The sequence below is a fragment of the Benincasa hispida genome, unplaced genomic scaffold (genome assembly GCF_009727055.1).
Source record: "Benincasa hispida cultivar B227 unplaced genomic scaffold, ASM972705v1 Contig686, whole genome shotgun sequence".
Taxonomy (NCBI): domain Eukaryota; kingdom Viridiplantae; phylum Streptophyta; class Magnoliopsida; order Cucurbitales; family Cucurbitaceae; genus Benincasa; species Benincasa hispida.
The window spans coordinates 52,440-124,528 of record NW_024065029.1 but is presented as its reverse complement, the minus strand read 5'-3'; the positions used below and the strand labels follow the sequence as shown (position 1 = coordinate 124,528).

Below are 72,089 nucleotides of genomic sequence, written 5' to 3'. Positions count from 1 at the left end.
CATTTGAGAAGGTACCTGGCCAATTTGATACCGAAGGACATTTGAGAAGGTATCTGGCCAATTTGATACCGAAGGACATATGAGAAGGTATCATAGTAGCTCGATACTGAAGGACAAATTTGAGAAGGTATCTGAGCGGAAGTACCTAAAATATGATGGTACTTAGTTTGGCCACGTGCACGTAGGCGGTTAGGAATGAGAGACCGAAGTATGGGTCTCTTGGTCGGTAATAAACGTTTGGGAGCTAGAGCGTTTAGGCTTGTTCTCAACTAGGGAATAATAATGTTTAATGATGTTTGAGAATGGTTTAAAGCTACATTTAGAGACAATTTCTTGACTTTACTCATTGATATATTTACATGTTTATAGTGATGCTATGCCTGTTGCTTTACGATTCTATAGTCACTCACTGAGCTTTTAGCTAACAGAATTACTGTGTTTTCCCTTTTCAAGTAGCGGTCAGTTTCCTCAAGGTTTATCCTGCTACTGCTTGCCACCGAAAGACTCGGTTTATTTAAAGACTTAGATTGATGATATGTTTATGTACACATGTTTTGTGAGGGACTGGGGCTTCTGTAGGAATGTTTGGGCTACCTGTGAATATTTTTCTGTAAAAGTAATGTCTTGGCTGTATGCATGTATTTATGTAATCTTTGTAGAACCTTAAGGGAGGTTAGCTGTTTGTGTATATTACTAATTAGGTGAATAGGTTGGTATTTAGATTAGAACGCTTGGATGGTGAGTGCTATTAGTAGGGCTAGTAACTACCACAGTCATATCCTCTTCCAGAATAAAAGGGTAATCTATGAGGGGGTGTAATACTACATGAGTTCGACTCCATCTTTTTCCTATCATGTCATAGTTTATTGAAATCTCATTACCATCTTTAAGTATTCCATCTTCCTCATTAATCACGTCATGAATTTCTTCATGGGTATTTACATCCTCAACAAAGTCTTCTTGACTATTAATTATTGTTCTTTTTCGAGAATTTTTATCTTTGGAACCCACTGGTCTACTACGATTCTGTCATGTTCCAAACTCATTAGTGACAATTTGCTGTGTTGGGATATCATTTTTTTATGGAACATTTGCAACTAGTATATGTGGCTTAGTTACTTTCTTTGCATCTATAAACGAATCTGGTAACTGATTTACTATATTTTGCAAATGAATTATCTTCTTAATTTCAAGTTTAGATTGATTTGTACGAGGATCTGAATGAGACAATAACAATGCATTCCATGTAATTTCTTTTTCTAACTTTTTAATTCCTCCCCCTAATATTGGAAAATTTGTCTCATTAAAATGATAATCAACAAATCAATGCAGTAAATACATCACCCGTCAAGGGTTCAAGATATTTAATAATTGATGGGGTATCATATCCAATATATATTCCTAACCTCCTTTGAAGACCCATCTTAGTGTAAGAATAAACAACATGCATACGGAAACAATTTGGATCTTAAGCACTCTAAATTTCATTAATTTTAAAGATAAAATATGCATGCAAATAACTTTGAAATTAGGGTTTGAGTTACAACCTTTGTAGCTCCAAATTGACCACCAATTTCAGTCCAATCTTCTCATGAATCGACTGTGAACCATCACGAGGTTCTTTCTGATTATTCTACGGCCTTAGAACGGGATGAGATCCAGTAAGTGACTAAATTAGGGATGAATTTAGAATAGAAATTGGGAGAGTATTGAGGACTTAAATTCTAAAACTCTTTTATAATCTCTAAGTTGCCAAGAAGAATTTTTTTTTCAATTAACTTGAAAATCACTAAAATGACCAAGAAGTTTAATCTTTATCAAAACATCCTATTTATAGGGAAAATACATGAAATTCATGCAAAATTAAGTTCACCAAATTTTGACACTTCAAAATGCTCTCAATTTAGTGGGATAAGTGACATTTTGTGGAATCAACGCTTTGCCAAATAAATTACTCGCTAATTTACTAAAAGTTGGATTTTTCCACTGAAAATTATTGTTGGATCTTTCCACTAAGTGAAGTCAGTATTTTGATTTTTGGCTATTTTGAAATCAACATTTGACTTAAGTCAAATTTTAATTAAATATAATTTTAATTCAAAACTAATTTTGGAGTTTTGCACTTAGTGGAGTCAACTTTTGACCTTTTCCCTTCAAAGCTTGGTAAAATCAACATTTGTCTTTGACTAATTTTGATTAATTCAATTTAATTCAAAATAATTCAAATAATTAATTTTAAATCAAATTAATATTAAATAATTCATTAAACACTTTAGTTAATTTAATTTAATATTCATTTATTAAATCTAACACTAATCCCGATGAATCCTTATTCATAGTTTTGATATTTAAATCTTATTTAAATATCTCAAACTCTCTTTTTATCATTTAATTCTCAATTGAATGATACGCCGTTAAATATATCACATATATTTAACGTTTATTCCTTAATTCAAATATGAACACTTCAAACTCACTCGTCACACTGTTCTAAGGTTAGTTCGATATGAGCTAGCAGGGGGACCTAATGGACCTACAGATCATGAACTCCAACAATCCGAGATTAATTGGCTAAATTCTTTTAACCGAATTAACCAACATTCGTTAACTACTGGGACACTTCACTAAAGTTTAGTAGTTGTACTTCTCATTGTAGATATTTTGTCTAATTGATTTAACCATGATCAATAAGTCAATCCTTCACAGGTTGTTCATATTTACAGCTAGGTTAAAATTACTGTTTTACCCCTATAATACATCTTACTCCTTAAGTCTCCATTGATCCACTAGTGAACAATTGTTTTATGGTCCTACCAATAAATCGAGTCCCTCTCAATCATAGAGAGGATGGGGCCCTTTGTTCAAGACTAGGAGCCAGTACTTAAGAGAACAACTTATCTGCTAACCCTGAAATCGGGTAGGAGCAAATTTCATTTTGCAGGACTATATCCTCAGCTATTTACCCCGTATTACCCCTAAATTGGGAGGCTTATTAAACGATGATATTGAGCCACTCTCACCCATGCAGATTAAAGGATAATCTCGAATAAAAAGAAGTTCATAGTTCGCTCAAGATTAAGATCGAGTTACCTTAGGTCATCAAAATGAAACTGTCAGTTTTAGCGACAAATGACGTTATAAAGAAAAGTGACTATTTTATTGTCCGAGCTCATGTAAACATCTTTGGCATAGGATGCCCCTATTCTCATGTCTCTACATGAACGATTCAGGATCACATCATTTATCTAAAATACAAAGTAGGCCACATCCATTGTGTTTTCAAGATAAGGTACCCAACCCTATCCCTATACTTATAGACTGTTTTGGCTATGTACTTAAACTTGATCCACTTTTATGTCTCCACATAAAGTTCATGTATTCATGCTATAGCCAGAGGTTTATTAGTTTATTGAATTTAGGCTTTGACAAGTGCAATTTACATATTCAATAATAATTTTGCTAAATACACCTCAATAACATCTTTATTGCAAAATAGAATATGTTTAATGTTTACGAACTACAAGTTTTAGAACATACAACCCAACAAAATTCTACTTGGACTAAAATCTAGTGGGTTTACATATATACAATATTGAATATGAGATAATAAAATACAAATACAATAAACTAGGGCATCAGATATCCATGAATTTTCCCACTTGTCCTAGATTTATGAGTCTCGTAGTCCTAGTTTGACTAGATGACTCTTGAACACTTCAGCCGTGAGGGCCTTTGTAAATAGATAAGCTAGATTGTCTTCTGAGGCAATATACATGACTATCACGTCTCCTTGGTGTACAATCTTTTTGATGAGATGGTACTTTTGCTCGATGTTCTTTCTGCATTTATGGCTTCCAATTTTTTCGAATTTGCAACAGTTCCACTATTATCACTATAGAGTGTGATAGACAGATGCGTATTTGAAACTACTTCCAAATCAGTTAAGAATTTCCTAAGCCATACCGCTTCTTTTGCTGCTTCACATGCAGCTACATACTCTGCTTCTATCATGGTGAAGTCAATAATACAACTTTGTTCTATACTTCTCTATACTATAACTCTTCCATTTAGAGTGAACACTGGTCCCAAAGTTGATTTCCTTGAATCAACATCGGTTTGAAAATATAAGTTAATGTATCCTTTAAGGATCAGATCCTTAGTACCATACACGAGCATATAGACCTCTCGTTCTCCAAAGATACTTAAGGATGTTCTTAACGGTAGTCAATTATTATATCCAAGATTGGACTAAAACCTGCTAACTATTCTAACTACATTGCATATCTTTGGGCGTGTACACAACATGACATACATCAAACTCCAAACTGCTGATGCTTAAGAAATTTGTTTCATAACCTCAACTTCTTAAGGTGTCTTAGGACTCAATTCCTTAGACAGATGAATTACATGTCTGAAAGGTAACATACCTCTCTTGAAATTTTACATCTTATATCTAGACAACATCTTGTCTATATAAGATGCCTGAGATAAGGCTACCGTTTTGTTCTTGCGATTCTAAACTATTTGGATTCTAAGAAAATATTGAACATCTCCCAAATCTTTCATTTGAAACTATGATGCTAGCCATCTTTTAATGTCAGCAAGGAATTTCACCTCATTCCCAGTGAGTAGGATATCATTAACATATAATACCAGAAATGCTACATTCTTGTTGACAATTTTCTTGTAAACACAAGGTTCGTCAATGTTCTGTTCAAAGCCAAAATATTTGATTGAAGTGTCAAATCTTATATTCCAGGATCGAGATGCTTGTTTCAATCCATAAATGGATCATTTGAGCTTACAAACTTTTTCTCTTGACCCTGTTCAATGAATCCCTCTGACTGAGACATATAGATACTCTTTTCAAGATAGCCATTCAGAAAGGCTATCTTGACATTCATTTTCCATATTTCATAATCATAAAAGGAAGCAATGGACAAGAGAATTCTAGTTGACTTAATCTTGGCAACCGGACAAAATGTTTCTTTATAGTCCATCCCCTTTATTTGGGTAAACCCTTTTTCCATGAGTTCGTATTTTGTAGGTCTGTACCTTACCATCTTGATCTCGTTTTCTCTTGTAGATCCATTTGTAACCAATGGGTTTTACCCCATCTGGTTGATCTATAAGTTCCTAGATGGAATTGAAGTGCATAGACTGCATTTCGTGGTCCATGACTTTTATCCACTAATTTCGATCTACATCTTCCATTGCTTGTTTAAATGTTAATGGATCCTCTAAGCCATCATCAGATATGACGACCTCAGTTTCTATCAAACCCATGTAATGATCAGGTTGTTGAATAACCCTCCTACTGAATGAACCCTATAAAGGGACCATTAAGCGGAAGCAGATCATCCCAATTTTTCCAAATTTTATAGAATGTAAAATTTTAAAGATACATAATGAAATTATGCATTTAACCCAGAAAATTATAACATGCATAAAAACGATTCAAAGAATAATTAAAATAGGGTTCAGAACCATGCCTTTGAAGAATGAATCTTTAATTGAATTACCTCCAACTTCAATTGGATAGTACCACAAAGGTGACATTGGTATTCTCTGGATGAGAATCCAGGAGTGTATGGTGCTTTGGCTATTTGGTGAGGGGAAAAAAAACTTAATTGAGAAAGGAAGAAGCTTGAGAGATTGGGAATAAAATTTTCTAAAAAAATACAGAACAATTCTGTACCCCCGATTACGAAGAAGAAGAGTATAATCAGATAACCCCCCCAACCCTTCTCTGCCACTAACGTGATGGAGAGAAAAGTGCGGGGACAACTCCCTCCCAAAAATAATTTTAAAAAATTAAATAAATAATTTATTTTATATATATATATATATTCATATGATAACAACCTTATTATATAATATATATTAAACTATATATCAAATATAACATATGACCTATAGTTTTAATATTGTATCATATACAACATAACATATAGTTTCCTTTTTCTCTCAAATGAATTTTAATATAAATCACATTTATATTAAATATAACTATATGAATTCAATTCATATAATTAATATTTGAATCATATTCAAATATTTAATTTCTCTCATAAATACTTTTTAATCAATTACATTATAGTAATTATATCATATATAATTAGAATTAATCATATCACATATAATTAACTAATTCACTCAATTAATTTGAATCATTCAAATTAATCCGAAATTGATTCTCATTAAAATCCCATTGAGTTAACGAGGGGACCTCATGGACTTGTAGCTTGAAACTCTAACGACACGTGAATAATTAATTAAATTATTCACCATCTGTTAATTTTTAGGCTAAGAGAGGGTATGTACCATATTGTTCAAGCCATGGAATCAACCCTTAGGGAGAAAATTTATCTACTTGTCCCAATATTGGGAAAGGAGTGAATTCTTTCTTATGTAGTTGTGTTCCCAGCTCCCTAATCAGACGAATCCCCAAAATGGTAGGCTTGTTGAGTCGGCGATCCGACCACTCTCACCCATATAAATTAAAGGACCGCCTTCATAGGTAGGATTTCATAACTCACTTAGGATTCAGGTCATGTTACCTATGGTTATCTTGGTGAAATGTAAGTCTCTATTATACAATGTTATATAATAAAACTAAACATTTCATGGTCCGGTCTTATACAAACTCATTTGTATAGAATATCCCCATTCACATGTCTCCATATGAATGATTAGGGTCAGATTATTTGTAGCACTTTACAACAATTGTAACATCTACAAAGCGGGCCATACTCATAGTGTCACCAGGATAAGGTATCCAGCCTTATCTATCTAACTACAGACCATTTAGGTTATCACTTAAACATGATCCACCCATATGTCTCTACATGCTTGTTTAAGCTACAAGATAATCTTGGATTTTAGTTTATTGGTTTTTGGTTAATGCAATAAATTTTGAAATAAAACATCATATATTTTATTACATAAATAAAATGTTTGTACAATACAATTATAGACTATAGGACCCAATGAGATTTAGGGCATCAACTCCAACACCTACTACGTCGAGGTACTCTCAACTCTTGAGAAGGATGTGACTGACCAGATGTACCAGATTCATCGACTCCTCTTGTTGAAGGACCAGTCTGATCAACAACCCTTGTTGATCTATCTGTAGCCTCTGTAGAAATTTCATTCAATACTAGCTTACTGTAAGGTTGATAATTTCTTACGTGGTCCTGTGAGGTCGATACAAATACTTTGTCATCTTAAAGATCATAAAATTAACCATCTTTTGTTTCTTTGTGGTATTCTATACATAAAATACTTTTGAATGACATTCTAACTACTTTGGTTTATGTGCCAACACATGTGCCAAGTGTCTTGGGCATGCTCGTCTAGGGTAATATTAGCCCATGGCTACATGTCCAATCTATCCTAAACCATCCTATCTTTTCCTTGTAATTAGTTTAGTAAGTTGTTTTGATTCTAAGTTGTTTTTCTTGCGAGTGACCGCTTGCCACTTTTGATATGCTAGCTAGGCATTTTAGAAATTGTTCATAATGCACTATAGGGGAGACCCACTAGTCAACTCCCTGACCGATGTATTGATGTACTATTTGCAATCTAAGCTTTCTTGCAACTATCATTCTTCAATTCATTCTTTAATGATGTCTTCAATGCTTTTCCTCTCTCACATTTTATCAAATCATTTTACCAACGTTGTCCACAACTTTTGATTTTTATAAGATTGATTTGCTTTCCAAATTAGAGCAAGTGCCGCACAATCGCCTATCCCCTACATGAAAGTCTGCAATTGTGACAAATGGTATCAGAGCTTAAATAGCTCCTTGGCTAGTAAAGACCACAATCATGTTTCCAATGAAGTAATTGTCGAAGTCGCAGTTTGACCGACTTACTGAGATTAAAGAGCAATTTTTGTATATGATGGAATTGCCCGACGAAGTGAGACACGTCCAAACCCGCCTTCATGGGTTAGAGGAAAAGTTCGTAGGAATTGAGGCCCTGAACGCCCAAGTAGATGGGCTGCCAATAAAATAATTGACGCTGAGAGTTAATTCTTTAGAACACAAGACTAGACGACTTGGTAGTTTTGAGCGTGGGGATAGCTCCATGAGCTCTGTTGCACACATGGAGGAGCATGTCGAAGAGTTTGATAGTTCACAAAAAAAAACATGCTAAAGTTGTTCAATGACCTGACTGGTGGCTTTAGAGCAACAATAGATGTCACCAAAGCTGGGATGGCTGAAATAAAGACGCAAGTGAATTTGAAAATGTGTACAATGGGTAACCAGACCCCTAACCTGATAGGCATTGTGTCGAGCAAATTCAAGATCCTGAAACCCAAAGCTTTCATTAGGAACCGTGATGCAAAAGAACTTGAGAATTTCATCTTTTACTTGGAACAATATTTCAAAGTGAGTAGGACAGTCACCGAAGAAATAAATGTGACATTGGCCTCGATGATTCTTGCTGATGATGCAAAGTTGTTGTGGAGGTCTAAAGTAAATGATATTTAGAATGGTCTATGCACCATTGAAAAATGGGAAGATCTCAAGAGAGAACTGAGAGCCCAATTCTAACCTGAGAATGTCAAGTTCATTGCAAGAAGGAAATTATGAGAACTTAGACACACAGGGACAATTAGAGATTATACGAAACAATTCTCAGCTGTCATGTTGGACATTAGGGACATGTCCGAGAAGGATAAAGTGTTCTACTTTATCAAGGGACTAAAACCATGGGAAAGAACTAAATTATATGAGCAGAAAGTTCAGGATCTTGCTTCCGCCCTGGCCGCAGTGGATAGGTTACTTGACTATAGCAGTGAATAAACCCTCCAAAAGAAAAATGCACAACCAACAAGAGCATAGCTCAACTGGCATAGTGTTCATACTATCACCCTCATGGTCTGAGGTTTGATTCTCCTACCCCACACTTTAATTACAATACTTTTGCAAAAAAAAAAAAAAAAAAAGAAAAGAAAAGAAAAGAAAAGAAAGAAAAATGCACAAGCGCTGAATCAAGGGAATAAGGCTCTCAAGCCAAATCCCCCAAAGAATGCTGGGAATAAAAAGAAATCGCAAACTACAGATGCAGGCCCCTCCCAGGGGCCCTATTAAGCAAACCCGAGTCAACAAAAGCCTCATTAAGCAAACCCGAGTCAACAAAGGCCTCTTTCTTTCTTTCTATGCAAAGGCCTTCACCGGGTAGCCGAGTGCCCACATTGGGTTGCCTTGACAGCCTTACAAGCCTCGGTACAATATAGTAGTGAAATAGAGACGAATGGAGAATTCAAGCATATGAAAGTTACGCTGGTCCAGACCATTTATAATTAAAGAAGTATTCCCGCACAGTGCGGTCGAATTAACTAATGAAGAAGGGACTAACGTATTTAAGGTCAATGGGCAAATAGTCAAGATGTATCACGGAGGAGACTTTCATCGCGAAAAAACCTCCGTGGACCTGAGGAATCCTGACTGAAGAAGAAATGAGCAGTCCCTGCACTAGTATGCGATACAAACTCATCAGGGACGCAATTTTTTTGAAGTATCCTTTTGATATCTTTATTTCATGAACTTACTTTGCCTTTTTGTATAACCACTACTCTTTGGAATTTCCAACTCTATCTTTCATACTTTTTATCCTCTTAATATTTAGCAACAATCGTAGTGAACGATTGTAGTGGAGCTACCAATAACCTAAAAATACGCGACCAGATCGATCAGCCCATCGCAATCGAGGAATCGACTCACTATAAGCAAGGGTGCGATCACAGATGATGCGGGCAACATAGCAAATTTGGGGGTTGTATCTTTCTTTGACTCTTTTATTCCAAATTTTGCACTTCTCGCATCTCATTTTAATATTGCTAAATTTTATCATTGCATCCTTTTTAATTTGACGCAATCATTAAATTTTGATTACTTTATTTAGTCACTGCATTCTTCCCCGTACTAATTATGATTTCAATGATGAAACTCATGCCTTTATTTCTCATTGCATATAATAGAATCAACTTAATTTCAGGATAGTCAATTCATGAAACATTTCTAAAAGTTAGCGGCCCACCGGTTTTCTTTCAAAACAATTTTTATGAAATTTCCTAAGAGCATTGTATGAGTTATTTCAGTCTATCAGCAATGAGGACATTGCTATGTATAAATTTGGGGGTGCTAGTATTTATTTTCAACCTTGCTACTTTTAGAAATTTCAACTTAAAAAAAAATTACAACGTTGAGATCGGATCCTACTCGTAGTTGGATGTCTGCATGACACCCATAGGGACAAGCCAAAACGAAGGTGGGAATCGTGATTAACACATAAATCAAGTGATCACAACTCCGCTGCCAAATGGGCATGAGTGGAGACTGAGAAAAAGCGCCTTGCTCGTAGTTGGATGCTCGTATGGCACTCGTGGGGGCAAACCAAAATGAAGGCTAAGCACTTGGATCAGCGCAAGATCACAAAAAGAATATCTAAATCACGCAAGGGTAAAAAAAATCAATTGGAAACACCCCGGTTGGAGAAAGTTTGAAATAAATCATGTGATGTCCTGAAAACGAGCAAAGTTTTTTTTAAGGTTAAACTTGCGGTCCCTAAAGATTAGAATATTTTAGGAAGAGAGCAGGATAGAAATTAAGAAGGCGTTGGTTCATGAAATTTGAATAAGGCACCTTGAGAAATCTAGGTAGGGTAAAAGGGTGTTGACTCTTTAAAGAAAATCTTTAGGTTATGCTTGAGGAAAAACATTATTTTAAATTTGGGGGTGTGATAACGGGTAGAAATGTACGTTATTACAGTGCAAATAAGTAAAACAATGAGGGAATACGATAGTAAAAATAAATAATATCATGTCCAAAAGTGTTAAACTGAGAAAATTGCGATCGCATGTGCCCATCGCATAAAAGTAGTTAATTCACCTATTTTGTGCAGGAAAAATGTATTGGCACAAGTAAAATTGTGATCCAAGAAATTAGGCGTCTGCGCGCTTGAAAGATTGCGATCACAAAGTCATGCGACTGTATGCGATCACGAGAAGTTGCTCAAGAAGGTGGCCGCATAAAAACTGCGCATCAAGGTGACAGCATAATAAATCATGATGGGACAGAAAGCTGATGACGATCGAATCCAAATTTAGTTGACAAGCCGTAAAAGCCACACTGTAGCAAGTACACTCAACTTTCGGTGACCATTAATCGGCACATCAGAGCAGAAAATTTAATGACCGCGCATTATTGCAATCATTAGAGAGAAAGGCTGCTTCACCTTGAGCTCTATAAATACCGGAGGCCACTATTGTAAAAAGGGGTTAACAAGTTAGATCGCCATATCGCCATATATAAAATAGAGAATAAGTTAGAGAGTTGTTAGTTTGTTCATATTCATACTCATACTTAGAAGACGGAGATGAGTTAAGAGACGAAGAAGCCGAGAGATCATTCCTAGGTAGATCGAGAGATTGCCGGGAAGCGCTACAAAGGGAGAGAGGGCCAACACTTGCGAAAGCAAGAATATTCATCTGGATAGAGTTGGAGTGAGAATGATAGTGTAAAAGGCCACGGGAAGCAAGACATTGCTATCAGGCTTCTTATCTCTACATTCCATTGCTATTCTGTATTCTGCATCTTATTTATAGAAGATAGAAATCTCATTTCAACTTATGTTTAATCTCTTCATACTTCGCATGAGTAGCTAAATTTCCGAATGGGTTGAGAAGTGCTTAGCTAGCATGACCTAAGATTTACACTTTATGCGATCATCTTGTCTTATGTATGCGTCATTCACCCTTTAGAGATACTTGAGAGAGTAGTCTAAAGAAAGAATCTAGACTTGAGAGAGTCAGATTAGAATCTAGGCTTGAGAGAGTCAGATTAGAACTGCATAAGCAAGAGATAGAAACTTAGACAGAAGTTCTATTGCTATTAACACATCGCATGCACCCTAGAAATAGGATATGATAGTATGCGGTCACCTTGTATATGTGTGCATCATTCATCAGCGCATAGACAAGAATAGAGGCTTAGACATAAGTCCTATCGACATTTTTGTATACATCGCATGCGTCCTAGAAATAGGAATCATGGCATTTGCATTGAGAGATGACATGCTGTTGTTTGTGTGTAGCATGATCGCATAACTTGTATGCAATCTTAGGAAGTGTTAGCTAAACCCCTTCTCAACCCGTTCATCGCATACTCATTGTAATTCTCGATTTCATCAACTCTTTATTCGAACTCCGTCGCATAAGAAATATACTTAATCAAAACACCATCCAACTTATTTTTTTTCACCACCGCAAGAGAATCAAAATTAGCTGTCGCATATTAACTTAGTAATCCCTGTGTTCGACTCTGGACTTACCAGGAAACCTAGTGAGGCTTATACTTGAGTCTTATTAGGAAAATTTGCATGTGCAACGCATAACACATCATCGCAACTCACACTATAATTCCATCACCATTTACAATGCATCATTGATCTTGTTGTCGTGCATATGGATAAATTTGACGTTGTGCTTGGAATGGAGTTCATCTTGGAGTCAGAAGCCCGACATCTGGGATTGAAAGTTGAAAGGGACACGGGCAAGATGAAAGCTATTAACTTTGAAGCATCCCTTCCCTCCCCCCCTCCCCCCAGGTTGTGGGGACCTCGAAAAAGGTACCTCTGAAAATGGGTGAATGGATTGGGAATGTTGATCTTGTTTTCGTGCGGATGGATGAATTTGGGTACCTCTGAAAATGGGTGAATGGATTGGGAATGTTGATCTTGTTGTCGTGCGTATGGATGAATTTGACGTTGTGCTTGGAATAGAGTTGCTCTTGGAGCATAAAGTCATCCCCATTCCCTTGGCCAAGTGCCTAATCATTACAAGCAGTAACCCCACAGTAGTCCCAACCAACATCAAACAACCTAATGATCTCCGCTCTCTAGCTGAAGAAAGGGCTCAGTAGAGGAGAGCCCACTTTTATGGCTATGCCAGTTGTTGGTGAGCCTACAGGGAAAAGGTTGTTCCTGTGGAGATCCAAGAAGTTTTGAAGGATTATGAAAATTTTATATCGAGAAGCTTACCAAAGACTTTACCTCCTCGGCGGGAGATCGATCATGAGATTGAACTAATGCTAGGAGCCAAACCGCCGAGAAAAAATGCCTACCGGATGGCTCCTTCGAAACTCGCTGAACTCAGGGAAACAACTGGATGTTGGCTTCATTCACCCAGTGAAAGCGCCCTATGTGGCCTCAGTCTTATTTTAGAAGAAGAAGGAACGTTACGGCTATGTATTGATTACAAAGCTTTGAATAAAGTCACGATTCGCAACAAGTACCCTCTGTCGATTATAGCTGATTTGTTTGATCAGTTGAATGGAGCTCGATACTTTATGAAGCTCGAACTTCAATCGGGTTATTATCAAGTATGCATAGCAGAAGGCAACAAAGACCATTGCGTGACAAGATACGGTGCTTTCGAATTTCTTATGATGCCTTTTGGTCTGAAGAATGCTCTTGTGACATTTAGTACCATGATGAATCGAGTTTTTAACGAGTATCTCAACCAGTTTGTGGTGGTTTATTTGGATGACATAGTCGTTGTAGTCCTACCCTGAAGGAATACCAAGTTCACCTCTGATTAGTCTTTGACAAGCTGCGACAAAAACCGCTATATGTCAAGAAAGAGAAATATGTTTTCACGCAATGTCAGATAAACTTCTTTGCAAATATTGGAATGGATAGCGAGAAGTTGTAGCTATACAAGAATGGCGAATCTCCACCTCTGTAATCGAGTTACATTCATTCCTAGGATTGGCTAATTATTATCGCTGATTCATCGAAGGATTTTCAAGAAGACTTGCCTCATTGACTGAGTTATTGAAGAAAAGCACAATTTGGCAGTGGTCGGTAGAATGTCAGAACACCTTTGAAGAGTTAAAGGAAACCATGATAAGGGGTCCTGTCCTTGGTCTAGTTGACGTGTCAAAGTCGTTTGAGGTAGAGACGGATGCGTTAGAGTACGCCCTCGAGGGTGTCCTCATGCAGGAGGGTCATCTTGTGGCCTATGAAAGCCAAAAACTGAATAGCACTGAGAGAAGGTATACAGTCTATGAGAAGGAAATTCTGGTCGTGGTTCATTGTCTGAGAGCCTGGAAACAGTATCTACCGGGGTCCTCCTTTGTAGTGAAGATTGATAACAATGCCATTTGCCACTTCTTTGGACAATTCAAGTTGACTTCTAAACAGGCGTGGTGGCAAGAGTTTCTGGCTAAATTTGATTTTAAGTTTGAACACAAGAAGGGAACGAGTAACCAAGCAGCCGACACTCTGAGTTGGAAGGGGGAGCATACGGGCCTATGCATGTTAGTCCACATTCATGCAAGTATCGTCGATGGGTCAATATGGGACATCATCAAAGAGTTCTTACAGAAGGACTCTTCTGCCCAAGCTGTCATTGCTCTAGCTAAAGTTGGTAAAACCAGGCAATTTTGGGTTGAGGGAGATATGTTGGTGACAAAAGAGAATCAATTGTATGTTCCAAGAGCGGGAGACTTAAGGAAGAAGTAATTATTTGAGTGCCACGATACCTTGTGGGTCAGTCATTCGGGCTGGCAGAGGACCTATGCATTGTTGAAGAAGGGCTACTTTTGGCCCAATATGAGAGACGATGTCATGCAGTATACCAAGACTTGTCTTATCTGTCAACAAAACAAGGTCAAGAAAGTGAAAATTGTCGGGCTCTTGGAGCCCCTACCTATACCAACCAGACCCTGGGAAAGTGTGCTCATGGATTTTATTACCATCTCCCGAAGGCGGGCAATCATGAGGTCATCTTGGTTATTATTGATAGGTTCTAAAAATATGCAACCTTCGTACTTATGCCAAAATTATGTTTGGCTGAGCTGACAACCCAACTTTTCTTCAGACATATAGTGAAGTTGTGGGGAGTTCCGATGAGTATTGTTAGTGACAGAGATGGCAGGTTCATTGGCACATTTTGGACCAAGATGTTTGCGTTCATGGGGACAAGTTTGAATATATCATCAAGCTATCATCTGCAAACTGACAGTCAAACGAAGAAATTCAATTTCTTGTTAAAGGAATATTTACACCACTTTGTCGATGCATGCCAAAAGAATTGGATCCAGTTACTTGACATAGCCTAGTTTTGTTTCAATTGTCAAACAAGCTCGTCAACTGAAAAGTGCCCTTTTGAAGTTGTGCGTGGGAGGCAACCTTTATTACCTTATATTGTTGCCACCTATATGTTGGAAAAAATCCTTAAGCCCATAACTTTACCAAAGAGTGGAAGCCGACTACCGACATCGCTCAAGCATATCTAGAGAAAACTTCCAAACATATGAAAAAGTGGCTTGATAAGAAACGTCGCCTTCTCGAGTTTCGAGCAGGGGACCAAGTTCTCGTAAAGTTGAGACCAGAACAAATCCGATTTTGAAACTGCAAGGACCAACGTCTTGTTAGAAAGTATAAAGGTCTAGTGGAAGTTCTCAAGAAGATTGGGAACACTTCATATAGGGTGGCATTACTTGCATAGATGAAAATTCATCCAATACTTCATGTAAGCAACTTAAAGCCCTATTATCCTGATCCTAAAGATGATGGTTGTAATAAGACTGTCCGACCGAGTATTGACTTGAAGCAGAAAGAAGAGAAGGAAGTAGAAGAGATTCTTAATGACAGAGTGAGAAAAGCCAGAAGACCCACTAGAAGAGTCCACGAATATTTGGTTAAGTGGAAGAACCTCCCTATGGAAGAAACAAGTTGGGAACGTGTTAAGGATTTAGAAGCTTAAAGCAGAAAATCGTTGAGTTCAAGTTATGCCAATTGATAGGGACATCAACTGTTTAAGTGTGGGAGAATGTCTTGGGCATGCTTGTTCAGGGTAATATTAGCCCATGGCCGCATGTCCAAACCATCCTCAACCATCCTATCCTTGAATCTTGTAATTAGTTTAGTAAGTTGTTTTGATTCCAAGTTGTTTTTCTTACGAGTGACCACTGGCCTCTTTTGATATGCTAGCTAGACATTTTAAAAATTGTTCATAATACACTATAGGGGAGACCCACTAGTCAACTCTCAGTCCTATGTATTGATGTACTCTTTGCAATCTAAGCTTTCTTGCAACTATAAATCTTCAATGCATTCTTTAATGATATTTTCAATTCTTTTCCTCTCTCATGTTTTATGAAACCATTTTCTCTCGAAACATGAGTGAAGGTTATGTCATATACCAATGTTGTCTGCATCTTTCATTTTATACAACTGACTTGCTCGCCGAGTTAGAGCAAGTGTTGCACAATCACCTGTCCCGTACACGAAAGTCTGCAATTGTGACATCGAGCATCCCCAAATTCTTAAGTGAGGTAAATTACCTTTATGTCCTCTCCATAACTCATAAGGCATTTCATAAACACTTTTTGAGGGAACTATGTTCAAAATATAAATAATAGTCTCTACTGCATGTCTCCAAAATGAATTGGAAAATTGAGCATAACTCATCATCGAATGAACCATGTCCAACAAGACTCTATTTCTCCTTTGCGCTACACCATTCTGTTAGGGTGTACTGGGTGCTGTGAGTTGAGACTGAATTTCGTGTTCTATCAAATAGTCCTGGAATCTCAAGTCCATATATTCTCCACCTCGATCTAATCGAAGTGTTTTAATCTTTTTACCTAATTGGTTCTCAATCTCTACTTATACTCAAACTTTTCAAGGGTTTCAGACTTATGATGCATTAGGTAAATATAGTCATATTTTAAATAATCATCTGATGAAATATTCATACCCTCCTTATGCCTTGACATTCATCGGACCAAAGAGATCTGAATGCACGAGCTCTAAGGGTTCTTTGGCTCTAAGACTTTTTCTCGTAAAAGATTTTTTGGTCATCTTACTCTCAAGACAAGACTCAAAGGGAGGTAAAGAGTTGTCTTCTAACTGATTTAAGAGTCCACTGTTAACCAATCTCCCAATTCTATAAATATTTATGTGGCTAAGTTTTAAGTGTCAAAGATAGGCATTAGGAGAAATTTTTCGCCTCTTATTTTGAGTTTCAATTGTTTTAAACATCTTTATGTTCAAAAAATTTTTTGCATCAATTGATTTTAACACATATAAGTTGTTTTCTAGTTTTGCAGAACATATTTTAATACCTTTTGAAATAATGAACACTTCATTAACTTCAAAAGAAACTTTATACTTTTGTTCTAGCAAACATGAGATAGATATTAAATTCCTCCTCATAACAGGAATATAAAATATATTTTTAAGCAAAATGAATCTATCTTCAACAAACAACTTCATATCTCCCACTGCTTTAGCTGAGACAATCTCTTCGGTCCCAACCTTAAAGGTTGTTTCACCTTCTATATGCTGTCACCAGGAAATGGTTTCCTAAGCGAAAGCGCAAATATGATTAGTGGCCCTCGAATCTGATATCCAGGTTAATTTATCATTTTCTACTAAACATGTTTCAACGAGTAAATCATATTTACTTTGTTGTGCTTTCTCAACTTTCTCATCTATGACAGTATTGTTTACTTTCAACATATTTAGAATATGTTTTCTAATAGAGGTTATATCCTTTATGCTGTAGTCATAAATATAAATATTATCAAGAATATCGTTCTTGACAGATTGACCAAGCAACATCTGTACCGAATCCATGATCTCTTTAATAGAGACCATATTCTCGAATTTCTTAACTAGTTTATCGGATATGCTTGCTAAAGTATGGATTCGGGCCTTTTCATTTGTCTTAATCCATCTGTCATAAGCATTCCAAACATTCATATGAGTTGGAAGTTAGAGGATATTCCTCTATTAAAACGAATTTTAAACCATTATTTACTAGTATTGCGTTTAGATTTGAAAATCAGTATTCAACTTCCAAAAAGACATCATTGGTGACTTTCACTTGGTTCGAGAAGTGGGAGTGAGCAAGCAGGCCTCTACAATGTCATTCCTATCAGACCCCTCCTCTCCAAGCCAACTCTTGTGCATATTCAAGCTAATTTTGACCCACTCATAGACTCAACATCTACCAACTTTAACTAGAACATCTTATTCTCGCCTCCCAAATTTTCAGACAATGATCACGGTTTAGGTTTATTTTAAAAACAAAGAATAGTGTCGACTTAAGATTTGGTGAAGCGGTAAAGTAGTCCGAAAATAAGTATCTCTCGTTAACCACCGTTAAGATAATAAAATTACTTCTCAAAATGATTTGTTGGTATGTGAATCACATATTATTCAACTAATAATTTATTAGTAATAACTCAAGTTTTTCTGGTAGTGGACAAGTAAAAGATTGCAATTAAGATAGTTAATAATTAAACAATCATTACACTATTTTAGGGCATAAATCCCATGATATTAGACACATTTAAAGAAAAAACCAGTGTCAATACAATATTTGATTACCATTATGTTGTTTTGAGACGAAAATTGATTAGATAAATGATTTGAATGGTATATTTTGAGATGAAATAAAGGCTAACAACGATTTTTTCATCCTTTTACTTTAATGGAAAGGGTAATTCTTTTAATAACAAATTAAGATTTCGAAGGTAAAAATGATTCAACTAATAAAATAGAACTTGTACTACACAATGAATCATATTATAATTCCATATCACTACACAAATTATCACTGAAAAAGTAACATCCAAATGTATGAATCAAAGTTTGTATTGTCATCATTTTCAAAAAATCAAGCTAAAAAGAATAAACAAATAATATGAGCTTATATGAATTACTTTAGTGAATCAACAAAAATTCAACTTTTGGTAGATAGAGGGTTCATTGCAGCTTGAATTTCTTCCAAAGTTCTACCCTTAGTTTCAGGTACAAATTTTGCAACAAACAGAACTGTGAAGCCACATATGCTTGAGAATATGAAAAAGATACCTTCCAAAGTTAGCAGAAAAAACACCAAATTACTCATCCATAGACCATTCAAATTCAATGTAATCAGATGATTCTAAAGGTGAAAGTTTTGGCTTCTTTTTTACCTGAAGAGCTCCAATTCAAAAGAAAGTTGAAACTATATGAGACGATCCAAGAGCCTAGCCAACTCACTAAAGTAACCAAGCTACCAGCCAATCCCTTCATGTTTATAGGAAATATCTGAACAAGTAGAAATTGAATCAAGTCAATCAACGAATTTCCAAACAGAATTTTGTTCGTATGGCCCCGTTGGATAACCATTTGGTTTTCGATTTTTAGTTTTTGGAAATTGATCCTATAAACACTCATTCTATCTTTAGATTCCTTACTTTGTGATCTACTTTTTACTAAAGTTTTAAAAAACCAGCCTCAATTTTTTTTAAACTAAAAAAAAATTAGTTTTTTAAATCTTGTTTTTATTTTTGGAATTTGGTTAAGAATTCAATTCTTTTAGTTAAGAAAGATGAAAATTATTGAAAGACCTTTAGAGGAAATAGACTTAATTTTCAAAATCCAAAAACCAAATAGTTATCAAATAAGGTCTTTGTTTTTGTTTTTGGATTTTGAAAATTAAACATATTTTCTTTCAATTTCTTATAATGATTTGCATTTTTCTCTAGTCTAAGAGTTGAATTCTTAACCAAATTTCAAAAACAAGGACAAATTTTTAAAAACTACTTGGTTTAGTTTTCAAAATCCGGTTTGGTTTATGAAAGCCTTGGTAAAAAATAGATGACAAAGAAAGAAATTTAGATGTGGAAAAGTGTTTATAGACTTAATCTTCAAAAACTAAAAACCAAAAATCAAACGGTTACCAATCGAGACCATAGATTTATAAATTCTAATCAAACAAAAATATGGTGGCCTCCATGTTTTAACTCCATATCAAATGTTCTGCTATCATAATGTAAAAAGGACCATCCCTAATGAAGCTTGTAAATTCATACCTCTGACATTATGACCCAAGGAATTGCTCCCATGCCTAACGCGAAAGATCCCACGAATGTCTGTAGAAATAACCAAGTCCAAGAAAAAAATTACCTAAGGACTCCAATCTTAAAAGAATAAGAGAAAGGAAAGTTAACCAGATTCAATGAGATCACTATCAGCCACTTACAATTTTACTTGTACCAAAAGAACTAGGCTCTCATTTAAATGAATGTGAATTAACAAAAGATGACAAATGGCTAATGAAGATGAATCCACTGCAAGCTAACTATGAGGATGTGAGAGTACTAATAAGAGATATTATATTGGTAATACTAGTAGGATATAATGGCCCAGGCCCACGATCCAGAATACAAATTTGACAGTTGGTATTTCCTACATCCCCTCTAACCTGATAATGTCATCATTGCTTGTCTTGAATGCTTCTAAGAGTGAAGACTATCCTCACTAACCATCCGGGATCATTTTAGCATGTTTTATTTTCATTCAAAGCTTCTTAGAAAATTCTCAAGAGATCACTCTATATAGGATTACTTTAAGCTAGACACGCTTAATTTTGGAGTTCCAAAGAGTGAGCCATTAGAAAGGAAGATGTTTTATATCCAAAGCGCCCCTTTATGTTCTACTTGTAATACCGGAGTTCAGGAGGGGTACAATAAATGAGTTGAGATCACATCTAAATGTGCATCTTGGTGGTTTATCCATCTTGTGGGACTTAATCGAGAGAGATAATCCTCTCGAAAGCCTATTAACTATTGTAGTTTCTTCAACGATATTGCAAGATAGTCCTCCCTAAACTTCAAAACTAGTTTCCAATGGCTGAATACCCTGCTATGGAAAGAAAAAAGAAAGGATACTCATGCCTATATTTCTGTGTTAATCTCTACATTACCAGTACACCAAAAAATGCCAATATGGGAGAGCCAGATAGCCATAGTTGGAGATCCTGCACATTCAAAATCAGGTTTCTTTTAGAACATGATGATGAATCATGAAATCTGCCATGGCCACTGGATTCACAATTGCGGATAGAAGCTAGAAGTAAACCTTTAAGAGAAACGACAATGCGATACCTAAGCAACCCAAGCAAGTGCCCGACGCAGAAATCTGTTTGAATTCAAAGTTTCCATTAGCTTGTTTGTTACTTCATGTCAGTCTAAACAATGTGGATTTTGTATTATCACATACCATCAAAAGCGGTCGTCGTCCTGATACATCCATCAAAACTACACCAAGAGAAGTCATTAGTATCTGAAACATCATTAAGGCCAAAATATAAGCTAAAGGAGGGTGTTTTTGCAATCACATTTGAGGAATGTGTATGAAGTGATAGAAAAACCTGAATAACAGCCAATGCTATAGTCCCGATATTCCCCGAAAATCCTGTCAGAATCTAGAGGATTAATTTTCTTTCAAGGGACCTAATGTTTTCTTATCAACCCAACCGTTTATACCTCATTTGGTAACCATTTCTTTTTTTAAAATCAAGTCTATTTTTTCTCAACTATTTTACAATAATTTGCATCTTTTTTAAATAAAAGAGTTAATTGTTAGCCAAACTCCAAAAACACAAACAAGATTTTAAAAACTACTTTTTTAGTTTTTCAAAATTTGACTCGATTTTTGAAACATGGGTAAAAATAGACTACAGAGCAAGAAATCCAAAGATAGAAAAGATATTTATAAATTTAATATTCAAAAATTAAAAACTAAATTATTATCAAATGGGGTGTTTGTATTTGAATTTTCACATACCAGCTGTAGTGAATAAAGATTTTACATAGAATCCAATGCCATTAACCCCTCCAAATTGTTGAAGTGCCATAAGGCCAACTCCTGCCTGACACAGTTAGATCAAAGTCACCATATAAACAAAGGACAAAGAGATATGCGATTCTAAAAATTCAATAATTGAAGGATATGTTTGGGAGTGATTTCAAAATAGTTAAGATCGCTCTTTTCATTTTCAAAATCACTCTTAAACATGTTTTTATCATTGAAAATCAATTTTGACGATATGAAAAATTACATTTAAAATTGTAAAAATTAAATATTAGTTTACTTTTGAGTGATTAAGGTCGTGACTCGTGTTTCAAAATGATTTTGAACATGGAAAAAGAAATTTTAACAACTTCAATATCACTCCCAAAAGATCAAATTTGAAGGCTTACAATGAGAGAACGTGCATATTGCCTTTCGAATAAGTCAAGAACACTTGGCTCAGGGAGCTGTTTAAGAAGTTCTGTGAATTCCTATAAGGTTAGGAAACACACATGAAGCCTTTGATTGATAAGGGAAAAAAAGGGAAAAAAAAACTAGAACAACAAAGGAAAATGAAAAGTATACTTGAATCTCTAAAATTTCTGCAGAAATATCTTTACTCGCCCCCCTAAGACGTTGGAGAGCAACTTCACAATCCGACTCTCGATCGTTATTTGCCTACATACAACAAAAATTCTTGAATAAAGTTATTGATAGATTCATATAAAAGTAATTTAGTGTCACTTTCATAACCATTATTTACTACTTTTTGCAAAACAGTAACACTTTTTTTTTCTATCAATGCGTATGACGGGGAAATCAAACTTCTAACTTTGAGGTTGAAAATACAGGCATTATGATAATTGAGTTATACTCATTTTAGCATAATACACTTTTTCACGTCTTTTCGAACAAATATAAGTAATAGAACCAATTATGAATTTGAGAGTGAGATACCAGCCATCTAGGAGACTCTGGAATGAAGGGAAGTCCTAGGAGTTGTACTAGACATGGAATTGCTCCTGTAACATAATCAGGACAGTGAGAAATCACTTCCCATTAAACCCTATTCATCTTAAGTCTCAAAATAATGTATAGTAGAAACGCTACCAATTAGAGCAAGAGCCCTCCAGTTCACAAAAGCTCCAATCAGCCATGTCAGTGAAACACCAAAACATATCATCAACTGTACAATCAACATAATAAGGTATTGGAGAGATATCCATAATAATATTGTAGTTCTCTTTTTATTCCTTTTTTTACAACAGAAGTGAGAGTGGGAAATTTTCTACCCATGTTATCATATACTTAATTATTATTCCTAAAAGTACTACCCAATGTAATTATCTTCTAATATTTATGAATGTTCATCCCTAAAAAACTTCTATAAACTATAACTAAAAATAACCAAATCTATGAAAAAAGGTCCAACATAGCCTTGTGGAAAGCTCTTCTAATGGAATTTCATTAGGGATCTTGCCTCCTTTAATTACTTTAGAACTCAAGGACATAGCTGCACAACGTATAGAATAGATACGGTTCACAACGTTGTTATCTTACATCTTTTAGTTACTATTCTCTCCCCTTCTATGCTTAAGTCAGATTTATAACATGTGTTAGACATTTTTATATACGGGTATTCGAGTGATAATTTTTTTTTTTGAAATGTTAGGATATCTCCTGACGAGAAAACTCAAGAACAACAAAGAACACTAAATGATAGAAATATATATTATAATATTTAAAGAAGTTACAATATAGCATAGTCTTTCGAGAGGGCAACTCTCTCCCAAATTAGAAATACTACCAAATTCTTCACACTCTTGCTCACAATCGACTCCCTCTATTTATAACTAAAAATCGTTACAAACTTCATATCTAATTACTAATATCCCCTTACTAATAGTCATACTAATCATTCTACTTTCTTCCTAACTAGGGGTTCTTACACAAACATCATACTAGAAGCCGAGTAGATGACGATTTTGTGTCAACGACATAGAAATTCATGATGGTTTTTCTTTTACCTGATGAACTGTTGTAAATGCTCCTCGAAATTCCTTTGGTGTTATTTCTGCTATAAAGACAGGAACCTGTTAGACCAGGCTCATACTTTAGTTAATTTTCTTTAAATATGTGGATAAAATAGAACTAATTGTAAATGAACAAGAGTTGGAATTCTTGCAACATATACCACAAAAGAGATAACTCCCATTCCGAATCCGACCAGCATTCGTCCTATATCCAACCACCAAGCAGTCTATCAACAGTCACCACCAATTGACAAGTCAAGTCAAGTCAAGTTTTTCCTTCAAATTCAACGATGGAAGTATCCACCAACATGTTGATATATCCATAAACTGAAGGGTTCGATATCGATATTAAATATCCATTGATATTTTCGGTATCTTTTATAATGCTCATAGAACATAAAAAATATCTACTTAAGATAGTCTTGAAGGTATAACTATCTCAATCAGATGAAATAAAATTCAAACAGACCTTAGAAAATGCTATAAAAAACCACCCTAAGAGGCAAAATATCTCTGCAAAGCCCATTGTCTGCTCAGAAAACAAGGGAAAACAGATCAAAGAAGTTTACTGAAAAACTCTATAGCTAAGAATGACTTTAAGAATAAAAAAGGAATCTCTCGGTCGAAAATAGGAAAAAGGAAGAAGAGAAGAAGGAAATGGGAGTGGGAATGAATAAACTTACACCTCTTCTACCAATACAATCAGCCAGTTTTCCACTCAAAATAGCACCGATCATTGCTCCAATTGTCAATATTGAACCAAAGACTGAATACTGTACGATCATCAAATAATAATTTGAGAACTAGATACAAAATGAACCTAAGAAGCACAGATACAGATAAAAACATGGATACAACATGATACTGACACAGTGACACATCAGTTTTTTAAAAAATTTGAGACGGGGACACGCCATGGACACATTTATTAAAAACATACATTTTTTAACATATATATCATTTTTAAACAAGAAGGAAATTTAAAGTTAATGAGTTTATTTATTTCTATGCTTAAAAAAATTAATTTGTTGTATTTCGCTCTCAACTTTTATTATTTTTGTCATCTATGTGTTGACTTAGTATGTGTAAGAAGGGTTTGATGCATGTCTACCAAATGTTGGTCCTATTTTGGCTTTGTACAACTAGTGTCTAACATATCTATTGCATTAACAAGTGTTTGATACGTGTCCAACAAGTGTCGGAGTATCCAAGTGTCCAACATGTGTCGAAGACGGACACACTAACCAAATTAAAATGTCCGTACTTCTTAGAAATGAACAAATTAGTTACATTAATTGAATCATTAGATAAATATGAGAATTTTTAACTTATTTAAACAACTATTGACCAGTTGATATGATGGTTTTCAGGAGCCAACCTTAAAAGCAAAGTTGTTCAAAGATTGTTAGATAGAATAAAAACATGTAATTTCTCCCATTTTCTCTCCATCATTCGATAAAAGCAGTGTTCAATTCATTAAATAGGTTAAATTATAATTGTTGTCTTCAAACTTTTAAGGTTGTGTTTAACACGTCCTTGAACTTTCAAAATGTTTAAATAGACCTCTAAACCTACAATTCTATCTTTAAAAGTGCCTATTTGAACCTTCAATTTTGTGTCTAATGGATGCCTATTTATAGAAAAGTTTGTGTCTAATTCGTCGTTTGATAGTTCAAGATTCTATTAAACAGAAAATTGAAAGACCAAAGATTTATATGACACTTCAAAGTGGAAGAACCTAGTAAGACACAAAATTAGAAATTTAGGGACCTATTCATCAATCATCACAATCTTAAAAATATTTATTTAACCTATTAATACTAAATTTCACTCTAATTGATTGGCTGATTTTCGTACCATTTTACTTCAACCATCATAAATCAAAGATAACAATAATTTGTAATTTTCATTCACCTCTGAGACAGTAAGAGCCAGGTCGGTCATGATGCCAGACTGAGAAGGTGATGAATATCCAATCTGACAAAAATGAAAACATCACAACCCATTATTTTCAAATCAATCAAAATTATGGAAGAATTTAAAGGAGTTTTTTTTTGTATGGTTGACCCAAATTTGATTGGGTTAATGTCAAATAATTTTGCTTACATCACACAGTACTATCCAACTTAACTTCTCCTTACTGTCCATTTGCAGTCGAAAGTTCGCATCCATCACGAATTGATGAGATCCCAAATGCAATTTCAAGGTGCATTGCGATTTTTATAAAAATTTCACAATGTTATGACTTTTTTTTAACTTTTCTCGAACGTGAAAATCGTGTTCAGGGTCTCAGCAATTTGTGACAAATGAAAACAATTAAACTCGCAATCGCAAATGGACAATTTAATGTTGGTAAGTGATTTATGACTAAACAAAAAGTTAGTTTTCATTGGTTTTAAAAATACCGGTCATTGGGTCACCTGTACAAAAGTCTCAAAATCTCTAGAGTCACTTCTTCTCTAAGCACCCCTCTTGGCTTAAAAGAGTTCTAATTTTTCTAGTGCTTTTAGAATTACCTAACCAAACACTAAAAAAGTCTAAAAATTGTTTCCATGAAAGGCAAAAGCAAACGTTCAAATTGAAGATACCGAACAATGTACTTAATGATAATTGTGCATTAATAAAAGATGACTCATTCACAAGCTCTTTTATGATTAATTGACTCACTCCCCACAAATGTATGAAATCTAACCTTTGCAATCGTGTCTATCAATAGTTCGTACGTGAGTAGAAAATTAGATTTCATACTTTGATAGGAGACAGGTCATCAATCATAAAAGATCCTTAATAAAAAGGTTTTATAATGAAAAATGACAGCAACGACAGAGGTAAAGCGTAGGGGAACTTACGGCTGTACCGAAAACGTATGAGCCAGAAACCGCAACCAAAGTGGTGAAAACGATGGCGAAGGTGGTGCCGGAGCTGCCTTGTGGATCATGATTGTGGGTTTGGATTAGAGGAGAGAACTCGGCCTTGTCATCGCTCTGTTCGTTCATATTGGACCGGAGGGCGAAGAAGATGGAGGAGGAGGAGGAGAGAAATGAGAAGGATGAAACAATGAATGAAAATGGAGTAGAAGAATTGAATGGGGAGAGAGTAAGTTAGTTAAGGAGTATCCTATTATAAAGGGGATCTTTCATGACTCCTTGTAAATTTTCGGGAGTAGAATACATGGCAATGCCATCCCGCTTTAACCGTCTTAGCTAACACGTTAACAACCTTTTCATTCTCTTTTTTTTTATTATTAAAAAAAAAAACCCAAAACTCTTTTGTAGGACCACTTTATTCTTAAAAACATATTTGACGTGACACATAATAAATAAGAGCCGTTTTCGTACTTTGGTAGTAGTAGAAAATTTCATCGTATATACTATTCTCATTCAGCATTTGACACGCTATTTGATGATAAATTATTTTAATCTTTGAGCCTGTAATTCTTTAATGTTGTAGTATTATATATTTTTGTGTGCATCATGGACTTTTTTATGTAGTTCATTTAAGAACCGACAAGAGAAATAACAAATTTTAAAGTTTTATAGAAAAATGGCAAAATGTTTCAAAATTATAAAAATAGCAAAACAAATTTATATATAGAAAATCCTAATTAGTAAGTGATAAAACTTTCCTGAACATTCTAGAACCACAAGAACGCGTGTATGCGAGAGAAGATAATGTACCAATGAAGTTATTGTTGGCAAGTGGGTATTTGAAAAAATTGTAACTTCAAGATGATGTGACTATTGGAAATTTGATTGTATTTGACATCAAACCAATTGTAGGGAGTCATCGTCCTTGAAAGCCAACTTTAAACACTATTAATCCTAAAACATCATTGTTGACAACGATGTTTAGAGTAGAAACAAAATCAGGAAACATGTATGCGAGCAAAAAAGGTCAACGACTTGGCGAGGGTGGCAGTCAAAAGCTAGCCAAGATGCAATTGCTGACATGAGATTAACAAGGAGAAAAAGAGATTTTGGGGACAGCTAGTTGATAGTGATAATGATAATGATAATGATAATGATAAACAAGACGAGATTTAGAATTTTTTTTGTTATCTTATTTTAATAATAATGATAATGATAGTAATATTATTGATATTAATATTAATATTAATAAAAAAACCGAACAAAACATATGTATCTATTTATATATTTATATATAAACACACATGTTTCAAAAATTTAAAGTTTAATTCTCATTTATATGTTTCTTTTTAAGTATAACAAGTCATTTTTAAGTGTTTCGATATGAAAAATTGAAAACATCGAAAATATGAAAAAAAAAATCAAATTAATTTAATAACGATATATATAAAATAATGAAAAAAATATTTAGATATGATTGAATTTGTAACAAACATTTAAAAAAATTAAAAGTTAGTTAGATAAAATTAAATTTGATAATAAAAGATAAATTCAAATATAAATTAGAGAGAAAAATCAGGAAGTTTTTGTTTATCGTGATTAACAATAAGTAGTTAGATCAAATCTAATTTAATAATAAAATATAAATTCAAATATGATTTGGGGAGAAAAATCAGGAAAGGAGTTCGTTTATTTACCATTACATTGTTTTCATAATTCTATTTTCATTTAGACTTCAACAATTACACTGTATCTATAACTCCATCAACCACAAAACCTATGAAAGAAGCTTGACTCGTTATAGAGGCATAGCAAAAATAACAAGACTGCAAAAGTAAATATTTATTTATTTGTCAAACACAAATTAATGGTATAATAATATAATAAGATGATAATGGATAAAAGGTGATTAAAAAAATACAAAAAATGATTAAAAAAATGAAATATATAGATTGTTAGATGATAATATGTATAGAATTTTAAGTAAAATCCTAATCAGGATAAAAACATTTAATTCAAATTTAAAATAATAAAAAAAACAAATAAAATAATATAAAATCTAAAGATATATTATAATTAAAATAAAAATAGTGATAAACAAATAAAAAAATTGATTAATTCTGAATATTTTCGAAAGATGGCTAAATCAAATAAACAGATAGCTAATTTAAATCAATTAGAGAGAAAAATAAGGAAGAGATTGGTTTATTTTAAATCAATAGGTGAAGTAGTTATTAAAATCTAATTTCAATATTAAAAATAAATCCAAATTCTAAAAGATGGCGAAAATTGTGGAATGAGGCCCATTTCAGTTTTGAAATTGGATATGTTAGATTATAATATGATTAATTTGGTTATCAATTACATTGTATTTATATCCTGGTTATTAAGCAAGCTTTCCACACTGTATTTATATTTTGGTTATTAATAAAGCTCTACACTTACACTGTATTTATATTTTGGTTATTAATAAAGCTCTACACTTACACTGTATATAATATTTTGGATATACGAACCAACTAAGGGTAAGTCAGGTATTATCAAAATGTCAACTAAATTAGTAACTAAATATGAAATATGTACAATTGAATCTAATAACATATACGTAGCAATTTAAACCTTTAAAAATATAGAAAGATATCCGGTTATTTATTAAAAATATGTATAAAATAATGAAAAATAATTCAAGCGGTTGAATAAATTTAAAATTTGATTAGATAAATGAAATTTGATAATATATGAATATTTAAAATATAAATTTGATAGAAAAATTTGGATATTTAATTCAAGTGAGATTAATTCGAAAAGTGGTTATACATAATCTAAATTAATAATAAAATATGCATTGAAATGTTAACTATGGAAAATTAGCAAGGGTGGTTATTTTGAAGAAAGCGATTATTTTTAGTTTTTCAAATGAATAAGAAGGTGAAGAACTAAGGCATCAGCAATTACTTGTATACAGAATCTTATCATTGTTTATGATTCTACATTTACTATGTATTTATAGTTCCATCAATAATAAAAGTTATGAACTAGATAGGGTAAAATAGGGATTTGAAAATTTGTGACCATGTGTATTACATGTGAGTTACCATAAATTTTATTATTTATCGATTTTGTCATTTTTTTATTGTTTGGTTGGAGTGAGCTGTAAAAATATGGATGGAATTCCTGATGCATGAATATTACTTTTTGAAAGAAAAAATATACTTTGGTTGGACCTAATAAAAGTGTACCATCGCAAAAAAATATATATATATATCTTTCTAAATTAATTTTTTTAAAATTTTATTTTTACTATATTAAAAAATTAAAAGCATAAAGTCGTACTTAATCATTACTTTTACTTCTTTTTACTGTCACTTTTTTCTTAAACTCGCAAGTTTTGAGCATACCAAGCTCTACAGAAAGTTTCTATACTTATGGAGTAAAGTGTAATTAATCACTATCAATAAAATGGGAGCATATTTTGTTTTTGAGTTCAATGACTGCATGGTGTGAATTTGAACCAACAATATTTGAGATTTTGAGAGTGATATTGAAATGAGAAATTACTTTCGTCATGTTTAAAACCACTTCAAAAAACTTTTAATCACTCAAAAAAATCAATTTAATATTTAATTTTACACTTTTAATCACATTTTTCGTACTATAAAAATTGATTTGGAATGATTAACCCCATTTTTTCGAGTGATTCACTCCGAATAAAGAGACTTTACCTTTTGAATACAATAAAATGCAGAAATTGAAATACAGAAAGTAAACCTAAACTAAAAGCTAAGATTTAAGATGTAGGATGTGACGTAGAATGTTAGATGATCAAATCATGGATGTGTTGCAGTTTTGGGCTCTATTTATAATCGTGGAGAAGTACTCAATCTACCTTAGACATAGGTTGTGTAAGTGTTTAATTTAAAAAATGAGTTATTTTGGAAGAAATTAGAATGTTTAATAGCCACTTAAAATAGTTTTCTTCAAGTGTATTTTAATAAAAATGAGTTTTTTGAAAAACACTTTTTTCTTAAGTCAATCCAAACGGATCCATAATAAGATTCATCCCCTCTAATTCATGCAAAAATCAAGCAATCAAAATAAATTTGTCAATCAAGATATGTCATTTCTCCTGATTTCAACAGTATGTTGAAGAGGTCTAGATGTGGGGGCACAATGTGGCATCTTCATGCAAACAACTTTACTTCAAAGATGGCGCAAAATGTGAGTGCATCTTAGGGGGGTGTTTGACTCACCAACATGAGTTGAGTTGAGTTGGTATAATATACCAACTCATTGTTTGTCCCACCAACTTTAAATGTTGGTGGAGTTGAGTTAGTATATTTTACCAACTCACCTCAACTATCCCTTCTTCCCATATTTTCAATAACTCCACCTATCGGCCACTGTCACACTTCGAGTACTAACTCTAGGCTCTGACAACCACCTACGATGACAAGTCCGGCGACCAACTCTGGACTCTAACAACCACCTTCGATGACAATTTCGACAGCGAAATCCGAACTCTGACAACCACCTCCAATGACAGCTTTGGCAACCAACTCTGAGTTCCGACAACCTTCGTGCGACCAACCTCGATAACCAATTATTGCTTCTGACAACGACCTCTGGTGACCCAACTCCGACGACCACCTTCATGCTACCAACTTCGACGACCAATTGGTTCCAACAAAAAAATCTGATGACCAACTTCGACAATCATCTTTGTAGGCTCCGACTACAAACTCAGATGAAAATCACCTTTGAGCGAGTAACTCCAATGACCAACTCGAGGCTTCGAAAACTACCTTCGATGACAAACTCTGACAACCAACTCTAATACCACCTTCATGCTACTAACTTCGGGCTCTGATAGTCACATTCGACTACAATCTCTAGCGAAAATCATCTTTGATGATCAACTTCGACGACCACTTTCCCCCTAACCAACTCCGGATTCGAAATCCACCTCCAATGACAAACTTTGACAACCAACTCCAATACACCTTCATGTGACCAACTTCAGGTTCCGACAACCACCTCCAATTACAAACTCCAGAAAAAATCATCTTTGATAATCAACTTCGACAACCACTTTTGACTACTATAAGACTAATGACGGTTAAAATATGTTGTAGGGTTGTTGATTATATAAAAAATATTATTTTATCTACATTAAGTGCAATATTTATATGTAATGAATTCATATATCAAACATGTGTTAAGAATATTTAGACGAAAAATATGGATGTAGTTGAAAAGTACGTAACATATAACAAAAAAAAAAACTATGAAATGAAACTTTTTTTTTCCTAGAATATTTTCCAGCAAGAATTAGTAAAAAATACAAATTTGTTCTCTGATGATCCTCTAAATTTAGAGGAAATGAAAGTGAAACTGTTGAAGAAATATAGTGACATTTCATTGGTTGTTACGATGATGGGAGAGATTTAATTAAAAGTATTCATGACATAGTAAAAAGATAGAGCAACAATAGAAAGAAGAAGAAAAAGAAAAAGATGGCAATGAAATTCATAGAGAAAAATTAGCTAGAATCAAAAGTTTTGATTTCAATTCAGTTTCCATTTTATTTAACCATATTTCTACAAGAAATGTAATGAGTTAATTGTTGTTCATTTCCCAAAAAAGAAAGAAAGAAAGAAACAAAAGTTTTAAAAATTAAAAGAAAAAATTGCAATCCATATTTTATTCAAACAAACATGGGTAGAATTATTGAATAAAAATGTTTCAAAACAAAAATAGTAATCATAAAAAGGGGAAATTTTCACAAAATGATCCAAAACCCCAAAACTTTTCTACTAATGATCTCTTCCTAAAAACTTTTCTACCACTAACCTTTTCCCCATGTGAAATTTCAAAATTACCCTAAGTTTTCTTCATTCTTCAAACCGCACCACATTTCTTCTTCCTTCAACGATTTCTTCAACCCTTATTCAATGTGCATTCAATACACCACCAACATTCTACCAAAACATTTATTCCCAACTAATATTCTGAAGATAATGGAACGTCACTCTCATTATTCACTTTCTGTCGTCGAACTTCTCACGAAATTCTCTCATTGTTCTCTCGTAGCTTTCTCTCAGAGTTTCAGCCCAATGACTTCAGATTCTCTCGTAGCTTTCATCATCGGATTCAGTCTACATTTCTTCTTCCTTCAACGGTTTCTTCAGTCCTTCATTCAATGTACGATTTCTTCTCCCAGATCACTTTCATAATAAGTGTCGTTTAGCATTAAATTATTGGATGATCGTTTATACATTATTATGGGATCGTTTATACATTACTATGCAATCGTTTACTATGTGATCGTGTATAAATTACTAAACGATCGTTCATAAATTACAATACGATCGTATAGTAAATTATAAACGATCGTGTAGTAATTTATACACGATCGTACTACACGATCGTTCACAATGATTTGTTTATCCCATTGTAGATCAGTGGTGCTACTTCGCATTTTTGTACGATTTGGTGGGGATTGGGATGAGTTTGAAGAAAATATGTTGGTGGTCATATGAAAGGTCTGAAAGTCAGAAATGATATAACAGTCAGTGAACTAGTGAGTATGATGCACCAACGACTGAATATTGATTCGGATATGTTTGATATATACATCAAATATTGCTACAATCTATTGGTCCCGGCTCCCCCAATTGACATAGTCGACAACGAAGATCTTAGTTTCTTTTTAGAAGGCAGTGAGACATCCCAGATGCCATTATTTGTATTAGTTACACCTTGTGAAAGTCATGGAGTACACCAGCATTGCAATCCAACTGATCAACCCAATCCAATTCATACCATGTCTTCATTTGATGATCAAAGTTCTCTTGAAATGAGAACTGGTAATCATCGACAAACAAAAAGTTGGGTTATTGGATACTTAATAAGGTCAAAATACGAAAAAGTTGGTTGAACCTACCGCCTAAGGGATATAATTGAGGACGTCCGACGAGAATAGAGAGTGAACATTACCTACGGACAGGCTTATCACGAGTACGGATTGGTGTATGCATAAGGGTCGCCAGAAGGATCATATGTTGTTGTTAGGGAATATGGTGAGGCACTTAAGCTTGCAAATCTAGGTACCATATTTGAGGTTGAAGTAGAGGACGGACAATACTTTAAGTACGTCTTCATGGCACTTGGTCCGTGTATCAGGGGTTTTCTAAACTACATCCGCCCAGTAATCATTGTTGATGGGACCCATTTGCATGAGAAATACAAAAGTATATTGTTAATAACAACGTGTATCAATGGAAATAACAACATATATCCTAACGCCTTCAGTATTGTAGATGGTGAGAATGATGCATCATGGACTTGGTTCATGACTCATTTGAAGACTTCGATAAGAGACGTTCCCAATCTCGTGATTATATCAGATTGTCACATCTCAATTGCAAAGGCTATTGCAAGGATATTCCCTGATGCATTTCATGCCCTGTGTATAAACCATATTTGGAACAATTTGGTGGACAAATTCAAGAATAAGGACATAATCCCACACTTCCACCTAGCGGCGAAAGCATATAGAATGTCTGACTTTCAGATGTATTGGGCTAAGCTCCATCAATATCCTGGTGTGACGACCTATCTTGAGAAGGTTGGATTACAATGGTGGGCAAGGGTTTATCAAGTCCATTGTAGGTATGACAAGATGACGACAAATATAGTAGAATGCCTCAATGGAGTGTTGAAAGATGCCCGAGAACTACCAATCACAAAGCTATTAAAGCATATCTGCGAGTGGCTGCAAGGTTGGTTCTGAAGGAACTCTTAATGAAGAGCATCCATGAGCACATTCAGATCTTTCCGATTTCATTGTGACCGAAATACAACACACACATTCTATCAAACAGTTATGCAATTTAACATTAATTAATGACATGCTTTGATAAATAAAATACAAGGGAATGAGTTCACATACCAGTTGAAGACTCGTCAATTTCGAACTCAACGCAGCGGAAGAACCTCTACATACTCTATCACCAAACAAAACAGTCGGCTACGGCAGCACGATCGTCTACACAAACAAGCACGAGCAAGCAGGAGCGGGGACAACACCACCACTTAGAGCCCTTAGTATTCTCGGAGTGAGAATCTAAAGTGTGGTCTTTGGTGAATTTGGTAGAGGTTGGAGGAACGGGCTGATTGTGTAGATGATAAGCAAGTGGGAGAAAAAGCTATAGTATAGTGGGGATGCTTATCGTTTAGACAAAGCTACACGATCGTGTAGGTTTTACTAAGTGATCGTCTAGTAATAGGTAAACGATCGTTTAGAAAACACGACATGCTAGGCGATCGTTTATGAAAGCTAAGCGATCATTTCGAGAAAGCCGTTTTGCCTCTATAGTTACATCTCACTCCTTAAGTACCACTGATTCCTCTAATGAACAATACAACATAGTCCAACTATGTGTGAACACCTCTCAGCCCAAGAGAAGATGTGTGGCGCCATATCGTTCAAGCCCTGGCCATTGAGGGAGCTATCTATCTACTTGCCCCTGCTTTGGGGAAGGAGTGAATTCCATCTTATGTAGCTGAGTTCCCAACTCCCAAATCAGACGAATCCCCAAAATGGTAGGTTTGAATCGGCGATCTGACCACTTGCACCCATACAAATCAAAGAACCGCCCTCAATGGCAGGAGTTCCCAACTCACTCAAGATTGAGGTCATGTTACCTACAGTCATTCTAATGAAGTTAAGTCTCTGTCATTACAGTGTTATATAATGAGACGTTAATAGTTCATGGTTAGGTCTTATACAAACTCTTTGTATAGGACGCCCCTGCTCGCATGTCTCCTACACGAATGATCAGGATCAGACCATCTGTGACAAGTCATAACACTTGTGACCATTCCACAAAGCGGACCGCATCCGTAGCGTTACCAGGATAATGTTTCCCTCCTATATCCATATACTACAAACCATTTTGGTTATCACTCAAGACATGATCCACTTGTATGTCACCACATACATGCTTAAGTTACATACAGATAACCAGGGATTTTATGTTTATTGGTTTGTGGTAAAACAAATAAAACATACAACTGAGCAAAATCAAAATATGAAGTAAATATCATATATTATACAACACAAGCGTTCGTACAAACTACAGGACACGAGACTTTAGGGCATCAACCCCACCAGTTTCTATATCCAACGTACATACGCAATGGCATGCACAAACATTGTAACTGATTACGCAATGAGTATTCTTAAGGAATCAGAAATGATATCAAGAACATATCGTGTTTCTTCGGTGGATATGCATATAATTAATGTGAACGATGGATATTTGGGGGGGTTGGTTGAACTTCGTTCACGGACATGTATGTATATGAAGTGTAATTGCCTCGAGATCCCATGCTCCCATGCAATATCTGCAGCGACCTTGAGAAACATTGATGTTCAAACATTATGTTCAAAATGGTTTACAGTTGAGTGTGTGCTTGCTGCTTATGCTGAACCAATCTTCCTAGTCGGACAAAGTTAAGAATGGGCTGGAGATGTTGGAGATTTTGAACCAATTCTACCACTGCAAAAGGTAGTAAGTGTAGGTCGACGTCAAACCGTCAGGATAACTTCAATTGGAGAAGAGTCACGATAAATACATAGGTATACACGATATGATCAGAGAGGACATAACAAGAAAACGTGCAGATAAACATTGATAACACCTGGCACTGGCTCATCTAGACTAAACAATATGTAATTTTTGCTTTGTTTTTCTGTACAACACCAATTATACTATACAATATGTAATTTTAGCACCAATTATACTATACAAATTTATACCATACAATATGTAATTTTAGCACCAATTATACTATACAATATGTAATTGTAGTACAAATTTATCTAAACGATTGCTTAGTTATTTATTTGCTTAGCTCTTTATTTACTTAGTTAGATGTACAACACCAATTGTATTTTAAAAATTTAGCACAAATTTATCTAAACGATCGCATAACAAAAACTAAACAATTGCATAACAAAACCTAAACGATCGTTTAACAAACACTAAACGATCGCATAACAGATATCTCAACAATCGTATAACAAAAGCTAAATGACCACGTAATAGTTAGCCAAACGATCGCATAATAGATATCTAAACGATCGCGTAATAGTTAGCTAAACGATCACTTAGTATTTTCTAAACGATCGCATAACAAAATTTAAATGATCATTTAACAAAAACTATACGATCGCATAACAGTTATCTTAACGATTGCATAATAGATATCTCAACAATCGTATAACAAAAACTAAACGATTGCGTAACAGTTAGCCAAACGATCACATAATGGATATCTAAATGATCGCGTAACATTTAGCTAAACGATCACTACTATACAATCGCTTAGTAATCTCTATCCAAAGATTGTGTGACATTTAGCTAAACGATTGCTTAGTATTTTTTATACAATTGCGTAACATTTAGCTAAACAAGACGCACGTTCACCAAACGGTCTAAAGGCTTTTTAAAAACTGGGTGTAATTTTAGAATTTCGTATGAGGAAAGTGGTAGAAAAGTTTTTAGGAAGAGGTCATTGGTAGAAAAGTTTTTGGGTTTCGGGTTATTTTGTGAAATTTTCCCATAAAAAGCATAGACATGAACTCCTGACATCCTATCTCAATTCCACGTTTCAAATAGCCCCTTAATGTCTTTCAATCCTCCTCTTCGATGCTTAGTTCAAGCCTTCAAGTGACCTTGTGGCCACATCCTGAGCGCTATCTTGGTTGCATTTTACATTTTCTACCCAATGCTTTTAAAACACATCAAAACTAACAAAAATGACCCAAATATTACTAAAGCATGCAAATTTCACAAATCATGATTAGAGACACCTTTTTTTTTTTTTTTACTTTTACCTAAGGTTGCTCTTTTTGGTATGACCTACAAAAACTTAATCTCTTCACAACTTAAATAAAGGCCTAAATAATTGAATATCATCAATGAAGATGGTAGTTTTTCGGAAAAAAGACATCTTATCAACAATGATGAAAATGAAAAACGGTTGTGTGAAAGAGACAATGCTTCATTAGAGAGATGAGAGTGAGAGCGTGACAAAGATGAGGGTCAGAGAGGCTTTGAGAGAGAGAGATAGGATGTGGAGAGGTGACACAAAATAAAACTTAGAATAACAAAACCCTAAAACACCACATAAAGCCGATTTAAATTGAACTGCTTTTAAAAATCTACACCCATAAATCAAACCAAATTCAATCAGTTCTTAAACATCGTAATCCAACCCAATTCAAGCAGTTACCTAATTCAACTCAATCCTTACAGTTTGAGTTAGATTGCTTTGAATTCTTACCGTTACTTAATCTTTTGTACACTCCTAATCAACATTCTTATCAATGTATCGAGTATGTCACTGATATATCAACATTGGCTTACACAAGCATAGCATATATGATATATACATTGTTTGGACTCCATATTCTCAACGGTATATTGTATTTTTTGCTTTCTTAATGCAAGTTGAGCTTCTAGAAATTTTTGCCAAATTGAAAAGCAGTTGTTACTTTAGCAAGTTACTTTTTTACTTTTTCAAGTGGCCCTTTTTAAAATTTAGAAACCAAAATAGAATAAATCTAAAAATTTAAAATACCACTAGCAGAAGAAATATGTTTTTTTATTTTAATTTTTTAGATTCAGGTTATTTACTATGGGACACAAATTGGACTTGACTTGCAGAATGTTCATAATACATAATACTAGACAGTAAATCATATTACAATTCCATATCAGAATGAATTATTATTGGAAAATAACATCCAATATCTGAATCAAAGCTATTGTCATCATTTTTTAAATTCAAACTAAAAAGAATTCAATGATGGTTCATATGGATTATTTGTGGGAACCAACAAATGTTCAACTTTGGGTAGATAAAGGGTTCATTGCAGCTTGAATTTCTTCCAAAGTTCTACCCTTAGTTTCAGGTACAAACTTTGCAACAAACAAAACTGTGAGGCCACATATGCTTGAGAATATGAAAAAGATACCTTCCAAAGTTAAACAGAAACACCAAATTACTCATCCATTCACAATCAATACAAGATATTCAAAAGGTGAGAATTGTAGCTTTTTTTACCTGTAGAGCTCCAATGAAAAAGAAAGTTGAAACTGTATGAGACAATCCAAGAGCCTAGCCAACTCACTAAAGTAACCAAGCTGCCAGCCAATCCCTTCATGTTTATAGGAAATATCTGAACAAATAGAATTTGCAATGAATCAAGTCAATCAACAACAAATTCTGATAGAGAGTTTTGTTTTTAGTTAAATCAATCTCTGTCTGAACTTGCCATTCTTTGAGGACAACCAAATTTCAAAAGTCTGAAAACAAGCTTGTGAAAACTACACTGTTGTGCATGTTTGTTGTTAAATTTTGGGTAGAATTTTAAATCGTTATTTGTGAAGCAAAGAAAAGAGCTATGCAACTTCAAAACATGTTTTAACTCAATATCAACGTTCTGTTGTCATTAGGTAAAAAGGGTCATTCCTAATGAAGTTTATAAATTCATACCTCCGACATTATGACCCAAGGAATTGCTCCCATGCCCAACGAGAAAGATCCCGAGAACGTCTGTTTATAAAAATAACCAAGTCCAAGAGAAAAATTACCAAAGGACTTAAATTGAAAGTTCACCAGATTCAATGACTGATCAGCCAGTTGGAATTTTACTTGTACCAAAAGAACTAGGCTCTCATTTAATTTGATGTGGATTAACAAAAAGTTGGCAAATGGCCAATGACAACAAATCTACTAAGAGCTTGTAAAGAAATGTGGTGTTTTTCCATGGTCAATCCATAATTCAACATTACCAGTACACCGACAAGTGCCAACATGGGAGAACCAGATCGCCATAGTTGGAGATCCTGCACGTTCAAAATCAGGGCTCTTTTAGAATATGATGATGAATTATGAAAGCTCCCATGCCGACTGGATTCAATTGCAGAAAGAAGCTAGAAAGTAAACCTTAAAGAGGAACGATAATGCAACACATAAACAACCCACGCAAGTTCCTGCTGCAGAAATCTGTTTGAATTCAAAGTTTTTATTAGCTTGTTTGTGACTTCAAGTCAGTATAAACATCGTGCATTTGTATTGCATAGTATACCATCAAAAGCGGTCGTCGTCCTGATATATCCATCAAAACCACACCAAGAGCAGTCATTGGTATCTGTAAAATCATTGGAAACAATGAGAAAAAAGGATGGTTCTTGCAATCACGTTTGTGGAACGTGTATAATGCGATAGAAAAACCTGAACAGCAGCCAATGCTATAGTTCCAATATTTCCTGAAAACCCTGTCAGAATAGAGAGGATTTTACTTCTTTTAACTTCCGCAATCTTAACTTATTATAAGAACACATTAATGTTCGGATTTTTGAATACCAGCCGAAGTGAATAAAGATTTTACGTAGAATCCTATGCCATTAACACCTCCAAATTGTTGCAGTACCATAAGGCCGACTCCTACCTGGCACAAATAGCTCAAAGTCACCACCATATAGACAAGAGATGAAGAGTTATGTTTTATTAAAAACTCCATGATTAATCTCAAATTTGAAGGCTCACAATGAGAGAACGTGCATATTGCCTTTGGAATAAATCAAGAACACTTGGTTCAGGGAGCTGTTTAAGCAATTCTGTGTATTCCTACAAGGTTAGGAAAACAAACACATATGAAGCCATTGTTCAATAAAAAGAAGGAAAAAGAAAAAGTAGAAGAAAAAAGGAAAATGAAAAATATACTTGAATCTCTAAAACTTCTGCAGAAATATCTTTACTCTTCCCCCTTAGCCGTTGGAGAGCAGCTTCACAATCTAGCCCTTGGTCGTTCTTTGCCTACAAACAGTACTATTTTCTTGATTAGATTTATTTGATAGATTGCTATTAAGATAGTTTAGTGTCAGTTACATAACCATTTTGTTATTGTTAGTTTTCCTGACCTGAAAAATAAACTTATTTACAAAACCAAACATTTCTAGAAATCAAAGCTGAGTTTTACAAGAACAAAAAACAGAAAACAAAAGTATTATCATATGGGACCTAATATTCACTTTGTCTCTTCAAACAAATGTCAAGTGTAATAGAACCGGCTATGAATTTGACAGTGTGACATACCAGCCATCTAGGAGACTCTGGAGTGAAAGGAAGACCTACGAGTTGTATTAGAGATGGAATCGCTCCTGCAGGACAATCATCATAGTGAGAAAACACTTCCCTTAAACCATCTTCATCTTAAGTGTCAAACTCGTGCAAGTAGAAACGCTACCAATTAGAGCAAGAGTCCTCCAGTTCACAAAAGCTCCAATCAGCCATGTCAGTGAAACACCAAAACATATCATCAGCTGTACAATCAACATTATAAGGAAATTATATATTATTGAGTTAAGAGTATGTTGTAGACATTTTTCTATTTGTTTGATTTTTTTCTCTTTTTACAAGTAATTTTGTATCGTGGATGCAAAACTTTCAAACCCACTAGAATACTAGATTTTGCTAGATGAGCTGTCACTCCTCTCCCAATGAAAATTAGGTCACTGATTTCAACTTTTCTCCCATACCCCTATCCCAATGAAATCAGATCTGCTAATAATCATGGATGTTTACCATACTATAAAGCAAGGAGATCATTATTAGAGAAACACTCAAAAATCGAGTGTTTGTCACTATATTTTATCTCTCACTAAATGGTCATCCATATTAAAAAAATAATAAATAAATAAATTGTGTACCTTATAATTAAAAATGACCAAATATATGCCAAAAAGTCCAATACACGCTTAGAAGCTCATCAAATAAAATATTGTTCAATGGATCTTGCCTCCTAATTAGTAATTACTTTAGAGCTCAAGGCGATAGTTGTACAAACTATAAACAGATCTTGTTTAGTTAGGTCAAGTGATCTTGCCTTCCTGTAATAATTATCCATCCTCTTCTACCCCAAGTCAACCTTACTATAAAAGACATGTACGTTCGTTGATCTAGATATGAATATTTAACTGACAATTTTGTTTCAAACATTACAACAGAATATGTACGTGGTAGTTCTTCTTCAATGACAGAGAAATTCATGATCATTTGCAGTTTACCTGATGAACTGTTATAAATGCTCCTCGAAGTTCCTTGGGTGTTATTTCTGCTATAAAGACAGGAACCTACGCACAATTAGGTCATACATAAGAGCTATTGTAAATAAACAGAGTTGAGAGTTCTTGTAACATATACCACGTAAGAGATAACTCCCATTCCGAATCCTACTAGTATTCGTCCTATATCCAACCACCAAGCAGCCTATCAGTAGTCAGCACCAATTTAGATGTGAGGTTTTTCATTCAAATTAACAACAATATGAAAAAACTTTGTCCTTAAAATGTAGGAAAGGGATGGAGAGGGAGAGAAGGAAACCTCGTTTTTTTTTTTCAATTGAACTTCAAAAAGTCTTAGTTCTTTAATGACACTATATTTGTTTGTCTTTTTAATTTTGTTACTGAATTCCCAGAAAAACAATTCAGCTTTAATAACTAGCTAAATGTAAGACTGCCTCGAGAAGCACTTTTATCAAAACTTAATAGTACATTTTTTATGCATGCATACTTCAAGTGTTAAGTATATAATTAATCACTTTTAATTTGGTTGTAACATTTTGATGACTTAGAGACTTGAAAGTCGAACTATCTCAACCAGATGAAAGAAAATTCAAAGAGACCTTAGAGAATGCTATAAGAAACCACCCCAAGAGGCAAAAGATCTCTGCAAAACCCATTGTCTGCTCACAAAACAAAGGAAATAGATCAAAAAGGTTCATTGAAAGCTCGAAATAGCCAAAAATGATTTTAAAAAGAAAATAGGAATGACTAAACTTACACCTCTTCTACCAATATAATCTGCCAGTTTTCCACTCACAATAGCACCAATCATTGCTCCAATTGTCAATATTGAACCAAAGACTGAATACTGTACAATCATCAAAGAATAATTTGAGAACTAGATAGAGAATGAACAAACTTACATTTATTGAATCATTAAACAAGATAGATGAATTTACATCTTATTCTAATTAGATTTGAAACTTTCAAAGTTGTATCTAGGAAGTCCTTGAACTTAGAAAATGCCTAATAGACTTAACTTTCAATTTTATGTTAAAAAATGTCTAATAGGTTCATGAACTTTTGATTTATGTCAAATAAATCCCTCAATTATTTGACATTTTTTAAAATTCAGTCCTATCACTGGAGGGACACGATTAGATTTTGTATCTAATTTCCTGTTCCTTCCCTTCCCATTTATATATAATAGTTTCGTGAGTTTTAAAAAATGACTCAAAAGGTAAGAGATCTAATAGACTCAAAATTGAAAGCTTACATATTAATTAAATATACTTTTAAAGTTTAGAGATATATTAGACATAAAGTCAAACATTTACGACCTATTAGACACTTTTAAAAGTTTAGGAATCTATTACACAAGATCCTCAAAATTTGTAAAATAAACATGCAAATTAACCTCTTTGACATTGAATAATACTGTAATGGGTTATATCGTACCACTTTACATTTTTTTTAATTATTTTATGAAAGAACTTTCACTGAGAAAAAATTGGGGAAAAGAAAACGTACCATTTTACTTGGTAAGAACCAAACACCAATTATAAACAGGAATAAAACACATTACATAATAAATGAAAGACAATAAGCATCTGTAATTCATTCACCTCTGATACAGTAAGATCCAGGTCAGTCATGATTCCAGACTCTGAAGGTGATGAATATCCAATCTGAGAAAAAGCATCAGAAAGCATTATTTTCAAATCTCCCAGTAGCTATGGGTGCGTTTGGAGTCACCTCTTCTCTACGCACACTTGGAAGAAGAATTTTTCTCGAAAGCATTTTAATTATTTTTAGATTTTGTAGAATTATCAAAAACCACTTTCAACTAGCTGAACATAATAAATATATATATATTTTTTGTATCCATGAGTGTCTAGGCCAGCTTACGCGCATCTCGACTTATCTCACAGACAACCTACTTGACCCTATAACATTAGGTGTCAAGGAAATCATAGGATATTAAATTTCAAGTAAGTGACCACCATGGATTCGAATATAATAAAAATTTTGAAAAGTGTTTCCAATAAACTAAAAGCACCTTTTCCATTCCACAAGTCATCCCAAACTCACTTTTAACATTCAAATTGAAAGCAACTTACAATTTACTATAGCGCTAGGTAAATGGTCAGAAATAGCCCTAAAAAGTTTTTTTCTTTTACAACTAGCATACTTTTGAAAAACTCTTTGAAATAGTTTTTCTCGGTGTTTTCCGGCCGAGATTGACCATTGAGATTTGAATAAAAAACTAGCTTTATCCAAACTATTGATTCTTTTGGGCTTTCTTAGTGAAATCTCACCCAATTGAACTAAGATTTTACATGATTTTTGTAACATTTACAAATCTTATACCAAATCTTACATCTTCTGAAATTTTCTCCAAATTTTGTAATCTTTACCAATTCTTATATCAAATGTTATGTAAGATTTGGGAAATATTAGGTAAGATTAGAAAAATTATGTAAATTTCATGTTACTGAGATTCCACTAGGAAAGTCCAAAATAATCAACAATTTGGATATAAGATGAAAAAATTAATTTTTTATTCAAATCTCGGGACTTGATCTCGGCCGGGAAGCACCAAGAAAAACTATTTAAACAATTTTTCAAAACGTGTGCTAGTTGGAAAAGGAGGAAACAATTTAGGGCTATTTCTGAAAGTTCCTATAACGCTCCTAAAGCTTAATTTATTTTATTGATTTATTTTTTTGGAAGAAAATACGACAAGTGGTCCTCCTAAAAACAATTTAAATTAGTTTTACTATTTTTAGAATTTTCAAAATCAACCTTTAATCTCTCATCAATACCATAAAAATTGTTTAAAAGTATATACACTATGAATGCGTGGAAAGCACTTTTCCATTTCCCCCATCCAAAACTCATCCCAAACTTAACCCTAAACATTCAAATTGAAAGCACCTAACAATTTACTCACGATCCATTTGTTAACATCATCCCATTCATTTCACATCAAAAGCTAGCAATATGAATTAAAGTTTGCCTCTACAAACCTTTTTATGAAAAAGAAATAAACACTTACGGCAGTCCCAAAAACGTATGAGCCAGATACAGCAACCAAAGTGCTGAAAATGAGGGCGAAAGTGGCGGAGGCAGGAGCTCGGCCGCCGCTGGAGCCGCCGTGGAAGTCATGATTATGGGTTTCGATTAAAGGACACAACTCGCCTTTCTCCTCGCTCTGTTTGCCCATGTTGGATGCTCTGCAGAAGAGGAGGAGAAATGAGGATTAAGAAGATGATGAATCTCTGAAATTGAATTAGAATAATTGAAAAATTATGCACTATGGTCCTTCAAATTTGGAATTTTACAACTAAAATAATTATGATTTGGAATTATAGAAAGATTATTGTTTATTATTATTATTATTAGATTATCCTATTATGTGGCATGCCAATCATCATTGAGATATTACTTATGGGTAGATAAGGTCAAGACTGTTTTAACAACGAAATTTAAACAAAAGTTGATGGCATTCGAGCTTTTCATAGATGAGATATTACTTAGGTCTCCTTTTTTTTCACAGATTTATAATTACATTGCTTGTAATGCACGATGAATCAACGTCTCTAGCGACTGGCTTAAAGATTAAGCCCATAAATCGATATCGTTAGTGTCTAATGGGACTAGAATTATTTAGAGATGTCCCTGTTTTAGCGGATGAGACTGAATTATGATGTAATTCTATTTTGTCTTTCATATGTATGTATGTATGTATGTATATGTATATGTATATATATATTCTTATCAACAAATGTGAAAATGAGAAGGAAAGACCTAGGTTAGTTGACCTATATATACATCATAGTTACTCTAAAAGGAAGTCAATTCTCATCTCTAAATTCGAGAAATAAATTATTATAAATTTGAAACTTTATGGACTAAGTTGTTTTAAATTAAAGTTTAGGGACTAAATCATTACTTCAATTTAGATTTTGGGTCATTTTTCATTATTGGAGCCTATGATTTTGAATTGTACACCCTTCGATCGAATTGGTCATTCTTAACCCCATTCTGTACTAAGGTCAAGGGTGACTCTCATGGGATTTAGTCTTGTGGCCCACTTAAGTCAAGTCCATTTGAGCATTGAGTCATATATTTTAGTTTAGATTTTATCTTTGTCCCACCTTATTCAAATAATGGTAAATTTATTTCGGATCTTCTTGAGTTCAAATCTACTCCAAACATTTTCAAAGTTGAAAAATATATGAAAAATAGGCAAAACTCTATCTCAATGATTTTATTACAAAAATATAATGTATACACAATTTAGCATATACATTGTTTTACTCATCTAAATTTGAACTAAAGTTTCTCTTAAAAAAATACAACCAAAGTTTTCAATTTAGCCTTAGTTCTATCAAGGAAAAAATAATATGCTTATCGATATTGCAGACATTTTTTTATTGGTTGCATGCTTAACATACAAAATATAATCATTTTAATATTATACTATATATATATATATATATATATATATTGAATCCATATTATAATATAACTTCCAATTCATTATTATTATTATGATTATTATTTTTTTTAATTCATATTATAATATAATTTTTATGATCTATAGTACATGTAAGTTGGCAACTTTCGATAAGGACATTTTTTAACTCTCTTTTTCAAATATTGAAAGTATTAATACAATTTTTAAAAGGCAAAATTTTTTAACAACTTGTTAACAACGTCCATATATAATAATAAGAGTACTTCCGGTCTTTTTTCTGAAGTTTAAGGGCATTAATACAACTCATAAAGTTCTAAGGTATTCTAAAACAAAATACAAACTTCAAAGACATTTTCTATAATTTAGTCTTTTTTAAATGTAATTTTAAAATAAATTAACGAGCTATTTTCAAATATAAGAAAATGAACCAAAATATTTATAAATGATAACAAAATATCAGTCTATCATGACATAGATAAACACAAAGAATAGTTTATCGCGGTTTATCACAGATAGACGGTGATATTTTACTATTATATTTAAAAGTATTTTTCAATAATTTTATCATTTAAAATAATTTCCCTAAATTTTACTCTACCGAGCACTCAAAATACATTAATGGGTTGATTGAATTCAAAACCTAACCAAGTCATTCAACACTGGATAAAATTATAACCCATACAATCAAGTTTTGTCAAAACAAACCATATTGTTATCAACCTATACAATTTTGAGGAAGCAATCCTCCATGTCACTACAACATCATGAAGGAAATCTAATGTAGAGAACAAAACTTGTCAAACCTGTAAGGGAACTCGATCACATACACGAGGCTTAAAGATTCCCCGGTTGCTTCGTTGGATCATTTGCGAGTAACCCTAGTATCAACGAATGTTATTACGCTACAGGAATTTTTGGCTCGCCTAAATTCACAAAACACTCTGCTCGGGCCATACGCCCCAACGCTGCATTCCACGATACAAGATGGTCCATGAACACATTGATATACTCTTTTTTATCATTCTGTGCCAAGGTAAGATATAAATAAAATCAATCACAGAAATCTCACTTAAATAACTTGATAATACGAGGTATCCAGGTCTCCCAAAGTTGGCCTTTTCGTGGACAAAACCTTCTAAAAAATTAGTGAAAGTAGGCTATGAGCATAATATAGCGTGTGGGCACTTGGTTAGTAAAACAAATATGGTTAAAATACCATTTTGGTTGAAATACTTTTGTTCATCATAGTTGAGTACTTTTAAATGTCCAAATTTAGTTACTTTTAATAAATCTTAAAAGTCAATTCCAAATGTTAGTTTATAGTCAACTTATTCAAAAAAAAAAAAAAGAAAAAAAAAAGTCTCTCTATTAGTCTTCAGTCTATATAATTTTTGGAAAGATATTCACATGGTGTCTTTGCATCGACTTTTTTTTTTAACCAAATTCAGTAAAAGCTAAGTTCAAACTAACCATAAGAACTAATTTTAAGATTTATTGAAAGTATAGAGATTAAATTTGGACATGTGGGAGTACATGACCAAAATGAGAAGAGTTTCAAAATCCAGAGATTAAAATGGTATGTAATCTATAAATAAAATATAGAAGGAAATCAGGGAGAGTTTCAATACCTTGTAATCCAGATAGTAAGCATGCTGGACGGGGAAAATACACAATCAAATGTTATTATAGATGATATATGATTTGCTCAAATGAAGAAACATAACAAATATTTGAAGAAGGTAGAAAAGTATTTGATACCTCCCACATATCCAAGCAAATGATTGGCTGCACAACAAAATATGGTGAATCAAAATTCTGAGAATACAAGAACCTTGTACACAAAAAGGCGCATTGACTTACAATGTCATCCCAGACAAGTGGGCTTATCGCATTCGAAGTTGTGATCACAGCGAGTCGTTTTTCTTGTCTTTTCACTGATACAATGAACAACAATGCAGGATAACTAAGTAGACTGTGTCAAATGATCGTTTGTAAAACAGAACTACAACGTCAATCTGAATATCGATTGGATATCGTCAAGAGGAGACAAAAATAAAGACAGCCAGTCCACTAAGTTTAGACAAAATAACACTCAATGAAAAGACTTTTTCGAAAACTCCGGAAATCTTGAAGAGATCATAAATATCGTCAAGCTGTAAAAAGGGAACCAAAAAAAAGGGAAGGAAAAATAAGGAAAAGGAGAGAGATAGAGAGCAAGATGGCGCCATTTACAAATTGGGTGATTCAAATACATACAATTCTTTCAACTCAAAAGTACTTAATATAAAGGTGTTAAAAAAGCACTTATTTAAAGAATGTTTAACCAATGTTTGAAAACTTACAAACAAGCCAAACCCAGCCAGAACCAAAGAGTGAAAGAGATGCTTGTATAAACTTGTCCCTGAAATTGTTGAAAGAACCAAAATCTTTGTCAATTTGTTGTAAAACACCAAGTGTGGGCATGTTTCCACCTCCAGGTTGCATGGATTCCCAAAAGAAGTCGTGATTCCAGACCTGAACATACATAAAGGTAATGAGCCTACATCTTTTTCCATTTTTATGACTTAAGTATCTTGCACCGCTCAAACTTTTACAGGACACATTACTTGGAAATCTACAAACGTAATATACTTTTTCCAGATTCATTCTGTTCTGAAGAAAAAAAAAACAATTTCATTTCTCACACAAGGATGTTCAATGCACAGGGCACCGAACATACAAATATTGGATAAGAAACCAACCACCGTTGATAAAAGTATAAAGAGAGGATTTACAAAAAAGAATGGCCCATGCAACAAATTAAACAAAATATCATAACATTAATAGTAAACTCCTCCAACAGGGTAAGTAAGAGTAAACAAGTTTGTCAGATCAGAAATAAAAATGCATCTGAGTTTCCATCAGAGGTTAAAAAAAAGACTTCTAACCATATAACCTCACACTCACAGTACATTCACTTTGTATTTGTTCTAAACAATGATGAACTGGAAGACGGGAACCTCAAGAAAGGTTGAACGTGTCCAGTAATGACCACCAATGACCTTGAGATGTCTCGAGATTTTAGCAAAAAGGGGACAGTTTGTGTAAAGAAAAAGGGGACAAAAAGATGGTTTAGAGATTTTAGCAATCAGGCGAAATTAGGCAGGGATGGTATCTCATTTAAGTGATGTAAATACCCTAAAGACAAGCTCCATTAAAAACGATTACTATCTTCTCTGAAATACCATGGAGCCAGATATCTTTGGAAATTTTCTTATCAAGAATAATAGCCCTGCATGTAAGATGGTGCATTAAGGATCTCATAGTATATGACCTGCTATTACCAGAAGTATATTATTGAACATTCAATTTCTATTTCATAGCCACCCCAGTCACCGTATGAAAGAACTATTAGGATAGCATTGTTCTACTACGCACCCTTTTTCTCTTCCTTCTAGATTTTTGAACACTTCAGTTGGTAATCACATTTTACAGAAATCTTTCTGTCCCAATATTAAAAACAAAATAAAGATCATCTCTTGCCTTACTGCTTCTTCTTCTTATTATTATTATTATTTTGATATTTGTGAGTGTCCAGGCTAGTTTACGCGCACCTCGACTAATCTCATGGGACAACCCACCTGACCCTACGACATTTGGGTGTCAAGGAAACCCGTAGGATATTAAATCCTAGGTAGGCGGATACCATTGATTGAATCCATAACCCCTTAACCCTCTGGCCATTTCTTTTATGTTCCTCTGCCACTAGACCAACCCATGATGATTTTGCCTTTCTTATTAATGATAAAGGGAACAATCAGTTGAAGTCATGTAGCTTTTGAAAACACTACATAATGAAATTTGAATCCTGGGTTATTAGTGATAGACATTGTATCATGTGGTAAATAGCTTGAACTCAACTAAAAGACTTACATGAAGGAGCCAATCAGAATATCATAAAGGTTTACTTTTAGCCCTCATAATTCGAAGTTTGCCATGGATTAGCATTGAAGTACCTGGGCAGCATTGTTAAACTCAGGTAATGGGTTCCCATTGTTATATGTTACTTTGAGAAGTTCATCTAAAGTGTGGCCATATAGAATATCATTTTGGCTCAATTGTTTGTTCAAACCTTCAACGTAATTACAGTGATGTTTACCCCAGTGAACCTCCAATGTCCTCCGACTCATATATGGTTCTAAAGCATCCTGAAAGTAAAGAAGAAAATAAAACGTAGTGCTGTTAAAAAATTCATAGATATATCCATTTCTTACCAGTAATGCTGCAATTGTGAAAATTTTATAATCACTTTGGTAGAAATTTGTAGGCTTGCTATGAATCTATGATCCGACAATGACTATACCCACAGAAAAGCTGGCTGAGAGGGGATAAAAATTCCAACCAAGTTGGGGATTTTAAAGGACCCCAATACACATAAATATAAATACAAAAGAGTGCTTAAGATTAGGTTTATAATATAAAAAAAAATATATGTAAAAATTTCATATGAGAGAGAGAAGAAGAAGAAGAAAGAACCAGGATAGGTGCCTTATTGATGTCACTTCACCTTAGTTGGCCTCTCACACGTCTAGTTGCCAATTTTGAAAGAAGACAAGAAATACTAAGGCCACTCCAATCACATTTAATGCCAATACATTATACCTGCTTTATGTGGGTTCAAATAATGTTTTACCAGCTACTGAACCTGATTTCTGTGGGTCTTAATAATCTTTTACAGACAAAAAATTCAAGAACCAAAAGTATAGGGGAATACTGTAATTGAACGGTAAAATTTCAATTTTATGAAGATATGGTATGGTATTTGAGACAAAATTCATAATGGTAAATAGAAAAACATAAAGCTTAATTTCGCAACTCTAACTTTGAAGATCTTTGCTATGCTTGCTTCTAAAACAGACATGTATAAATATCTGGGACCAACAAGTGAACTCTATGAACTCTGCAAATATCTGCAACAAACAATCCCTAAAACAAGGGATTTTAGTTGCAAAATAAGCATGCACATTATTACGTTGGTGACTTACAAGTTCATATGGGGGTGTCTTCAAGCCATAATAAGCAGCGACTTTCATTCCTCTTGTGGTTACATCAGAGCTTCTCTTATTCGAATTACTCTGATGCTGCAAAGAACAAACATGCATCACTATCAAACAAAATGTTCTCTCCCGACGGCTTTCTGCATGAAGAGGGATCTTGACAATTTTCCAAGATGTGACAATGGTCGTGAAATAGGAACTCATACTTGGAAACTCTTTGGCAGAGTTTCATTAAAAAAGAAGAAAAGAAGAAAAACAAATATATCAGATATTTTTTTATTTATAATGATAAATTGAATCTGTTGTAGGAAAAATCTAAACAAAAATAAAGAGAAAGAGAGGAAGCAAGATGAACTATCCCGATAACATAGATTTATCTGAAAATTATTTTACTTCCTTAGACTCAGCAGCCAAACATATAACCATAGAATAAGTCCAATGACAAACATGTTGTAAAAACTGAAGATTGAAGAATTTCAAATGCACAATTCTATGAATGGGTGTGAAGGTAAATGTGTCCATCTCTTTCCATATGGAAAATTTTGATGTCAGATCTTAAAAAGAAGAATAGAGTAACTAAAGAATATCAGTACCCCAAAGGATCTCTTGTACTGTATCTAATTGTGACTTTTTAAATGTCACCTGACGGTCACAAAATATAGGATTTAGGTCAGAATATTGGTCCTTGGCCCATGACCAGACTCCACATACATTGTTTCTTTAATAGTAATAGTCACATATTGATGCAAGTGGAAATAAAACAGAAGAGGGAGGGAAAGGACTAAGGAGACTACACAGAAATGTAAGGGGGAAGAGAAGGAGAGTGAGGGAGAACAGTCAAAAGAAAAAGTAACTTCAATCTGAGGAACTATTGCATTCTATATTTGATCGAGGAAAGAGTTTACATGAATGAAGCGAATTATTTGAACCAAGTATCAGTCTGAGAATATCAAGGAAAAGGCAATGTACCAAGTAAGGATGCTTGGTGCTCTTCAATTGCTGGGAAGACTTGGTCAGCAGAAGTGGAGAGTTAACGTTCAGAGGATTGTAGCAAGTAATCATTGTTTTGTATTGCTAGCAACTAAATATTCATTAGCTGCGGCAGCCGTCTGCAAATCATAACTCACTGAATTCAGAACACAAAATATTGATGAATAAATCAAAGGCTGTTCAAAATTATTATAGATGAAAGTAATAATATTCTCTTAGAAAAATACGACCCAAAATAATTTCATGGTCTCGAGTTTCATCCAAAGAAACAAAGAGAAACGAAAGAAAGAAGAAGATAGAAATGACCCATGTTTTTTCTATACACATCCATATACCTTCCCATCCACCATATACTGAAAACTATAGTACCTTACTTGAGCTCTCTTTTTCAAAACTAACCATATACATTAACTTTTTTTCTTTTTCTTTTTCTGGATAAAAAACAATTTAATTGATGAATGAAATATCTAAAGAGCACAACATGGGCCCATAAACGAGATTACAAAAGATTTCTCCAATTAGATACAAGGAAATTTAAGTTGTAAATATTGAGGGCTGTAGATGTTTACACCAAAAAAGGGCATTGAAAATAGATGATTCAAAAACATCCGAGGGGATCTTTCTGTTCCTTGACACATCCTTCATATACATTAAATAAAACATCATCATGTATCTTCCCTATCCCTACTAAACTCGGGCCACTCGAAGTTTGTCTCCTTGCTTGTTCTCTTTGGACATTCTTACAAACACAAAATTAGGCTTTCAGTTACCAATTATCAGATAACTAGAGGCACTCCAAGGTGATTCTTACAAACATAACCACCCCCATACATGATCAATAACACATAAGGCATTAACTCAAACAATTCATGTGCTTTTCATACTTAATAACCAATCGAACACCGAATTTCCCAATTCCAAAATGGACCACTTCCATTAAAGCAGATAGAGAATTAAGACATTCATCCTAATATTTCATCACCAATCAAACAGAAAATGGAGTGTCAGGTTCTCAATACAGTGACACTCTCTTACCTACCCGTTAAACACAAAAAGAAGAGATTGAAAGAAAATAGGAAAACGATTTTCTACAACCCCATATGTAAAATTCTTCGAATATACATAACCCATTTCCCTCGACCCAAAAAAAAGTTCAAGAGGTCGGTCGATTGCACCTGCAGGAAAGTGGGGTTGATGCTATTCCTTTGCGTTTCCTGGGAAACCAAACGGAGAAAAATGGGCAGGACAGAGATGGGTTTTTCGTCTAGTTTTTGGGAAATTACAGAGCTATAGTTCAAATCTGCTGGTGTGTGGAATGTTGCGGCCGTTGTTGAACTCAGGTTCACTGTAAGAAGAAGAATGTTATGTTTTCCCGCGATATGCACCTGCCCAAGGATAAGTGTTTATTTTTACAACCAAGGATAAGAAGTTAGGAAAATCTATTCCTATAAATAAATAAAAATGGGAATTAGCTTTTTAGTCACTAAAGCATAGTTATGTTTGCCCCTAAATTTTTAGGATGAATCATAATCATAAGTTTTTCTTTTTTCCTTTTTTTTTTTTTTTAAATACCACTAGTCCCCTTATTATTTGTTTTGGTTCAGTTTGATCTCGTACTTTTAGAATATTCATTTTAGTTATTATACTTTCAACTTTGATTTATTTTAGTTCATGTATTTTCAAAATATTCATTTTGATCCTTACACTTTCAACTTTAATTCATTTTGGTCTTTCTACTTTTAAAAAATGACTATTTTAGTCTCTTTATTTTCATTTCTATTTCATTTTTAAATGATTGAAATGATTGGTTTTTTTTTATAAGTTCAAGAACCAAAATGAACATTTTGAAAATATAGAGACTAAATTGAACCAAAGTTAAAAATATAAGACTAAAATGAATATTTTGAAAGTAGAGGGACTACAATGAACCAAAACCAAAAGTATAGGAACTAAAATAGTATTTCAACCTAGTTTTTTATAGTTGTATTTGGTCTTTTGAGTCTTTAAAATATGTTCTCCTTAGTCTCTAAATTCTTAAGAATAAGTTTAAAAGGTCAATTTATTTTGTTCAATAATTATATGACAAAGGATTAAAATCCGTAAACAATATGAGACTAAGACAAAAAAAAAAAAGTATTTAAATTTCATGAATTAAACTATGACCACGTTTACGTACTTATAAATGTAATCAATCAAAATAACAAAACATTTGGTAAGAAATAACAACTTATTAATAGCAACGTGACATTACTTTTTGTATGTATGTATATATAAGCCACAAATATGTATTGATGATAAATGTCAAAATGATCCATCAATTATAAACATGAAAATGCATGTAGAAATAGTTGCTAGTAGACATAAAAATAGTTCTATTAGTTATAAGAAGTCATCCACTAATGGATATATTAATAGTTAATCTACAATGGACATAAAAAAATTTCATCAACGACGTACATCAAACTTAGAATGGTTTATTAGTTATAGGAAAAAAAAAATTGTTGGCTAGTGATAGACTGATAAAATGATATACCAATGATAGAAATCTATCACTCTTAGACTATGTAAAATAGTGATAGACTTGAATATTAAAAAAAAGATATATATCGTCTTCAGAAATTCTTTATTTGTGTAACATATTACAAATAACAACCAATTTTGCTATCCATTACAATTATTTTTATTTTTATTAGATTTTCTATTAAAGTATGAGTGCACCTTAAGTTGTGAGAAAAATTAATTGGTTAGATCATGAATGAGTGAAAATTATATGAGTTTCTTTTTAGCTTAGATGAGTGAAAAAGGATTGTCAATTTTATTCTCACTTGCAAGAAGACATCTTCAATACAATTCTTAAAAAAGAATTTTGGAGAGTAGAGTAGACAATTGCCAAGTACAATAGATAATTTGAATGAGATTAAAATAGTTTAAACATATTTACTCCAATATCATATATCTATTATTTAGTTAGGGTTTACATAGCTAGGTCATTATAAATATAAGAAAAAAATATTAATTTACCTTCCTAAACTTTGAACATTGTATCATTTAAATTCTAAATTAATAGTTGTATCGATTTAAATATCAAATTTTCATAAGTGTATATCAATTAAATATATTTATTACTAATTGAAAATGACTAGAGGTAGAAAAACATATCAACAAAATACATGATGATTTCAAGTATGGTTAAACAAAAGGGAGATAATTGTATAAAAGACCCAATCTCAAATTCCAAAATGATTTTTGACCCACTTTTTAAAACATAAAATTTTTGTCATCTTGATTACATCATCATTAAATAAATTTACAAAATTACCCTTAATTTCTTTTTTCCCTTCTTCCTCCTTCCTTTTCCTTGTTGGTCTTCTCATCTCACTCACTTTCGATTCCCTTGATTCACTTTTTCGTTTGCACCATGGGTTTTCTTCTTTATGTGTTTGCATCTTCTCTATCGACTTTGACTTTGATAATTTTGTATTGCAAAAGAGAAAGTCGAGAGAGAAAAGAAGAGACCAAGCGTGAGTAAGAGAGCAAAGACCAAGCTTCCATTTTAGTAATTTCACATGAATATAACATAAGCAAAAGATAAAAAAAGAAAAAAGAAAAAAGAAAAAAGAAAAAAAACCTCAAATATAAAAATTTTCTTCAAAATTTTGGGTCATCCATCCATGGACCGAAATCTAATAATAAAATTGAAAATAGAAAGGTAAAAAGAAAAAAGATATATTTGAAAACCTCTCACTATAATAACTGAAAAGAATGTTTTGAACAATTATTCCATAGAATTCTCTCCCATTGTGAGAAATCAAGAGCAATGTAAAAATGAAAAACAGATTTGGCACCTCCAAACCCAAAGCAATCCCCACCAGAAAGAAGATTCTTATCTAGAGGAAAGAATATAAAAGATTAAGTCTACGTAACATATCAACTTAAACTCTAAGATTTATTGGTAGCTGAACAAAGTGCTGTAGTAAAAGATTAAGGATTCAATTTTCAAGTCCTACACAATGTCATTTCTTCTCTAAAAAAAACATATTTTAAAATCTCTCAAATATGTTGAAGTACAAAAATAAGTTCAAGCATACAAATCAAGACTTCAACGGCTATTTATACTTTCTTTACAATTTTTTATATAACTATTTGTATCAATTCAAAGTATAAATATGCATCATTTACATTTAGTAGTGAGTTCTTTTATAAACTGACAAGGAAGCTACAAGATCTGTAAAAGAAAAGTGACTTAGCTCTTGAATAATAAAAGTTCTTCTCCTTTTCGTGGATATAGGCACTCCATTGTTGAACCGTGTACATTTTTGTGTAGCTCTTCTCCCCTTTTTTCTCTTTATCAGATTGCATGTTTCATCTTCTTCAGTCACACAGCAAACTCACGCAAACGATCAAATAAGAAGTGGGTTAGAGAGAAAGCTCATGTAAACAGAAATCTGAAACGAGAGAGAGAAAGAAAATTAGATTGTTTTGTTATTTTTCCTTTTTTCCCATCAGAATGGTGTCACTTTTATCAGACAGTGAAAGTGGTGATTACCACGTGTTGCACATCAGCTAGAAGGTCGTGGAGCAACTAGAGCCGTGCGATTACCTACCAGGTCTTGGGGCAAATCAACTAAGGCCTTTTGAATCGTGGACATTTTCAACTGAGGATATTTTCATCATTTAGACTTTTCTTGATCAAACAATTAAGTGAGCAAGCCCAACACATATCGTTTCTTCTAGAGTTAATATTAAATGTACTGGTTGGACCTCATGCAAATTTTAAAACGCCCTAAGCTAGCACTTAAACTTAGTGAAATAAAGAAAATCACCTATGATTTCAAAGATGAACAAATTAATGGAACTCAAAAAGTAGGCGGTGAGACACATGAAGACTATAAGCATGGGAATTTCCATGCAAATGACTGAGTTGAAATCCAACAGTAGCGTGTCTAAGAACTTGAAATAACCATTCTTACTAGGAGGCCCATATTATTTTACCATATAGAGCAACCCAATGAATTAAAAGCTTCACATTTCATGAGATTCATCAACATACCCTGGTCAAAATATACATCTCCTTTAAGATATTGGTGGATAGATTGAAGAGAAGCTTCCCACTAAGTCCACCAGCTTCAGCAGCCAATGGATTTTTATCAGCAGGCTCCGGTCTTGAAACAGTTGTATTAGTTATAATCTAAAACAAAAATAGACAAAAATTAGACTACACACTCAAGTTAATTAACCAAGCAACAAAATTTTTAGTAGGACTGAAGAAGCTGTGACTCAAATACTTCAACTTATTTTTTGTTTTTAACTAACTTCATGTTGTAACGGTCAGTAGGTATATATTATAAATACTTCTGATCGGAAAACAAAAACAAAGAGTGAGTTTATCATTTCCTAATTTTCTGTAAACAAACAAACATTGTACGCAATCTTCTAAGTGAAAGAACTTGAATCTTCTCGTGGACATAGGCATTCTTACTGAACAACGTAAGCCTTTTTGTTTCTTCTTCTTGTCTTTATCTTCTTTGTTTGATCGACTATTATCTTTCTGCAAATCGCGCACAAAAACAATCTTGTTTCAAAATGTATTGAATTACAGAGTATCGAGTTGAATCGTGGATCGATCTTTGCTATCGAGTAGCTTCGAGTTGGTCGATTTCCTTTATCGAGTCGTATTGAGTAAAGATCAAGACTCATCGAGTAAGATCGAGTATCGTTCAATATTCATCGAGTTCAATCGAGGATTCAACAGAAACTCGTCAGACAAAGAAGGAAATTCGCATCAAGCATCGAGTAGAAACATATCGAGCGTCGAGTATCCAGCATCGAGGATTTGGCAGAATCTTTCTCAGCCTTTTCTTCACCATTTCAGTGTTGATCTTGAGTAATTAAGTCTAGTGAAGATTTAATAACCCAACAAAGACTTAAGTTGCAAATTTATCATAGCATGTTGTAGAAAGAAAAGATACCAATCCATCCAAATGGAGGGCTAGGGCAACCTACAATGAGGAAGAAAATAAAAAAAAAATTAACAAAACTGAGCAACAAATGAAAAATAAGAACATACAAAGGAAGAGACAACCAGCATACACATACAGCTGCTATATCTTCAAGGTCTTCCTTAGACAAGCCAGGGGCTATTTTCACTAGCAGTGGAGGAGGACCCTCCTCACCCCATTGCAGTTCATCCCGAGCTTCTTGAACCTAGATGAAACGTAAAAGATATCATGACAAGAACCCTTATAAAGTAACTTAATGAATATGTCGAGGCCCTTGCTTTATACCTTACGAACAAGGTCCTTTAATTGCTTCCTACCTTGAAGCACACGCAATCAAGGAGTATTGGGTGATGAAACATTAATAACCTGTAAAGAGGAAACAATTATTTGAGTTTGAGGAAAACGCATCAATTGTTAAAATTTAGTTTTGGTTCAATGACTAGAAGAAAACATTGATTAGCTAGATGAAGAAGATTTATAAAAGAATAACAATCATAAAAACTTCAAGTTATGGATCTTCCAATAATAATCATAAGCCTAGCAGCTCTATAGTATTTAATTTCAATTCCTTTTCACAGCGTATATTTTACAACTTCAACATATCTTTTAATAATACATAAAGGGTGTGCAAAAGAAAAATTCAAACGGTTCTATAGGGGAATTGACACATGCCTAAGCATATATGGTTCCACTAAAGACCAATTCAGTGGCTTTATGGTAACAGATATTGTTACCAAGCACCACATCACCTACCTTGGAACTATAAAACAACACCTACTTTCCCTTTGTTTACTCTGACATGATCATAATAGATTGCATAACTAATAACTAGTCATGCATCCTATATAAGGCGTTCTTCCTTATAGAATGTTGTAAATGGCAGGACTCTCAAAACGACACGGCAGTCAAGCAAAGAGTAAAAACCTGCAAAACATAAACTCGTTATAGGCTGAGTCGCGGAGCTCGCCTTCTTTAAGTCGTTTTGCGGTTCTGCCCAAGTGTACAAGCAGGTCTGAAAATTGCCACGTCGCCCCCAGGATAAAACAACCAAAGAAACCCGATCAGAAATGCATCGTTAACGACCGAAACACACATCCTTTCTAACCCACTGCTCGAAAAACTAAAATGGAAGAGCTAGGAGAGGAAAATTGGAATGGAGTGAATGAGTTATGTTTTCGAACTGTTGAAGGTCGCGCCTTTTATAGGCCTTCAGCATGGAATGGTAAGGAGCGAAATAGGCGGTGAGCCTCAGAACGTGCACGAAAGAAACGCATTTGCGCAGACGAGGAGTACTTTTTCTTTTGTCTTTTTTTGGTTTAAAAAATAAAAAATAAANCACGAAAGAAACGCATTTGCGCAGACGAGGAGTACTTTTTCTTTTGTCTTTTTTTGGTTTAAAAAATAAAAAATAAAAATGATAATATTTTTATTAAAATTAATAATCACACGCGCCTCTCCACGCCCCGACGAACGGTGACGGTGTGCGTGTGGAACGTTCACTAAACCCACATTGATCTATCTCCTCATTCCCTCCAAAACCTGGATACCGCTCGGGGCCTAAACACAAAACTCAATGTTGGAGTACATAAGGGAGACTTCCAAATCAAAATTTTCCAATATGGGATTCTCCAACCAAAGGTTGGTTCTCTCTTATTTTTTAAAGTTAAAATTTCACCCAACAATCCCCCACTTGGAAATTTAATCAAAAAGAGAAAGAGAAAAAAAATTTCATCGAGCAGTTTCAGTCTATACAACATTGTGCATAAGCAAAGGTATCTTACGACTTGAACCTTTACATAGTGTAGATGATTCAGAATATATTAGAGTAACCCTTGGTTTTGAACTCTAGCTCTAACAGCATCTCACACAGAGTGTCATTAGGGTGTAATACGAAAGTTCGTGCTTTAAGACCTAGCACGTGTATCTCGGTTTAGTGAATGCTCTAGAGAGTTTGTCTAAAAATCCATAGGAAGCGGCCCTCACTTCCACATTCACACAGGTGAATCTATCAAGAGTACTCCTGTAGCTAGGTACCTCATTTGACATCAAGTATAGATCTCATTAAGAACTGAGTTCAACCTTTCTTACGCTTCAGGATATCATGCTTAGACTATAAGTCATATGAATGGAACTCTATGTTTGGTTTAGCATGATTCACTATATATCGCTCGTGATTAGTTATTACCCATTGAACCTATTTCTTGGGATCTCCAGTCTACAGGTTGGGTTTTCCTCACCGTGATTCATCTTTCTATAGGCATGAGTCCCATCCTTTTTGAGGTTCTGAAAACCTTTTCTCTGGACAGTTCTTTCGTCAAAGGATCTGCCAAATTTTCATCAGTTCATATGTGATCCACTCTAACTACATTAGTAGTGAGAAAACTCTAATGGTATTGTGCTTACGACGTATTTTTCGTCTCTTTCCATTGTAGTAACGGTTCTGAACTTTTGCGATTGCTTCAGTACTAATGCAATGGATCAATATGGCTGGTACCGGCTTTTCGCATAAAGGAATCTCAAATAGCAGACTTCTAAGCTAGCCTGCTTCTTCACTAGTTGTCGCAGTGCTATCATTTTTTACTCCATTTTAGATTGGTCTAAAATAGTTTATTTCTTGGATTTCCAAGAGACGCTCCGCCAGCTATATTAAAGATATAGCCACTTGTAGCATTTGGATCATCCGAAAGAGAGTTATAGTCAGCATCGCTGAACCTTTTCAGTACAGTAGGAAACTTTTGATAATGTAATCCTAGGTTTTGGGTTTTCTTCAAGTATCTCATTACCTTTTCTATAACATTCCAATGCTCTTTACTAGGTTTTCTTGTAAACCTGCAAAGTAATCCTACAGCATAAGCTATGTCAGGCCTAATGTAGTTAGCAACGTATCTAAGACTGCCTATAATGCTCGCATACTCAGATTAATTAACACTATCACCAATGTTCTTGAACAACTTGACACTAGGGTCATAAGAAGTATAGGCTGGTTTACAATCAAAGTAATTATATTTCTTTAGAATCTTTTCTATATAGTGAGATCGATCAGAAGAAATTCCCTTTAAGACCTATTTGCTTTTATGCCTAAGATTACACTAGCTTCTCCTAAGTCTTTCATGTTGAAGTTTGCACTCAATATTGATTTCACATCATTTATGACGTGCAAGTTCAACCCAAAGATCAATAAATCATCTACATATAGACACAAGATAGTGCAAAGGTTATTATCAAACTTATAGTAGATGTATTTGTCACTTTCATTAACCTTGAAACCTTTAGGTAGAATAAGGTCGTCAAATTTTTCATGCCATTGTTTAGGAACTTGTTTTAGTCCATAGAGAGATTTGTCTAATTTACACACCTTATTTTCTTGACCACGGACAACAAAACCCTCAGGTTATTCCATGTAAATCTCTTCTTCAAGTTCATCGTTTAGGAAAGAGTTCTTTATATCCATCTGATGTACTACGAGGTTATAAAGGCAGTGAGAGAGAACAGGACACGGATTGAGGTAATTCTAGTGACAGGGGAGAAGGTATCAAAGAAATCTACGTTTTCTCTTTGTCTAAAGCCCTTTGCTACTAACCTAGCTTTAATTTGTCGACAGTCCCATCAGGTCTAAGTTTCCTCCTTAAGATCCATTTGCACCTTATTGCCTTACAGTCTGGGGGTAAATCTACTAAGTGTAAGTTCTATTTGACCCAAGTGAGTACATCTCATCATTTATGGCTTCTTGCCATAGGTTAGCATCTATTGAGGACAGGGCAACTCTTAGATCTTTAGGGTTTTCTTCTACATTGTAGGTTAGGAAGTCATTTCCAAAATCTTTGGCGGTTCTAGCTCTTTTGCTTCTTCTAGGTTTTGGGTCAGTTTCCTCTCTAGGGTTAGGATTTCTAACTAGCGCTATACCACTTGATCTAGAGCCCCTACTATTCCTTGATTTAAAAGGAAATCTATCTTCAAAGAAGTCGGCATCATTTGACTCAGTGATCACTTGGTTCACTAGATCATAGAACCTATAGGCTTTAATATTTAAGGCACAACCTATAAAGACACACTCGTAAGCTCTACTAGCTAACTTTCTCCTTTTTAGGTCTGGAATCCTTACAAAGGCCAGACAACCCCATGTTCTAAAGTAGGACAAGTTTGGTTTCTTATTCTTGAGAATTTCGTAAGGTGAAGTTTTGTTTTCAGACTTTGGGATTCTATTTAGGACATAACACATAGTAAGAATGATTTTACCCCACCAATAAGACGCGGCTCCTGAACTAAGTAAAATAGTAACTACTAGCTCAGCTAAAGTTCTATTTTTTCTTTTGGCTTTTTCGTTCATTTCAGGAGAATAAGGTGCGGTCTTTTCGTGTATTATTCCATGTGAGTTAAAGAAATCATTAAAACTATCCGAGTCGTACTCAGTTCCCCTATCACTACAAAGTCTTTTAACCCTTCTATTAAATTGATTCTCTATTTCAAAAACAAAAAGTTTGAAGGCATCAAAAGCATCACTTTTGTTTTTTCAACACGTATATAAAAGTAAAATCAGAGCAATCGTCAATAAAGATAATGAAATATCTTTTACTGTTCCTAGTCAAGATGCCATCAAATTCACATACAACATAATGAATCAAATCTAGAGGCTCAGAATTCCCAAGTACAGATTTATGTGGAGTTTTAGTAATTTTAGCCTAACTACAATACTCACATTTATCAAAATCATTCGTGGATAACTTAGGTATCATTTTCAGCCTAATCATGTTACTAATTAAATTCTTATTCACATCACAGAGTCTAGCATGCCAAATATTCATAGAACACAACATATACACAGAAGATTTCATTTTATTAAGATCTAAATTTAATTTGAATATTCCCTTAGTTGCATACCCTTTCCCTACAAATACATGATTTTTGGTAAGGGTATATAGGTTTGCCCCTATAGTTTGAGTAAACCCGGCTTTGTTGAGGAGATAGCCTGAAACCAAATTCTTTCTTATCTCCGGAGTGTGCAGGACATTCTTCAATGTGAGGGTCTTCCCAGAGGTAAACTTTATTTCCACCTCACCGGTTCTAGCAACTTTCGTGGAGTGGTGATCTCTCAACAGAATATTCTTATCCTCAGTTTCAGTATAAGTTTTAAATAGACTAAGGTCGTGACAGACATGGCGTGTAGCACCAGTGTCTATCCACCACCCTTCACAACCATCAATCACATTTACTTCTGTGATCATGGCGACTAACGGTTCTTCTGTCGGGTTCGCCTAACCAGTAGGACAATGCCTGTTCCTATAGTTTCTAGCCATGTGCCCAGATTTATTACAATTAAAGCAAAGGAATTGTACCGTTTCTCCTGAAGGGGGCTTCTGGTTTTTTCTGTTGGTTCTGGTTGCTGGATCCACGATTCTGACCTTTCCTCATTGTCCCCTTGGATTTTTTTATTAGGTTTTACCACAGTAGAGGGCGGGTTTCTCAGGTACTGTGTTCACCTCCTCCCTCTGGTCATGCTTCCGAACTTCCTCCTCGATCCTTAGCTGGGTTATAAGACTCTCCAAGGAGAACTCCTTGGTCTTATGCCTCAAAGTGTTCTTAAAATTCTTCCACAAAGGGGGCAGTTTATCAATAATAACATCAACTTGGAATTGTTTGTCTAGAGGCATACCTTTAGTAATTATCTCGTGGGCTATCTTTTGGAGTTCATCGGATTGGGCCTCCACAGATTTTTCATCCATCATCTGGAACTTGAGATAACGGCTAACAACATATTTCTTCGACCCGACCTCCTCAGTGTCGTACTTCTTTTGCAGGGCATCCTATACCACCTTCGCTGTCTTCATTGTATTGTAGTAGTCATACAAATCATCAGTCAAACCATTTAAAATAAAATTCTTACAAAGAAAGTCTTTTTCCTCCCAGTCAGCAGCTTCTTTTATCTATTGTTCAGTTGGTTTTTCTAAAGGGACGATCGGCTTATCTCTGATACATGTTTCAGCAACTTTCTTGACGGTGAGAAAGAACAACACTTTTGCTTCCACTGTTTGAAGTTCGCTCATTCGAACCAGAATGGATGGTTGAGGTCAGATATCATAACGTCATTGTTGCTACTGAGGGCCATTGATGATGTGGCGAGTACGTCTTAAAATTGTTGTAAACAACAGGGCTCTCATAACAACACGGCGGTTAAGCAAAGAGCAAAAACCTGCAAAACAAAAACTCGTTATAGGCTGAGTCGTGGAGCTCACTCTCTTTAAGACGTTTCGTAGCTCTACCTAAGTGTGCAAGCAAGTCTGAAAATTACCACGTCGTCCCCAAGATAAAACAACCAAAGAAACTCGATCGTAAATTCACTGTTACCGACTGAAACACACACTCTTTCTAACCCACTGCTTGAAAAACTAAAATGGAAGAGTTAAGAGAGGAAAATTGGAATGGAGTGAATGAGTTGTGTTTTCGAACTGCATAGGAGGACTTTTTCTTTTGTTTTTTTTTTTTGTTTTTTCGGTTTAAAAAAATGAAAAATAAAAATAACAATATTTTTATTAAAATTAATAATCACACACACACACACCCCACTAAACAGACGTTGTCATGCGTGTGGGACGTCCACCGAACCCACATTAGTCTATCTCCTCACTCCTTCCAGAACATGGGTACCCCTTGGGGCCCAAACCCAAAACTCAAGATTGGAGTACATAAAGGAGGCTTCCAAATCAAAATTTTTCAACGTGGGATTCTCTAACCAAAGGTTGGTTCCCTCTTATTTTTGAAGTTAAATTTTCACCCAACATAGAATCCATCATAATATTTCAGAATTAAAAGCAAATTAGCTGCCCAAAACGCTAACCTACATCCTCTTTACTATAAGGATCCAACCCTGAGTTATCCAAGTACAAAATATAGATATGAAATAGTCATTACCCTTTTAATTTTTCCTGTTGGTGAATAAGCACAACTCCCAAGAAGAAAAATAACTATGACCTCACTCTCAATTCAAAACTTGGAAGCTTAGGGGATGAAAATATAAGACCCCTAGTTAGGAATTTTTTGGGATAATTAGTAGAATATTAGAATGGTTATTAGTTAGGGCATATTAGTAAATAGTTTGTAAGTTGGTTAGGTTTTTTTACTATAAATAAAAGGGGAAGGGTTGGAGAAAGGTGTGAAAAATTTAGTGGGATTTTCTAATTAGGAATTTGGGAGAGGATTTCTCAGCCCTCTAGAATGTGCTGAGTATTATCTTATTGCTATTTCTTTTAATATTTCAATATATTTTCATGTTTGATTGTTCTTAAGTCCATTCCTTGTTATTGAGTTTGTTCTTGTTAGGAAGGATCCTAACAAATTGGTATCAAAGTTGTTCATTCTGGAACATCAATTTTAGAAATGAATCATGATCAGTTGATTGAAGCATTGTTAGACATAAAAAGAGAAATGAAGACACTACAATAAAGGATTAAGGAGTCTCACCAAAGAGATAAAGAAAGAGAAGAGATAAGATCAACAACCATTGAAGCAGGGAAAGAAAACTTTATTAAAAAATTATCCGATCGAGTTCGAAATGTGGCTGGAAGACGAAGATCTTACCAGAGGGCACCCCTGAGAGAAGTAGAGTCAATCGATCAAACAAGAAGAGAAGAAGAAAAAGGGAGTCATTAGTGAAGTCTAATACAGAAAAGCAAAAAAGGAGGGAGGAACAAAGATGAAAGAACAAGGTAAAATGCACTTGAATTATCAAAAGATAAATAAAATAGAGAATGAGAAGTCATTGAAAAACTAGTAAATCAAAGTGTTGATGTCATATGGAAGCGAACACGAAAGCACAAAGAAGATATAGAAGGGGTCAAAATGAGTTACCATCAGAAATGGAAGGATTGGAGACGTAGATTTGTGATGGAGTGGAGTTCAATAGTAGTAATTGGAGAGGCTGAATTTGCATCTAGCATACCGAAGGCTGGTTGTCCAATGAGAGGTCGTCGGCTCGGTGGAGGAAACAGCGGTTTAGTAGCTGCAAGTTACGAAAGAAATAAAGAGAAAAGGATGAGAGAGACCATTGTCAACATCGTTGGCAAGGGCGGTCAGAGGTGAATCTTCAAAGAAGACGCCACCTCAAGGGACGTGTAGAGATGGTAGAAGAATCGACGGCCAACGGTCAAAGAAAAAAAGAAACTAAAGGAAGATGGAGATTGATTAGAGTCCCTCATCGATGGTAAGAGAAGGCGCGAATGGATATGAAAAAAAAATGTTGCAATCAATAGTAGCAAAGGAAGAATGGTCGTGATCGAGAGAAAAGAAAATAGATTACGGCGACATATGGGAGGATAAACGATTGAGTAAAGACAGTACGCTGGCAGCCATGTGGTCGAAAAATCATGGTAGAGGCCGAGAGAAGTCATAGTGGAAGAATGACAAAGAAGCATTCATTGGCGGCCAGAGGAAGAAGAAGAGGTGGTATGCTCTAAAAATTTCAGTCAAAGGTTGCTAAAGATGGAAGAAGATGAAAGTTGTTCCTCTTCCAATGTCCATCTTGGTTGCAATAGAAACACTTTCCCTTAGAAACTTGTGGACTCCTTGGGGCGATAGGCAATGGGTTAGTAGGTGCCTTCTCTTTTCCCTTACCACCGTTCTTCTTCTTCTCTTTTGTAGAGTTAGAAGTAGAAGGTGCAGACTTCATTCCTGAGGTCGAACCTCTATGGAATGTCCTGGAGGATGAAGCAACATTTGCCTCACCCTTTTGCCTCTCCTTACTTTTTCAGTAAAGATTGGTATGTCTGCAACTCGTTGAGGAGAGTTATAAGCTGTCTCTTATACACATCTAGATGTGTATAAGAGACAGGTCCTGGAGGATGAAGCAACATTTGCCTCACCCTTTTGCCTCTCCTTACTTTTTCAGTAAAGATTGGTATGTCTGCAACTCGTTGAGGAGAGTTATAAGGTTATACTTCACTTTGTTAAGAATCACATTACTAACAAAGTGCAGGAAGCTCTTCGGTAAAGAATGTAGGATTATGCTAACCTGGTTGCCCTCATCGATGGTAGACCCATTCAACTCCACTACATTAAAATGGACCATCATGTTTAGCACATGTTCACGAACATAGGTGCCTTCTTACATTTTGGAGTTGAATATGTATTTAAGAGTCTCATGCATAAGTCGTTCAGACGGTTGTCCAAACATCCCCCGTAGGGACACCATGATCTCACACCCTGAGACCACAGGCTCATGTTTCTTGGCCAAGACTTCAGAAAGACTTACCAAGATATAGGCTCGGGCCTTCTCATTCGCCCTTGTCCATCGCTTGTATGCCTCCCCAATATTTCGAGCGACATTTGGAGCTGGAATAGGAGGACAAGCCTCCGTGAGAGCGAACATGAGATCCTCGATGATTATGATCATCGTGATCATGTGTTTCCATGTTGAAAAATTATCGCCAGTGAGTTTTTTGGTACTTAACAACGATAACGTGGTTGTTGCCATTTGAAAATGTTGCTGAAAATACGAATAAAACTTTATTAGATTTTGCTAAACCACTTTTAAACCAATCAGTTTTGCAAAACAGTTTCAAGTACCCTAAGTTATAGACTTCTATTTTGCAATGATGCCCCAGTGAGGCAGGACAAACGCCATCGGTGGGGTGATCAGCTGCCCCTTCGCTGGGATGAGACATTCTCAACCATTAGGCAGAACTAACTCTTGGAATTGAACTTAACAGCCACCATTTTCGGTCTAGAATCGTTAACTTTTAACTATTCCGCGTAAGTATAACCCTTCGCTTTCGGTGCTAGAGTCCCGCTCTAATGTGCTTATCGTATGGAAAAGACAGATTAAGACAAGAGACTAAGTTACCTTATCCTCTTACAGGAGATCAAATAAAGGAACGCGCAAAACTTCCATCCTATAGGGGGACACTCCCAGGGTGCCTCGAGGCGATGCACAGTAACTTTATTCAACCTAACGAGGGAGACCGAGGGATATTCTGTCGCACTTCCTACTCCTATTTACTATGAACATTTTCTCCATCCACCTTGATATTAACCTACCCAAACAGCATCCGTTGGGGGGACCCGCCAAAGGTGCCGCGAGGCCGAGGATAGATCTCACAGTGTGGACTATTTAGGAGAAAAGTGAAAGGTTTAAGTGAAACATCTTATGCCCTAAGTACCTCCCACTGAATGTTCTACCTAGGGATTCATTAACCTAGACAATCCGGCTACTGATTTTAGTCTAAGTCGTCTTTTTAAACTCTGCTCATAAACAACGTTTGTCTATGAAATATGAACAAGTTTAAGTAGTCACATTTAAACACTTTAATGGTATGTCCTTAAGTTGCATGCATGCATCAAATCTATCTAATTCACCTTTCCAGGTAAGTTCCCAGGTAGGGGTTTTATGTTTCCGTCAACTTAAACGTTGTTTATGTTTAATGGTAAGTTCCCAGGTAAGTTCCCACATTAGTCTATCTAATTCACTTTAATGGTATGTTTTAAGGATCCAGATCCTTTGGGATCATAAGAACAAACGGTTAACCTTGTCTCAGGCATCATACATCGATCAAATGTTGATCAGGTACATGATGCAGGATTCCAATAGGGGTTTGTTACCCTTCAGGCATGGAATCATTTTGTCTAAGGATCAATGTCCTAAGACACCTCAATAGGTTGAGGAGATGAGACGGATTTCCTATGCTTCAGCTGTAGGAAGCTTAATGTATGTAATGTTGTAACCAGACAAGCATTTGCTATGCAGTAAGGACTGTTAGTTAGTATCAGTCCAATCCAGGATTTGATCATTGGACTACAGTCAAGACGATCCTCAAGTATCTTTGGAGAACGAGGGACTACATGCTTGTGTATGGAGATAAGAATCTGATCCTTACAAGATACATGGACTCTAACTTTTAGACTGATAGAGATTCTTGCAAATCGACATTGGGGTCAATGTTCACTCTGAATGAAGGGGCTATAGTGTGGTGAAGCATCAAACGCGCATGCATCATGGACTCCACTATGGAATCCGAATACGTAGCTGTTTGTGAAGCAGCTAAAAAAACTGTTTGGCTGAGGAAATTCCTTTCCAATTTAGTTTTTTCAAAGATAGATTTGCCTATCACTCTTTATTGTGATAACAGTGGGGTTGTGGAAAATTCAAAGGAGCCTCGGAGTCATCGTCGGGGTAAGCATATAGAGTAGAAATACCACTTGATCAGGGAGATTGTGCATCGCTTGGATGTGATAGTCACGAAAGTCCGCGTCATAGAGCGCAACAACTACTGATCCATTTACAAAAGCTCCCACGGCTAAGTGTTTGAGGGTCACCTGGAGAGTCTGATGGGAGATGATATTGGGTATGTCCTAGTTTATTGTATATTGTACATGTTTTATATTGTATTGTACATTACTCTCTGAGGCATTAGGACAAGTGAAATATTGTTGGAATGGTGTCCTAATCCTCCGGAGTTCTCGTTGTTTGTAATGATACACATTGTTTTATGAATAAAATAACTGTTATTTTCATTCTGGCATTTACTCACATCCAATAAACAAAGCTCCATGATTTATCTATGTAAACTCAAGCATGTATATGTGATATACAATGGATCATGCCTTAAGTGATAACCTAAATAGGTCTGTAGTATAACGATTAAGGTGGGATACCTGATCCTGGTGATACTATGGATATTGGCCCACTTTGTAGAGGTTTGCAAGTGTTGTAAACTACTATAAATGGTAGATCCTGACCATTCATGTACAGACATGCAAGCGAGGGTATCCTAATACAAGGAGGTTTTATAAGACAAGACCACAAGATGACTAGACTCTATATATAACACCGTTGATACTGAAGACTTACATCTCACCTAAACGACCATAAGTGACACGACCTCAATTCTTGAGTGTTCTGGGAACTCGTGGCTTTGAAGGTAGTCCTCTTGATTAGTATGGTGAGAGTGCCCAGATTGCCAACTCAACATGCCTACCTTTTTGGGGACTTGTCTGATTGGGAGCTGGGAACTCAATACACAAGATGGAATTCACTCCTTTCCCGAAGCAGGGATAAGTAGAGAGATTGCTCCTTAAGGGCTGATTCCGAGGCTTGAACATAGTGGCCACAACTTCTCTTTGGAAAGAGAAGACTCAGTCATAGTAGGACTATTACTTATGTTCATTAGAGGATTCAGTGGTACTTAAGGAGTTAGATGTAACTATAGGGGTATAACGGTTGTTGGCCAAGTTGTACTTACGAGCAATCTGTGAAGGGTTGTCGCGCTATTGATTGGTTAATATGGACACATAATATATTTGTGATAAAGAGAGTTCAACTGTCAATCTTTAGTGGAGTGCCTGAAAGTTAATAGATGGTGGATCCCATGACTAAAGAGTTTAGTCAGTTATTCACGTACCGTTGGAGCTTCGGACTACAGATCCATAAGGTCCCCTTGGTAGCTCAATGAATTCAAGTTGAGGATCAGTTCTTGGTGTTGATTTGTAATGTTCAAATTGACAAGAGGTAATTCGGTTATATATGATATGATTGGTATGATGTATGAGATACATCTAGTGGAGGATTAATGTAAATGAGATTTACATTAAGTGCCATGAAATAAAAAAAGAGCTATGGTTTGTATGTTTCATGAGATGAAATATTAAAATTATAGGTTATAAATATTGTATGATAAGTTGATTATTATTTATATTTATAATAATATTAATTATTGGATATTATCTATTTTCCTCTAATAACCAATTGAGTGAGATTATTGGTGGTTTCATGGTAACCATGAGATAAAAGGAACAATGTTTTCCTAATTTTAGTAAGATTTGCAAAATTGTGAATTTGAGATTTCCTCTCTCGAAAAAATCTCATGGAGAGTTGTCAAGTAAATTAGATTTACTAAGCGACAACTTGGAGTTAGCTAAACGATCATGGAGTGTTCTTAGACGATAGAAACTCAGCTAAGTGATGAGCTAAGTGATCACATAGTTTTTGCTAGACGATCGCTTAGCTTTTCCTAAACGATTGGGCATTGACCTATACGATAGGTTCTTTCATCTCCCACTTGCTCAATCATTTACACGATTGTGTAGTTTTCTGCCTCAATCCAAGTTGACATAGAGCCCACCCTTTGGATTCTCACACCGAGAATACCAAGGTAGCCTTCTTGGTGGTGTCATACTCAACTCAACACTGTCGAGATTCTGTGGAGGCCATTTGTGTTGTTCGGGGTGTTTGTGACCAAGGCGATCGCTTAGTTCGAGTGCGCGGTGTTCGTGCAGTGTAGCGGTTGTGTTGGATGAGCGTTCGTGTGTTGCTGTGTAGCTGTGATCGAGCATTCATGATCAAGGAGCTTTGAGATGAGTTTACAAAAATGTGTTGCTCTTGTCCTTGATCTTTTGTAGAACATGCTGTAATTTCTGTATTTTATGCATAACTGTATGTTTCTGTTTGTGATTGTAATTGTAAAGTTTATATACGATTGTAATTTGGAATGATCCTTCCGTTACTCATGGAAATCCTCAGATTTGATTTCCTTCAATGAACGCATAGAGGAGGTATGCGTTGAGATGGGAATTGGTGTTTCAAGTTAAATGTTAAGCTTTTTTAAGTGAGTTAGTCTCACAAGGGGACTAATAGCATTCACCAAACATGTTTATCATTTCTACAGGGTTAATGCCAATATGGAAGGCTTATCAACCCTAGGAAGGACGCCCAAGGCTGTGAGTGACAAAACTAAGTGTTTTTCAAATGCTGTAATAAGTGCATGATTTACTTACAAGTTTAGCTTCATGCTTGCTTTTATTTAAAAGTATAATTAAGATAGTTTACAAGCAAACAAGTTTTCCCAAGAGTTTCTCAAACGCATTCATAGTTTTAAGTTGTTTATGAGAGCATGTTTTAAGTATTTA

General features: G+C 34.6%; 2 protein-coding genes and 1 long non-coding RNA gene across 5 annotated transcripts; all 3 read right to left on the bottom strand.

Annotated features, from left to right (window-relative positions):
- Positions 1 to 18,745: 18,745 nt before the first annotated feature.
- Positions 18,746 to 45,109, bottom strand: LOC120069925 (sugar transporter ERD6-like 5). Of its 3 annotated transcripts, none has more exons than XM_039021763.1 (18): positions 44,750 to 45,109; positions 43,317 to 43,379; positions 42,470 to 42,559; positions 42,312 to 42,371; positions 41,831 to 41,896; positions 23,679 to 23,744; positions 22,762 to 22,837; positions 22,609 to 22,673; positions 22,237 to 22,329; positions 22,062 to 22,142; positions 21,646 to 21,730; positions 21,230 to 21,273; positions 21,079 to 21,141; positions 20,938 to 20,997; positions 20,783 to 20,836; positions 19,890 to 19,949; positions 19,008 to 19,122; positions 18,746 to 18,903 (listed from the first exon to the last, which is right to left on the bottom strand). In XM_039021763.1, exons 1-18 carry the CDS (start codon positions 44,915 to 44,917, stop codon positions 18,773 to 18,775), a joined length of 1,440 nt encoding a protein of 479 aa, XP_038877691.1. In that variant the 5' UTR covers positions 44,918 to 45,109; the 3' UTR covers positions 18,746 to 18,772. The 3 variants fall into 3 exon arrangements, 2 of the variants coding, with proteins under 2 accessions (XP_038877691.1, XP_038877690.1); XM_039021762.1 differs by lacking the exons at positions 18,746 to 18,903; positions 19,008 to 19,122; positions 19,890 to 19,949; ... (8 more) ...; positions 22,762 to 22,837; positions 23,679 to 23,744 and adding exons at positions 38,281 to 38,597; positions 38,687 to 38,801; positions 39,119 to 39,178; ... (8 more) ...; positions 40,875 to 40,950; positions 41,695 to 41,760 and having other exon boundaries at positions 44,750 to 45,063; XR_005479722.1 differs by lacking the exons at positions 18,746 to 18,903; positions 19,008 to 19,122; positions 19,890 to 19,949; ... (8 more) ...; positions 22,762 to 22,837; positions 23,679 to 23,744 and adding exons at positions 38,746 to 38,801; positions 39,119 to 39,178; positions 39,278 to 39,471; ... (7 more) ...; positions 40,875 to 40,950; positions 41,695 to 41,760 and having other exon boundaries at positions 44,750 to 45,068.
- A 1,725-nt stretch (positions 45,110 to 46,834) lies between these two features.
- On the bottom strand, positions 46,835 to 53,626 carry LOC120069930 (superoxide dismutase [Fe] 3, chloroplastic). The gene is made up of 9 exons (XM_039021769.1): positions 53,376 to 53,626; positions 52,180 to 52,319; positions 51,199 to 51,294; positions 50,170 to 50,361; positions 48,517 to 48,688; positions 48,035 to 48,108; positions 47,933 to 47,959; positions 47,803 to 47,826; positions 46,835 to 47,197 (listed from the first exon to the last, which is right to left on the bottom strand). The coding sequence occupies exons 2-9, from the start codon at positions 52,270 to 52,272 to the stop codon at positions 47,072 to 47,074; spliced, it is 804 nt and encodes a 267-aa protein (XP_038877697.1). The 5' UTR covers positions 52,273 to 52,319; positions 53,376 to 53,626; the 3' UTR covers positions 46,835 to 47,071.
- Positions 53,627 to 55,457: 1,831 nt separating this feature from the next.
- On the bottom strand, positions 55,458 to 58,422 carry LOC120069928. The gene is made up of 3 exons (XR_005479723.1): positions 58,297 to 58,422; positions 57,680 to 58,199; positions 55,458 to 57,388 (listed from the first exon to the last, which is right to left on the bottom strand). It is a non-coding gene; the product is annotated as an uncharacterized LOC120069928 (long non-coding RNA).
- Between the last annotated feature and the right edge of the window lie 13,667 nt (positions 58,423 to 72,089).

What these genes read in the sequence shown, in the direction of transcription:
- LOC120069930 (XM_039021769.1), bottom strand. Translation starts at nt 52,272, where the DNA reads ATGATTACTTGCTACAATCCTCTGAACGTTAACTCTCCACTTCTGCTG. An exon ending in GCACCAAGCATCCTTACTTG is followed by an intron (nt 51,295 to 52,179) that starts GTACATTGCCTT and finishes TGTTCTTTGCAG; the next exon opens with CATCAGAGTAATTCGAATAA. An exon ending in AGTTTAACAATGCTGCCCAG is followed by an intron (nt 48,689 to 50,169) that starts GTACTTCAATGC and finishes ATGTATGTTCAG; the next exon opens with GTCTGGAATCACGACTTCTT.
- LOC120069925 (XM_039021763.1), bottom strand. Translation starts at nt 44,917, where the DNA reads ATGGGCAAACAGAGCGAGGAGAAAGGCGAGTTGTGTCCTTTAATCGAA. An exon ending in TGGGAGTTATCTCTTACGTG is followed by an intron (nt 23,745 to 41,830) that starts GTATATGTTACA and finishes CTGGTCTAACAG; the next exon opens with GTTCCTGTCTTTATAGCAGA. An exon ending in GACGACGACCGCTTTTGATG is followed by an intron (nt 20,998 to 21,078) that starts GTATGTGATAAT and finishes GAATTCAAACAG; the next exon opens with ATTTCTGCGTCGGGCACTTG.